At 38.4% G+C, this 72089-nt stretch overlaps 2 protein-coding genes, 1 long non-coding RNA gene and 1 pseudogene across 5 annotated transcripts in view; 3 read left to right on the forward strand and 1 right to left on the reverse strand.

Moving 5' to 3' along the window:
• The window catches only part of LOC309825342, an 80485-nt gene extending 65746 nt beyond the window's left edge, over nucleotides 1-14739 (forward strand). The window contains exons 2-4 of the long non-coding RNA XR_014297026.1: nucleotides 10399-10631; nucleotides 11977-12156; nucleotides 14613-14739. This is a non-coding gene — a long non-coding RNA (uncharacterized lncRNA). The remainder of the gene's footprint in view (nucleotides 1-10398; nucleotides 10632-11976; nucleotides 12157-14612) is intronic.
• LOC309824938 (mitotic-spindle organizing protein 1-like) lies at nucleotides 416-2783 on the reverse strand (annotated as a pseudogene). Its single transcript has 2 exons — nucleotides 2712-2783; nucleotides 416-839 (listed from the first exon to the last, which is right to left on the reverse strand). The product of its transcript is annotated as a mitotic-spindle organizing protein 1-like (transcript).
• LOC309824779 (non-histone chromosomal protein HMG-14-like) lies at nucleotides 4916-5221 on the forward strand (the record flags this gene model as incomplete). Its single annotated transcript, XM_082657946.1, has 1 exon — nucleotides 4916-5221. The coding sequence occupies one exon, from the start codon at nucleotides 4916-4918 to the stop codon at nucleotides 5219-5221; it is 306 nt and encodes a 101-aa protein (XP_082514072.1).
• A 14531-nt stretch (nucleotides 14740-29270) lies between the features above and the next one.
• SLC40A1 (solute carrier family 40 member 1) lies at nucleotides 29271-55067 on the forward strand. Of its 2 annotated transcripts, XM_082658805.1 has the most exons (9): nucleotides 29271-29679; nucleotides 30969-31150; nucleotides 31641-31708; nucleotides 37354-37513; nucleotides 39743-39858; nucleotides 45280-45406; nucleotides 51685-51927; nucleotides 52738-53391; nucleotides 54537-55067. In XM_082658805.1, exons 2-9 carry the CDS (start codon nucleotides 31108-31110, stop codon nucleotides 54848-54850), a joined length of 1725 nt encoding a protein of 574 aa, XP_082514931.1. In that variant the 5' UTR covers nucleotides 29271-29679; nucleotides 30969-31107; the 3' UTR covers nucleotides 54851-55067. The 2 variants fall into 2 exon arrangements, with proteins under 2 accessions (XP_082514931.1, XP_082514930.1); XM_082658804.1 differs by lacking the exon at nucleotides 29271-29679 and having other exon boundaries at nucleotides 30787-31150.
• Nucleotides 55068-72089: the final 17022 nt, after the last annotated feature.

The raw sequence follows: 72089 nt of genomic DNA on the forward strand, positions 1-72089 counted from the left end.
TGAAATTGTCAACTTTCAGCCTAATACAACATAAATCCAGTTATTTTGCATAAACAATTCAAAATTAAAGTTTATAATGGAAATGTCAACAAGTCATAACTACAACATTACTACGGATGGGTTTCACTATACTTCAACCAGGCACAGCTGATGTGCACATCTGATAGACTGCTTAGAAAATTAAAGCTATCAGAGCTATAAATAAGGAACACATGAATATGAACACAGCAGTGCCAAAGCATTAGAACTGCTAAAAGAAAATAAGATGTGGTGTAAACACAACTGATAGTTTTCTCCGTAAGCCACTTTCCACTGATTTATAAAGCTATGGTTTTATCATTCTTTTAAAAAGGACAATGTTTCCACATTGCTACATGCAGTGATTTCATTGTACATTCTTAACTACAATGCAATCTTCAGTCCTCCTGCAGAGCTTGACATATCTCATCAAGATTTCTTCAGAAAGTCAGCTCGTCGTATTTTCAGCAGCCTTTAATGCTGCAGCGGCCTTGAGAAATTCCTTAATAACTGATGATAAAGCTTCTGGGTTAATTCCTTGTTCACAGAGCCGTACACATATAGACAAGAGTTTCCATATCTAATCCAGTATTCAAAATTCTTGAAATCTCAAGCAGAGATTTCTCCATAGTCTCCCTCACCGCATTCAGATTCGCCGCCGCCGCCCCGGCGCCGCTGTTACTCGCCCTGCCGGAGGCCAGAGGGCGAGGGAGGAGGGAGAAGGGCCTGACCCGGAACTGGAGCGCCTTCCTTTCTCCTGGGCGCTCACACCGCGCGTTCTCCGCGCTCGCCGGGCAGGCTCCGCCCCTCGCGCTCGCCTGCTGTACGTCTTGATTGAAAGCTTGTGAGTCCGTCACTCAAGATATCTATTTCCCAAGCACTCACCAGCTATTGAGACTCAGTACAGGGGCTTCCTCATGGAAACGATTGCTATGGAGTTGATAAAATAAGGTAATGGTCTTCAAAAAGCTGGGCAGAAATAGGTGGCAGTTACTGATAAACCTGTCATTGGTCCATGGCAAACTGAAAAAATTAAGGACAATATAGTAAACTTCCAGATAACCAATATTATTCAATTTTAAAAATTTGAGTTTGGTTTTTCTATGTTTTCTTCATTCAGTATTTGTGATACTGGGCACTGTTGGAGATACAGTGACTTGTCCTCATGGACATTACATTCTAAGTGGAGGACACAAATTTTGAACAATAAAACACATATTTCACATACCAGTAAGTTCTATGCAGAAAATAAATCAGAGTATCAGGACAGAGAATGCCTGGAATAGGGCAAGGGTTGGTTAACTCACACAGAGTGGTTAGGAAGGTCTGTGAGGAAGCGGCATTTGAGTGAGGAATGGATGAAGAGAAGGAACCACCAAGTAAAGATCTAAAGGAAGAATATTTCTGTCAGGAGAAAGCATGTGCAAAGGTCCTGAGGTGGGAATGGGCTTGGTGGTAGCAGACGTGGAGTGAGAAAAGGTGGAGAACAGAAGCAGATGAGATCACAGAGGTGGTCAGGGGCCAGGTCATGCAAGTAAGGCATTTGGATTTTATTCCACATATAACAGGAAGTCCACTGGAAGGTTTTAAGCTAATAGGGCAAGAGAGAGGGAAACAATTTAAGAGATTTTAGCAGTAATGTTAATGACAGAAAATGATGATGTAGACTAGAGAGGCTGGGTTGCAAATGGAGGCGATGAAAAGTGGCACATTTGGAGTATGTCTTGAATGTTGAACTGACAGGATCTGCTGAAGGACAGAGTGTGGGAAAAATACAGAAGTGTGGCTGACAGACTTTAAGGTGGTCCCCCTGACCACTGCGTTCTGGTGTTCATGTGCTTGCTTAATCCCCTCCCTTTGAGTGTGGCTGGGACCTGTGACTAACTTTTAACCAACAGAACATGCAAAGGTGATGGGATGTTACTTCTGTGATTACATCATATAAGACTCCATCTGGCTAGTAGGCTCTCTCTCTTTCTCCCTTGCTAGCTTTGAAAAAGCAAGCTGCCATGCTATCAGAGGGCCTCTGGAGAAAGCCCTTTGGCAAAGAACTGTAGCTGGCTTCCAGATACTGACAGTGGCCTCCAGCTGACATCCAGCTAGAAGTCAGGACCCTCAGTCCTACAACCACAGGAACTGAATGTTGCCAACAACCTCATGAGCTTGGAAGCAGATCACCAGCTGAGCTTCCATATGAGAACTAAGCTTCTAGATGAGAATTGAGCCCCAGTCCATACCTAAACTGCAGCCCTGTAGAGCCTTGCTGAGTCCTGACTCCTGACCCGTGGAAACTAGGAGATATTAAATGTATGTTGTGTTAAGCTGCTAAATTTGTGGTAATTTGTTACGCAGCAATAGAAATGTAATACACATAGGATGTTTAAATCAACTTTTCTAGTCTTAGTATCATGAAGTGTTTAAACAATAAAAAAGCCATGATCCCTGAACACAGCTCACTTGATTTGCAGTTGGCGAAACAGGGCCACAGAGTAAGCAACACATCTGAGGCTATACAGCTCACTAGCAATTAGAATCCCACCTCCTGTTTCCACAGCAACTGCTTTTCCTGCTGCACTATGCTGCTTTCTATTAAACGTTGTTTTTGTTTGTTTCTGTTAGTCTGTGTGAAGGACATCCTACAACTTTATTCTGGTTTATTGAGGCTTGTCAGAAAAAAAGAAGTCTTTCTTTACCTCATCCAGGAGGTCTGCCCATGTGTGGTTCATCTGAATTCTTAACCTGCAACCTGTGGTAGCCTCCGTCATGGAAATGAAGTGGCATTGGGTTAGGGAGAACCCTTTAGACTCTCCCAGACACAGCTTATTTTAAAACTTCCTACCCATTCAAGGCAATGCTCCTCTTTCCCCATAAATTCTTGGGAGCTCTTGCCCTGTTTATGTGGCCTTTCCTGGAAAACAGAACCACAGTAGGGGTCACTGAACGGCCACTGGGTTGAAGTGATAGAAAACAAGAAAATAGAAAATATTTTTAAAATAGAAGGAAAGAAGGAAGGAAGGGAAGGAAGGGAGGGAGGAAGGGAGGGAGGGAGGAAGGGAGGGAGGGCGGAAGGAAACTACATGGGAGGAATGCAGCCTAAAATGCCAGTGACCCTTGGTGCTCACAACTGAACATATATGATTAAACATAGTGAACATCTCTCATTAGCTGTACAGCTGCTGTCAGACCTGGTGGATGCATCTTACACTGTTTTCTGGGTCCATTGCCAGAGACAAGAGACAGGAACTGGAATTTTGGCTAATGCTGCTCTGGAAGTTGCTCTTTCTTTATATAGTTCATGAAGCATTGGAAGGATTTAGCAAACAGCCTCATCATATCAGGAGACTTCAGTACTTTCTTGGCAATTCTCTTAATTCTCACATATTTTCCGGCCCTTTGTCTCTCGACCTGTTCCTTGCTTAGCCTAGTACAAAGTTACTATTTTCGTTCTTTTAATGCTAGGATGAGAAAATGGAATTCTTCTCTTTCGTGTATGAGCCAAGGCATCGGGTTGACAGGGTAAAATAGGCAACAGGGATAGAGTGAAAGATGACAGATGAACATCGACATGCAGTGGACAACCAAATATTTATCTCTAGATTGCCGTAATTTGGGGGGTGGTGTGACTCAGGATAAAATGAGGCTGGTAAATAATTATGGTTTAAGTTATCAAGCTGTAGGTCAGACTCTTGTTCAGCTATTTGATATAAGCAAATACCAGCAGTCACATTTTATGGGGAAATGTTTCACCTGACCTAAGTACATAGGAATATTTACTGCAATTCTGAAAATAATTTGAGATTACTAAGCTTCCCCTATCCTTTTCGCTGAGAAGACACCCACCCCTCGCCCGCCCTGTTCCCACACCATCCTGCAAAAATCCTTTTTTCACTTGCCAGGACCCTGAAATTTAAGAATTAAATATGCTTATTTGCTTATCTTTGCAAATATGCTCATTGCTTATTTGTTGTTTACCTAAAATTTATATAACTCAGGAATGATAACAAGTGAAGCTTTGTCAGCTATTTATACATGAAAGTGAGTCTATGCCATCATTTCCTGGAGCAGGTTTAGGTGAGGGGTGGGAGGCTGCTTTGATAGTGAGAGAAGTTGTATGGTGGGAGGCACTAGGGAGGCACATATGGGGAATACACCTAGGGAAGGTCAGGCAAAGGGAAGGGGGCTCTGAAAACCAACACAAGGTACTTGACCATCTGCCGGGAAAAGCATCAGCCTAACATGATCTCCGTCTGGCTTCTTTCCTGATCCTTGTAAGAAATCGTATCTGAACAAGCTAAAAACCTAAATAACAATTGATGTGGCACTCAAGAGCCACGCATCGTTACACACTGTTTAGTAACATAAATATTATTCTGTATAGTTCCATGTATTCAAAGCTTTTAAAAGCGCACTGTATTGTCAGGTTACTTAAACGGCCCGCATGGCATTACCTTCTTGTCTGATGAGGGTATATTAATGATATGCAAATTTTGCTGTATACAGGTAATGCATATAATTACATTTTCCATATTTCGAGCTCGAAAATTTCCATATTTCGAGCAAGTTTAATTTTCAGTCAGGGCACTTTACACTGTATTTAATAACACTGTCATGATTAAAATTGGTCAATTAATTCAACCAAACAAATGATTAATTTAGTAGAATATTATTTCAATTCGGCTATTTTATTCTGTTGCTTAAAAAAATGTAAACAAAATAAGCCAAAACAAAACCAAAATCCCAAATAAATACTAAGCCTTCCAGTTAACTCTGTCAAAAAAATTTGAGGCATTAGAAAACAGATTATTGGGGCGGCAGCGGCCAAGCCCCCCAGCTTCGCGAAGGCTCTCGGCGCGCCGCGGCCCCCAGGCACCGGGCACGCGCCCGCCCCGCCGCCACGATGCCCCAGAGGAAGGTCAGCTGCGCCGAGGGGACGGCGAAGGAGGAGCCCAAGAGGAGGTCGGCGAGGTTGTCATTTACACCGTCTCCTGCAAAAGTGAAAACGAAGCCAAAAAAGGCGGCAGGAAAGGATAAATCTTCCGACAAAAAAGTGCAAACAAAAGGGAAAAGGGGAGCAAAGGGAAAACAGGCTGAAGTGGTTAACCAAGAGACTAAAAACGACTTACCTGCAGAAAATGGAGAGACTAAAAATGAGGAGAGCCCAGCTTCTGACGAAGCAGGAGAGAAAGAAGCCAAGTCTGATTAATATCACACACCTGGTCCTATCAGGGGCCCCTGTCTCCCTTCTTGTACAGTCCAGAGGAATATTTTTATCAACTCTTTTGTAAATGCAGGTTTTTTAGTAGCTCTAGAAACATTTTTTAAAAGGAGGGAATCCCACCTCATTCCATTTTTTTAAGTGTAAATGCTTTTTTTTAAGAGGTGAAATCATTTGCTGGTTGTTTATTTTTTGGTACAACCAGAAAATAGTGGGATATTGAATATGGGAGGCTTTGATTGTCTTGGGTGTCAGCTTAACATTCCACAGATGGAGGGTAGCTTTTCTATCCTATAATACAAAGCATACTAAATGGCAGTTTGGAGTCAGTGGTGCACTTAATGTCTTAAACACTTTAAATTACTTCTCTTCCGATGTGGTTTTTGGTAGAATTGTTTCCTAAAGCAAACCACTCACCCCTTGATCTTGGCTCTCCTGGGCAGAATTTTGTGCACTCTGTAACATCTTTGGTCGTGGTAGTCCTGTTCTTCTAGTAACTGTTAATGTGCTGTGAACGATTGACAATTTGAGTATGTAGTGTATATGATATTAAATGTGAATTAGTGGAACTTACGATGTAACAGCATATCAATATTTGAAGATATTGGTACTTGATATCCTGTGAAGGAAAATTTGCCCCTAAATTTTAAGCTGGAAAGTCACTGGAATAACTGTTCAGAAAAGAATCACAACTGCATGATTTTTTAGATTTTTGGTACGTATGTTGAGAATTGTGTACAAATTGAAATGTCTGTGTACTGATCCTCAAAACAACCAATAAAATCTCAATTATGAAAGAAAGAAAGAAAACAGGTTATTGGCAACAGCAATGTGAAGTTTTGTGAATCCACCAAGAGGTGAAGCAATTTGATTATGATAACTTGGCTTTAAGAATTAGTTCTTAAAATATATATATATTTATAAAAATTTCCCTCTGTAATGGAGAATAACTTGTACAGTTTCTGAGGATTAAAATGTCATTATACATTTGTCCAAATCCATAGAATGTACAACACCGAGAGTGAACCCTAATATAAACTATGGACTTTAGGTGATAATGTATTAATGTAGGTTCATCAGTTATAACAAATGTACCACTGTGGTGGGGAATGTAGATAATGGGGACCACTATGCATGTGTGAGGGCAGGAGGTATATGGGAAATCTTTATACCTTCTGCTTAATTTTGCTGTGAACCTAAAACTGCTCTAAAAAATAAAGTCTACTGAAAAGAAAGGAAAGAAGGCGGCTGGACTTCAGAGTGTGGACTTCTCGCCAAGGAGGCAGTGATAATGGAAATCTCCCCATCCCCGCCAAAAGTGATGGTATGTGAAAGATTAGCATCCTTAGGTTGAGAGAAATAAAACAGAAAAGTAATGTTTGCAGTTGATGAGGAAAGCTTAGAAATGTCTGGGTAAACTCTTTAGGTATCAAAATAGAATTCATTAATTTACTAGGTTTTCCCTCATGTATACTGAAATCAGTTTTACCTCATGGTCCAGATTACTAAAGATAGATGGCCACTTAGAAAAGAAAGAGTGGGAGAAAGGGAGAGGGAGAGAGAGAGAGAGAGAGAGATGGGCATGCATAGATTTTGGATCTGCTCTGTCTGGCTCTGCCTGGCCTTCCCCATACCTGTCAGCCTGGGGTGGACAGAAAACCCCCTGCTTCTTTCATGGGGACAGGATACTCTCTTGCTGCTGGCTGCCTTGTTGGGAGGTTTGCCAGCTTCTCTTCAGAACATGGACCATTTGTTTTTGTTGGTAAAGAAAGTTTGAAAGAAACAAACTATGATTCCTTGGTTTTGTTAAAAATAGGGTGTTTCTGGTGGTAGTTAAGTTTGGCAGTCAGGGAGGTTTGAGAACGATATGTATGTCCTGTATGTCTGGGCTACTTTTTCTCAGCTGTGCAGTGTTTGCTGAATAAGATTCAATATGTAACTGACACAAGCAAATACAGATAATCTTCAGAAGCTTAAACATGTTTTAAAAGTAAAATAAGTTAGTCTTTGACCCTAGGATACTATTGAGAGTCAGATCCCAAGACCAATGTGTTTTAGCTGCAAATAGATCAGGTCTCTGAAGCTATGAATGGACAATAAAACCAATACATGCATACACACATACATATGTGCATACACACATATATACACATCTGTATATGTTCCAGGATTAAGGATTTTAAAATAAATATGAATTAAAATGACAAATACGTAGCTATTTTCTTGTTTAAATTATTTTATATTCCCATTAGTTAACATAGTAAAATTGAGCATCTTTCCAGCAGGTACCCTTTTAGTACTTCAGTATAAAAATAGTTTCATTTATTAAAAATAATTTCACATAACATTTTGCAGCTTTACTCTGCACAAGGAGTTTATGTTAGCATGTTTAATGTCATCTCTGTTTTGAACTCTTCAGAACTTAAAAAATACATATCTGTCTTAGAGGCCATTATGCATCAGTTTATTTGTCTTATATAACTCATCTTAATATTTAACTTGTACTAAAATAACTTATTAAGATTATTTAATTTGCTTGGGAAGACCGATACACAACAGACTTTTTGGTCTTGATGTCTTCTCACAAAGCATCCATAGTTATTACTATTGCATAATTAAGCATACTTCCAGAAATATGACAATGTACAAATTGGAGTAATGCCAAAATTATGTATATAGAGATTGTTTCAGAGAATAAAAACCAATCTTTCCGTCTAACACCAATTATCTAGTGTTCTTACACACTGAACAAATAACCAAATTGATCATCCTCAACCTTGAACTAAATTTGGAGAGCTCTCATTTTTACAAGCTCATCGGGCTTTCATTTTCATCTTTTAATGAACTTGCCCATGCTGAGCAAAGACATTTGAATCTAATAAACAATTTGTCAAGTGCATTCCCTTGCACCGGGATAGGATTTTTGTTGTTATTTAATTTTTTCTTTTAATCAGCAGCTTTGTCCTGGATTGGTTAGGATCAGAACTTTGACCTACTGCTTTGACCTGAAGCCTGCACAGTTTTATAATTATGAGGCCCATATCTATGCAGAGGCAAGGAGCTCATTATTGTATTTATTTTTAGAATGTATATGTAATAATCAGGTTTATGAAGAATGCAGTGATTCATTGGCTACTGATAGTTTCTTTTTGTAATAAATAATAATTTATCATGATTAAATGGGATTAGGATGTTGTTTCCCTAGTTTATAAAAACACAGTAAAGAAAGAAAAACAAAATAAATGTAAAATAAACTCTAATAAGTATAAGTTACTCAAAAAGCATTTAAAATAGTTCATGTGGAATTTAAAATTGCAAAATGCTTCATTATTTATACTTTTGGGGACATTTTTTCACCAAATTGCCAAAATAAATCAGTTATTTTTGTGATATTGCAAGTATTATTGAGAATGTGTTAATATTTGGCAGCATTAAATATATAAATCAATCTTTAGCCTTAAATAAAACTAAGCAAAATGACCTTGTGAACAGATGGCTTAATAAAAGAAGAATAATTTTTACATTTTCCTCAAATCTTTTGCCCATAGCATAATTTTTACCTGAAATTCACCCTACTTTCATATCCCAGCCTCTTATGCTTTTAACAAATGCCAAGTCTTTTTCAAGGCCTTTCCTATATTTTTCTACTTTATGTAATTTCCTTCTTTGAACCTCTAGTCGTTATTTGTGTACTTAAAAAATACTTTTATTAATGCTTTATCAGTTACAAAGGCTTTCAATTTTAAGCAACAGAGACTCTGATAGTGGCTTAAAAAGATAGGGTTTTATATCTCTCACATGACACAAAATCTGGGAGGAGGTGGCTGAGGGCAATATGTCAGCATCTCAGTGATGTCAGCACCAGCATCACTGTGATTTTCTTATTCTTTCCCATTTGATTCCAAGATGGCTGCCACAGCTCCAGCCATTACTTCAGCTTTCAGTGCAGGAAGGAGGGGAAGGGCAGCTGCTAGCCATATCTGGCTTTCCTTATATTAGAAAAGGAATAATTTCCTAAACACACCCTACAGACTCCTTACATTTCATTGGCCAGAACTGTGTCACATGGCTACATCTCCTTGTAAGGGACTTTGGGAAAATGAGTCTTTAGCTTTTTTTGTCTTTGTGGTAAAGAATAAGGGGGTTGGGAACCAAGAATAACTGTCATGGATGGTAATCTGTGTTTAGTCACTCTTGTTATCTCTGTATTGCTGATATATATCCTACCTATAGACGTCACTCCACTGTTATTTATTGAGGTAAATTATTTTTGTATAAGAACCATGTACTTTTCAAAAACACTTTAAAGTTTATTAATTTATTTGGGATAAGTTAGTCGAAGTTTAGGAAAAATTCATATTATGTTGATTGAAGGTGTTTAATCAATATTAATTGAATATCTATAAAACAAAAAATAGTTCTGGAAATGTTCTAAGGAATCACAAGGAAAACATAGCTTCCTATGAACATTCACATAAATATTCATAAATGTGGTATTCATAAGCGATTTTGATGAAGTACAGGCTATTTTTGCATTTGATCTTGTTAAGTTTCATCCTTTATGTTTCCCTCCTTTGGAAGGCTAAGAAAGAAGAAGCAATAATTAGAGGAGGTAAAGCATTCATCTCTTTTTTCCCTAAATTAATGTATGTGTAACGAAATAAAATTTTAATCCAGCAAAGTGCATTTTAATCAATAAACAATGAACAACATAACAAAACATGTATTCAGTATTTTATTTGTAAATAGAAATTTACAAATAGTCTGTATTTTGAAATAATTTATACTTTGGGGGGAATTTATTAATTTTGATGTATGAGACAGAGAGAAGGAAAAGAGAGGTTGATTTTTGTTTTTGTCAATCATACAATTTTAAATATTTTTACAACAGTTATGAAGATCTATATTTAGTCCTTTTCAAATTTCCAACAAAAGTTCCTGTCAACTTTTTTCTTTTCCAGCTAATGTCCTCATGTTATATGCTTTAAATATAGGTGTTTCATTTTCAAAATGATCATTGTTTTATGTTAAATACAGAGCTGGGAAGACAATACTAATATATTTACATGTAAAGGGCCTGTTAGACATAACCATTTTTTGAATCTGTTATTGGTTCCTGCTTTCTGCTTTTTTTGGTTTTCTCTTAACATTTTTCCTCTTTTCAGCACTGAAGACAGGTAGATTTGCACCAGTTGTGAAACTGGACCTCAGTGTGCTATGGTAACAAACGACCCTCAGCGGGATGCCTGGAAATGGCTGAAGTACCAGTAGCCAAGACTGGCCTGTATTTGAGCAGCAGAAGTACAAGGGGTCCTTGAGTGTGTCCTGTTGATGGACCCCCCCTGACTTCTCAGGTGCTAGAAGAACTGAATGAGTTCAGTGATTCCCAAGGACTCAGGTTTGTTTCATTGAGTGTGGATGTCCCCTGGTGATTCTGAGCCACCTAAGTACTAGAATTGACCTATGTCGCCAGGGCTAGTAATGGTCCAGAGATTGAGAATCTCTGGATAATGGCAAAAGGTTTCTTCAGATTTATCTGAATCTGGATACAATGAACAGAGTTAAAGTCTTATTGACCTTGAACTTAATAGTGAGTGTAAGGGCCTCTACATTATTCCTTTTTATCTAGAAGTCCTTTTGATGAAAATATTTTATTAATTCTGAAAAAGGTAAGAGACCAGAGAAAGGCTTTAAAAATTATTACAGTGAAGCCATCTGGAACTGGGTAAAGTAATAATTCCAAATGAGAGCTATAGATATATTTTTAGTCCTTAAAATGTGTCAAGGTTTTAGAAAAATATTAGGAGTAATTTGCCATTACTGGAAGTGCTTTCAAGATTAAAAGCACTTTGGTAAGTACAAAGAATGAGTTCTTTAGTTAATAAAGAGTAATTTGGTACTTTTATATGAAGACTTCAATGCATATTCGATACATTAAACATTCCAATAGGCAGCCTCTTTCCTAGATAACTGAATGGAGAGAAGCTGACTCATGAAAGTTCACAGAACAAGTTGCCAACATAATTTGAATTTCAGTCGGTGACTTATTCCCAATCCAGGTATCTGCCTATGATTGTTCACCTATAAGGTATGCATTTATTAATTAATCAGCCAACATTGATCCAGTAGTGACTGTGTATCAAGCACTGTAGTAGGTGCTGAGTTTCTAAAGATGAATAATATCTAGTTCTGCCTACAAGAAGTTCATAGACGTTCTGTGTTCACCTGATCATCTTGCAGCCACTCACATGATTATCGTGGAAGGGGCAGTGGCCTCCTCGGTTTTACCCTGGCCTTCAGCCTGGGAATTTGTCATGAAATATACCTGAGAAATATGTTTTAGAGCTAGACTTGTTTAGACTATTTGTGTATTGTACATAAAAATACAATTGTGCATGGATATTTGGGTGAGACCATGACTTTTTTTGATGTGAATATATAGAAATGCCCTTTTGGAAGTTTTCAAATATTAAATTATTGGCAGATCAAATATACTATCACCTTTCTTTTAAACTTTCTTTTCTTCTTTTCATTGAAATACAAATGTTCCTCTGCTCTTGAGCCAGTTAGTTCTAAGCCAGTTTGTACTTGCCACTGGTGTGCTCCCCCGGTTGGCTTCCTCTCATAAATTTATTTTATGTTTGCTTCTGACTTTGAAGATCAAAGGTTCTTAGAAAACTTCTTTTCACTTTTCTGTGTAATAAGTAATCCAGTGATCACCTGTTAACTTCTTTGTCTTCCAGACACAGATTCCTAAATGTTGAGAGTGAAAGAGACCCTAGAAATGGAAACTTCTCAACTTTCATATTCCCTCAGACCCAAATTCATTCCTAAGGATGCATTATGTCTCTTTAGTTTCCATTCACACTGGGCATAAACTTCTCAAAAGAATGAGAGAAACAGCAACAAGCAACAATCCCAAGGTAGTAATTCTTATTGCTCATCAACTTTTCATATTATATGTTGATACTATACTATATTCATAGCCCAATTAATATGGCTTTTAAAGAGATATTTGGAATAGATTGGTAGCTGCTACAGGCAGGGGTGAAGGGAATCAAAATATACAAACTTCCAGTTATAAAATAAGTAAGTCATAATATACAGCATGGTGGCTGTAGTTAATAATACTCTACTGCATATTTAAAAGTTCTGAAGAGAGTAGATCTTAAAAGTTATCACCTCAAGAAAAAAATTCTGTAAGTATATATGGTGATGGATGTTAAATAGATTTATTGTGGTGATCATTTCACAATATATACAAATATCAAATCATTATGTTGTACACCTGAAACTAGTAAAATGTATGTCAGTTATACCTCAAACCCCATTAAATCCACAGAAAAGTAGCGTTCAAACAAAGATATTTGGGGTGATCTTTACCACTGTGTTTCCTATTAGCAGGGATAATTAAGAGAGATGATTATATAGTTACACATGTCTCTGGAATGTGTTTTGAACTTATATTTTATTGTGAATATTTCTTGCTGAAAATCTGCAACAATTCAGATAAAATAATAAAGCTTTACCATGAAGCTATGACTCCTAACATACAGAAATTGCCCACTTTTCATGACATGGGCTTTTGCTTATTTCCTTGCTTTCTACCTCATGTTCAGGATGACCAACATCTTCAGTTGGTCTAAAGAAACATCAGCCTAAGCAGAGATGATTTCCTCCACTCCCATCCAGATGACTTGCTGTTGGTTCCCCCTTCCATGTTTGTTAGGAAGGTTAATCAAAATTTTTACTCTAAATAGTGGTAATTAAAATTTTTTCCCTTAGTTTTTGGTAGGCTGTAAAGAAGACTACTGAGGAAGCAATTAAGCAGCAATATAGTATCATGAAGCTGTGGAAAGAAAAAATGTGTACTACTATCAAAAATAGGAACAGTTAACATCTATTCATATTCTTTAATCACAAATTTATGCTATATTTGAGTATTCTTCATGTTTGAACAGAGGATTTTGCAACTATATTTCTTTTCCTCAGTATTTATTTATTTTTTTTTGCGGTACGCAGGCGTCTCACTGTTGTGCCCTCTCCCGTTGCGGAGCACAGGCTCCGGACGCACAGGCTGAGTGGCCATGGCTCACGGGCCCAGACGCTCCGCAGCATGTGGGATCCTCCCAGATCGGGGCACGAACCCGTGTCCCCTGCATCGGCAGGCGGACTCCCAACAACTGAGCCACCAGGGAAGCCCTTTTCCTCAGTATTAAATTTCTTCCATTGAAATTATCTAACCAGTCAACAAACTTTTCTCTATACTGTGCCTGTCTAGACATGGCTCACTTATTCCCGTGAGAAGGCAAATAAATACACTGGACAATTTCATTTGTTTTCACTAAGCAAATGAAATTCTTCCCCTTTATGTCTCTTCAAAGTGTATATCCTTTGAGTTCAGAAAGGAGAACAATCCCCATTGTTTATTTCTTAGATTCTCAACATCATTCGTTTTGAAGATAAGGGGCAGCTAGCCACCCCTGGAATCTATGCTGTGATAACTGATGCTGCTCAGGTGAAGTACCTCTTGTGACTTCATGTTGTTTGTTTATAAGGAATTCTCATGGATGTAAGAAACTGAAGTGTTTGCTTAAAATAGCCGCTTGGACTACTTTAAATTCTCTAAGTGTTTTCTTTATTTAGGCAATATCTAGGTATTGTTCCCTTTAAGAGGGAAAGACAAACAGTGTCTTTTATACAGTTTCAGATCACTTCTTGTCATACAATAAATATCAATAGTAATAACGAAGCTGAGTATTTGACAGTTTTAAAAATTATGATTAATCATGCATTCATTCTAAAAGTATTTATTGAGGGCTTCCCTGGTGGCGCAGTGGTTGAGAGTCCGCTGCCGATGCAGGGGACGCGGGTTCGTGCCCCGGTCTGGAAGGATCCCACATGCCGCGGAGCGGCTGGGCCTGTGAGCCATGGCCGCTGGGCCTGTGCGTCCGGAGCCTGTGCTCCACAATGGGAGAGGCCACAACAGTGAGAGGCCCGCGTACCGCAAAAAAAAAAAAAAAAAAAAAAAAGTATTGAATGTCTTCCATGTGCCCAGACGGCCTCAGTTTGAAGATTCTAAGTATTTCTATGATTGTTAATTAAATAGACTACTGATTATAGTCCATAGTGTAGTCTTTTCTATTTAGGATCCAAAGTAGGCAGGAGATCGGGATTTTTCTGGACTGAGGGTACAGTCCAGAGCCTCATACGTAGTGTGTGCTCAGTAGATGTTAGTTCTCTATCTGTATCCACCCCTCCACACTTTTCTTCTCGGGAAGTATAAGGGATCAGCATCCCAAACCCTGAGTTTGTCATAGTGGATGTAAGCTTCATGGGGGTATAGAGCTTGTCTACTCTATTCACTTCTGTATTTCAGAACCTGGAGAATGCCTGCCATCAAGTAGGAGCTGCCTGAGTGTCCACAGGCAGCAAGGATGGCCCTCCGCAGCGCTGCTCAGGACCTGTGGCAGCAGCTCTCCGCTCCCCTCCGCTCCACCTCAGTGTAAGCACCAGCTCCTCTTCTTTCTTCTCCTAGGTTCTTTGGTTGCCTCAGCGTTTATGAGGTAAAAACTACTCTTTATAGTGAGATTGGCAAGCCATGCCTCACGTTTTTCCTCAGTTTACCTCTTGTTTCATTGCTCTCTGTTTTGATTAATTTATGTTTATTTCTTTAACATTGATAATATAATGGAATACTCGAGGCCCCATTCCATAGTCTTAGCTCCTAAAAAATCTTCTTCTGACTGGAGTAACAAAATTTAAATGTCTTGTTGGTCAAAGATAAAAGTTAACCATAGGGAATTGTTCTGTGCTTACACTTTGTTGGTGTTTATTTTCAGTTCATCTATTAAAGATCAGGAGGATTATAAAAGAGAAGCAGGCACCTCTAATTTAACTTTTAGTCATACATTCTGTGGAATTACAGTGGTTCCAAGGGATGCATGAAAACTCTTATTACACTGTGTGGTGAGTTTTAATTACTTGCAATCCAAATATGTAGCACTTGCAAAAGAAATTCACCCTTGCAAAGCTGATATCTTGGGTATACACACTGCTTCTAACCCAGTAATATAATAGTGTGAGCACAAAATTGCACAAAATCTGTGCACCCTGAATAGTTAAGCTATTTCATACTATCTGTACTCTGTGGATGCTAGGTAGATGACAGCTTGGAGAATCACTCACCCATAGGTGATCTGAGAAGATATAATAGATTCTGTTTGCATTTCTTTTTTTTTTTTTTTTTGCGGTACACGGGCCTCTCCCATTGCGGAGCACAGGCTCCGGACGCGCAGGCTCAGCGGCCATGGCTCGCGGGCCCAGCCGCTCCGCGGCATGTGGGATTCTCCCGGACCGGGGCACAAACCCGTGTCCCCTGCATCGGCAGGCGGACTCTCAACCGCTGCGCCACCAGGGAAGCCCTGCATTTCTTTTTTGCTATCTTAATTCTCAAGAGAGAACTGAACTGTGTACAGAGTTGCTGAGATTGTGCAGGTACTACCTGTGTGGTGATATGATTGGTGAGAATGTCTATTTCAAGCCAGGTATAAGAAGGTAGAGCATATTAGGGGATCATTACTGGTCAAGCGTTTAGTTTCTTAGCGCTCAGGTCTAGAAATTTAGTAAAATGCTCCCCAAGAGATCTAAACCTCAATTTCCTAGTCTGTAAGATGGGTATAATAATCATGCTTACTTCACGGTTTACTGTGAGAATTAAATGAATTAGTATATGTAAAGTGTTTAGAGGAGTGTCAGGTACATAGCAAGTGCTCAGTGTTACCTATTATTATTGTTTATTATTATAAGTAGGTTATATTTGCTAAACTCAAGAGATGCTGGTTTCTACCACTGTTTTAATTTGCAGAGAGGCATATCCTTTCTAGGGAAAAGAATACTCCCTATTACTCCCTCTGTCCAGCACTATGTGATCTGTGATATTAAATTAGTAAATTCTAGATTATGTGGTGAGAATTAAGTGAAAGGAAAGTGAATTGGATGGCTTTAAAGGATTTTTTGAGTAAATGTGGCAAAGGCAAATGATTCTCATATCTACTATTGTGATCTTTCTTGGGCTACCAGTCAGGTAGTTCTCTTTTCCTTAGATGGTGCTGACAATCAATCTCTCTTTTCCTTCCTTCCTTCCTTCCTTCCTTCCTTCCCTCCCTCCCTCCCTCCTTCCTTCCCTCCCTCCCTCCTTCCTTCCTTCCTTCCTTCCTTCCTTCCTTCCCTCCTTCCCTCCTTCCCGCCTTCCTTCCCTTCTTCCCTCCCTCCCTCCCTCCCTTCCTCCCTCCCTTCCTTCCTTCCTCCCCTGAGCAGGGGCAACTCCTTTCCAAGGAGGGTGTAATCTCCCTCAACAGCCTTTCCACCCCTAAGACAGCCTCAGATGTTTCTAATTAATTATGATTACGTATTGTATTCGCTTGCTAGGATTGCTGCAGCAAAATACCACAAACTGGGTAGCTTAGAACAGCAGAAATTTGTTTGTCTCAGAGTTCTGGAGGTTAGAAGTCTGAAATCAAAATGTCAACAGGGTTGCGGCCTTCTGAAGGCTGTGAAGGAGACTCTGTTCCATGCCTCTGTCCCAGCTTCTGGTGGTTTGCTAGCAATCTTTGGTGTTCCTTGGTTTGTAGATCTCTGCCTTCATCTTCAGGTGGCATTCTTCTTCTTGTGTGTCTATGTCCAAATTTACCCTTTTTATAAGGATACCAGTTATATTGGATTAAGGGCCTACTCTACTCCAGTATGACCTCATCTTAATTACATTTGCAATAACCCTATTCCAAAAAAGGTCACATTTTGAGGTACTGGGGATTAGCACTTCAACATAGGAATTTTGCAGGGGGGGGTGGTGCGGGGCAGGACGACAGTTCAACCCATAGCAATCATGATCCTCAGATCCCATTTATAAATGCTCACATGCAATGGGACCTGTTCCTTGGGTTTGTGCCTTACTTAAAAACTATATAAAGAAAAATTCACCAACCAAAAATAAACAAATGAACCCACCCACTGCCAGCCAGGGATTTTAAAGCTCAGTTGACAAGTTGATTGAGATAGACGTCATTTTATAAGCACAGGTTCAGAAATGACATTCTCTTACGTTCTTACAAGGATCTAAAACCCAGTACGTTGTAGTGTGAAAAATAAGTTCTAAAAAAAGAATGAGTAAACAGATAAAAGAGAAAAGAACCAAATTTGAAATTTTTCAGATTTTATATAATCTACTTGCTAGGAAACTATAGGAGTGCCACCCATCCTGTATTCTGTGGAATTGTTCCAGTCTTACCATGAAAATCTTTTTTTTTTTTTTTTTTTTTTGTGGTACGCGGGCCTCTCACTGCTGTGGCCTCTCCCGTTGCGGAGCACAGGCTCCGGACACGCAGGCTCAGCGGCCATGGCTCACGGGCCTAGCCGCTCTGCGGCATGTGGGATCCTCCCGGACCGGGGCACGAACCCGTGTCCCCTGCATCGGCAGGCAGACTCCCAACCACTGCGCCACCAGGGAAGCCCATCCACGAAAATCTTATATTTTGTAAACTTAACTTTCATGTCTGAAAAGTTTCTGATAACTTTCATATCTTAACGTTCATATCTAGTGCATGCTTAGTATGTACTGGAGTGGTAAAACAAGTCAATGGTTGATGATGACTTATATTACTACCTCCTTTTTGCCTGGCACATAGTGTAAAAAGTGTGGAAGGTCTACTGATGAATAACTGAAGATATTTTTAGTAGTTGCCTTTTACAGCATATAACATTTAAAAGTAAATAACCTTGAATTGGCTATTTTTTTTAAAAGGTAGAGATGAGATGAGTGTTTTGGTTCGATAGCCAGGCTTACTCTGATATATGTCTGTTTTTAATAAAATTTAAATACAGATACATTTGGAAGCACAGTTATAATGGGAAATTAACAAATTAAGTTTTTTTATCCTTTTATCCAATTTATAATCTTTAACACTCATTAAAAATTACTGGAAACAGGTGGGTTTTTTTTTTTTCCTGAGGAGACATCTTACTCTGAGACATCTTACTATAACACAGGCAATTTTTAGTATTTTTGATGTTTGATACCTATCACCTAAAACAGTATATCTGAAAACTATGCAACATTTTTCTCACTAGTAATAATAGTCTGGAGAATCTCACAAAGCAGTAAAACCCTATTAAGTCATAGCTACTACATGGACTACTAATTTCTAAAACTCTGTACTTTTTGGTTTAAACTGAAAACAGTATTTTGAGACCAAGCTTGTATTTTCATAAACAGTTTAACTAAATAAATTTCAAAAGGTTGGATTCCACTTTTTTGAGGGCTTCTATGATACTGTATACTAGATATAGTATCTAAAGCTTCTACGATACTAGAAAACTGTTTGAATTTTTCACCTTTTGATTCATGATTTTATTCTCGTGGTCACTGATTAGTAGGGCAAACACAAACTCAAGATATTCTTATGCTCACAATAAAAGACAAGTTTTCAGAATCAGTTCAGATCTTAATTTATTTCTATTTGTTGGAATAGATTTCATTCCCTTTATGAAGGCAAAAAGCCATTGAAATACACTTCTTCAGAAATGCTAGCAATATCACAGGTACTGATGAAAAATCTGAAGGATTATTAGTTCCTTTTCTTTGAATTATACACAGCATTTTAATTAAATTATGTAATTAACATTAACAAATTAATTAAAATTGCCTTAATTTTCCATTCAGCTCTATCAGTGGTAACTAAAAGCACCAATTTTATGTCTACTTATAGCCAAGGAATATCAACAAAACACTGAGTTTTAACAAGCCCTGAAAATGGTTCTGATACTACAGTAATTTTGAGGATAGCAAAAGCCATTTTCATCCTATTTCTTTTTCCTTGCTCACAGAATCCCTATTTAGATATTAGTTGGAGATCCAATGATCTCAGGGAAAGTGGTTCTAGTTTCTGGCCTAGGAGTGAGCAGGAAACTCAGTTCTGACCAATGGAGTATAAGGGGCAATTCCCTAGGGGTCTCCTGTGGAATATTTTCCTCTCTGATAAGAGACAGGGTACTCAGAGAAGCTCTCTGCCCTGTACCATTGGCTACATCTGTTCTTGAACATGGTCATGCGAGGACATGATGCTTGGGACTCCTCCAACAATCTTGCCAGCCAGAAAAATCCAAGAGACTCTCAGAGACTCTAAACCTGACATCATAGGGCCGCTGAGCCAACATACCTGCAACAACTTTTCTCCAAACTGTAGGGGGGGAAATACCTCATTTATTTAAGCCAATATTGAGTAGTATTCTGAGTATTTTGACTTGGCAGCTGAAAGCATTACTAACTGATATAACCAGGCCTTTGTAACATACAGTACATTACCAAAGCATACACATGGGATTCTTAATGGCATCCATTTGCCCATTCATTCATTCATTCCATCAACAAACATTTCTTAAGCAGCTGCCATGTGATAATCACTGTGCTAGACACCAGAAACACAATGTTAAGCAAGACAGACACGTCTTCCTGCAGTTTGGGTGAAATGGCATGAGTTATTCAACTCAGTGGCTAACGTATAAACCGCCCTTCTCACCCCTGCTTTTAGGACAGGTTGTGTGTATGTGTTTTACACCCCAGTTCCTGTTTGTGAAGTTATCCAGGAAGTTTGGCCAGTCAGCACTACCCAGTTCCTTAAAAGATCAGGAGGAAGCTTGGTCCAAAATTTTTCAACAATTTCTAACCCCTAAATTAGGACTTTAATATGTAAACATGAAGATTTAAAGGAGGAATGATTGAAGACAATGAAATTATAGAGGATGGAGATCAAGTGAGCATGAACTTAAGAACTTTTGGGGACTCTAATCAGGGTTCTTTTCTGAAAGTTTGAAAATGAACTTTTAAAGCAAATAAAATACTGAGTGTAAACAAATGGAGTATTTTTTCAGATAGGGAGTGATGATAAATTCATGTTACAAAATCAAAACACAGATTGAGGAAATGTGGAGACCAGTGAAGAGATGGATCTAACAGGTTTCTAAGGTGTCTGTCTCTAAGTTCTGATGAAGTAATTGAGGCTCACCATGTACCAGGCAGTATGTCTGTTGCATCTCATTTATGCCCTACGTTGACTATGGAAAGAGACATTACTGTCTCCATTTTACCAAAAAGGAAGCTGAGGGTCCAGAGAGTTAGGTAACCTCATCACATAGTTAATAAGAAGTAGAGTTGACTGAACTCAGGTTTGTCTAGTGTGGAACAGCGTGTCCTCCTGCTATGCCTTACTACTTCCTTAAAGACAAAGAGGCAAGCCACTATCATCTCCTACAAATTATCCTTTTGTCCCAAAGTTGGAGACTGAATCTTGGATCCATGGACCATTAGGTTAATTCCATCTGGCATTTAGAGTCTTGTTCTTGGGAATAGTTTAAAAAACAGTGTCTAACTTCTTAACAGCAGAGCGAGCAATTAAAATTTAAGTTCAAAGATCTGGACTAAATATCAGAAGGATCTTCCTTCCTCTTTTAATTTCAAAATAAATGGATTTCAGTAGAGATGTTTCCTTTCCCTTGAGGAGGTGATAGTTATACAGGGATAAGTTGAACAGTATTTATACCCAGAGTTGACCTGGACATATATAGACAAAGGGAAATTTATCAGAGAAATGTTTTGACCGGTAATCCTTATAAACACCCCAGAAATGGTTACCCACTCTTTTGTTTGTTGAGCCATCAGTTTATATATAAGGCTAGACTTTCAGGTTTAGTTGTGTAAGCCTAACTGTCTTTTTACAGACATGAAAGTATTTTGAACTGGAAGTATCAAAACAACTATTATGATCTTTTTCTACATGAAGATAATAGCTACTTAATTTGACCAAAAGGCATAGTTAGGGAACTTCTGGGACTTTTGTCCCATGGGGTCTTTATATACTATTATGGTTTGCAAAGCAGTTTGGAACAAATGGCATTGATGAGCCAAGCAGTCTCTGAAATAGTGAACAGGAGAAATCAGGAGAGTTGTCATATATTGGGTTGGCCAAAAAGTGTCTTTGGTTTTTTTAAGTAAAAATAAAAGACACATTTTTCATTTTCACCAAGAACTTTATTTAACAACGTATTCACTCTTTTGTTCCACTACCTTCTGCCATTTTTCAGGCAACTTCATTATTCCATCTTCCCAAAACTTTTTATCGTTTTGAGCAAAGAACTGTTCCAGGTGCCTTTTGCAGTCTTCCAGAGAATTGAAATTTTTTTCATTAAAAGAATTTTGTAAAGACCGAAATAAATGGAAATGCAAAGGTGCAATGTCTGGTGAATGCGGCGGATGAATCAGAACTTCCCACCCAAGCAGTGACGGTTTTTGCCTGGTCATCAAAGAGACATGCGGTGTTGTGTTATCCTGATAGAAGATTATGTGTTTTCTGTTGAGTAATTCTGGTTGCTTTTCATCGAGTGCCACTTTCAGTTGGTCTAATTGGGAGCAGTACTTGTTGGAATTAAACGTTTCATTTTCCGGAAGGAGCTCATAATAAAGGACTCCCGTCCAATCCCACCATATACACAACATCACCTTCTTTGGATGAAAACCGGCCTTTGGTGTGGTTGGTGGTGGTTCATTTTGCTTGCCCCATGATCTCTTCCGTTCCACATTATTGTACAGTATCCACTTTTCATCTCCCATCACAATTTGTTTTTAAAATGGAATGTTTTCATTACGTTTAAGTAGAGAATCACATGCGGAAATACGGTCAAGAAGTTTTCTCTTGCTTAACTTATGTGGAACCCAAACATCAAAGCGATTCACATAACCAGGCTGGGGCAAATGACTTTCAAAGCTTGATTTGGATGTTCTGAGTATGTCAGCTATCTCCCGTTGGTATAACGTTGATTGTTCTCAATTAATGTCTCGATTTGATCGCTATCAACTTCAGCTTGTCTACCCGACTGTGGAGCATTGTCCAGCGAGAAATCTCTAGCACGAAACTTCACAGACCACTTTTGACACATTCCGTCAGTCACAGCACCTTCTCCATACACTGCACAAATCTTTTTTTGCATTTCAGTTGTGTTTTTATCTTTCTTGAAACAATAAAGCATAATATGCCGAAAATGTTGCTTTTTTCTTCCATCTTCAGTATTAAAATGGCTACACAAAAATTCACCAATTTTGATAAGTCTTTTTTTAAAATGCACACTGATATGACAGCTGTCACATACAATCTTAACAAAATTGTTTCGAATGAAGTTAACGACAATTAAGTGCTACTTTATCCATCTTACAGAAAAAAAACAAATGAACCTTTTGGCCCACCCAATACTTTTACTTTAAAAAGTGTCAACAGTTTGAAAGAGAAAATATGCCAGATTTTCCCTGGGGCCATATAGCACAATCAAATAAAGATAAATACCAATGTAATATAATTCATGAGATTTCAGTGAGGAATTATTTCCTAAGTATTTATTCATCAGCTTAGTATAAGCTCACAATAGGTAAATGAATACACTTAATTTGCTATGATTACAGTCTTGTTTGAGCTGGTCAACTACTTAATGAGACTTTTTTTTTCAGTAGACTGGAGATTCCTATGACACAAATTTGAACCTTTCCTAAACCATTTTATCCTTATCGTTCGACTTTAGTGTAGATGGTCCACCCTATGAAGAGGTGACACAATTAATCATCATTCTACATCAGTCCACTTTACCTTAAAGGGCAATCGATTGCTCATACAAAGAAAAACAAATTAGGCATGTCTAAGTAATCGATACTAAGAAGAAACAACTAAACTCATTTAATGATACCTAGATTCTCATAAACTGATAATTGTGGCCTAGGTGTTTTTCATTTGCAGTTTCAAATTAGTCAAAACATTAATGTCTTCTAATGTGACTTCTTAGGGATGCATCTTAATGCTAAGAACACAAAGTAAATTACTAAAAGTACATACCTTGTGACCACAAGAAATGGGATGCTGAGCTTGCCACAGCACAGTAATTGGCCATTAATGTCTATCAGAAGGAAAGGGTGGGGATGGAAAAGGGAAGACTCACAGTCAGTGTTGACGGAGGGTCAGGTGAAACTAAGAAAACAATCCTTGAAGAAGCTGAAGTCAGCCTAAGCCGGACTTCCAAAATCAAATGAAAACTAAAAGTTCAAGGACCCATTCTTTGAGAGTGATAGCCTTGAAAATATTTTTGTCCACCAGTTCTAGCAGCATATTTTATATATTTTTGAAAACCAATCTTCACATGTAAATGCAATGTTCCTCAGGAAGCAAAACTTCAAATACCCATTGTTACATTTCAGATAGCTGATGGACTAAACAATTCAAAAAAAAAATTAATTAAGTGAAGAGCACCAAAAGAGTTACCAAACTAAGGTCTCTTACTTGGTGATATTATTTCTAGCTTATGAATATTTGGACCTAGTAGATAAATAAAGTAGTCTACAAATAAACATGGATCATATGTTCCTTTAATGAATACCTCAAAATTCCCCAGAGGTATGATAATGAAATCAATTCAAGTGAAATATCAAAGATAGAAAACTAGGGCTTCCCTGGTGGCGCAGTGGTTGAGAGTCCGCCTGCCGATGCAGGGGACACGGGTTCGTGCCGGGTCCGGGAAGACCCCACGTGCCGCGGAGCGGCTGGGCCCGTGAGCCATGGCCGCTGAGCCTGCACGTCCGGAGCCTGTGCTCCACAACGGAAGAGGCCACAACAGTGAAAGGCCCGCGTACCGCAAAAAAAAAAAAAAAAAAAGAAAACTATCATCCATTTTCCTCTTAAAAAATAATACCATATATGTGGCAGAAAAATTTATTGAGATTTATTTTAAACGCACTATTGCAACTCAAGAGTTTTTAAAAGCTTTATTAATTAGTATTTTATGGATCATTGTCCTTGAAGGTAATTTACAGTTAGTCCTGTTCAAAGGTTGAAGAGGCATAAACTGATAAAAGGAAACGTTCCTGTGGTTGAAGGAATTAAACCACAGAAAGTTTAATCTTTTTGTTTCTGGATATATAGGAAATACATGCTCATTATAAAAGTATGTAAGTAATTACATGCTCATTATATGGAAAATTATTGAGAGGAAAATAAAAATCACTAAAGCTAACTGCTGTTATTGAATCACAGACAATTTTGATGAATTTGATCTCAGAGATCAATTAAAGCACTCATTTACAAATAAGAAAACAGACCTTAGATAGAGGTAAAGTAAGTTGCCCGAGGACACAAAGCTGCTATTAGCAACTTTGTCTTCTGATGTCTAATCGGAACCTTGTGTCTGACGTACCATGCTGCCTACTCTCTTCCTCCCTTTGTTCACTTTTATCTTCAGCCCCTTAAGTTCTCCTTAACCCAGTCCCCTTTCCAAACCCATGATATCCTTCATTACAAGCCCCCATCACTCAAAACTTTTCCTACTTCCAGAGGGACATGTACAGTGTGTGTGTGTGTGTGTGTGTGTGTGTACATAGGCAATGGACTTCTGGGATTGACTTGATGTATGACGTCCATGATCACTGGGATCAAAAACCTTCTGCAGTTATTAGAGGATTAAGTAAGAAAACATCAAAGCACATTGTAGACTAAAGAGACCTATGCAAATATTATTATTCCCCTAGGTAGAACATTTTCTAAATATGAAAAATTATTCTCAAAAATGCATTTCTTCTGACACTATAGAAAAACCCCAATCTCCTATACCTGATACTGAATCTGTATCTATGTTGCTTTCCAAGTAGCTTAAAAATAACCTCTTTAATCATGTAAAATCTATACTGATTAAGCCCCCTTTTAAAATTCCATTTCCCTTCACAGTTCCAAGAAACTCCTTTAGACTATTTTTGAAATAACAAAACATTTTTATAAAGCCCTGACTTTCAATACTGATTACAAAATTCAGCAGTACGCAGTCTAAAAATAAAAACAGAACCCCCCCCAAATATTTTATTTTTATTTTAGTCTCCCCTTTTCATGCCTAAAAGTATAAAACTGAGCTTTTCACCAACCTATTTAATGTTATTTTATCCATCTTATAGCCACACAGTGCTCTGAAAGGGGGGCTGTACTATCAGCTGGACTTGGGCAATGGGCACCATGCGAAAGGAATCCAACAGCTCCTGGTATTAGGCGGTTCACACCCCACCAAAGAGATGGAATTACCCCCAATTCACCCCCCCCCCACACACACACAGTTTTACAGTGGCCTCCACCATCAATGCTTAGTTCTAAGTCTCTACTGGTGCCTGAGTCCCCATCATCTCTAAGGGAGCCAAAAAGAAGAAAAAGGCCTATTTATGCTTATTGGCATCACCTGTGTTGTCCCAAGCTTATTAGGGGGTGACAGGAAGAATAACAAAGTGGAAAGAGCAAGGGCTTTGCAATCAGTCAAGTCTAGGCTTGAACCCTAGCTCTACCCCTCTCTAACTGAGTGACCTTAGGTGAGTTATTTAACCTCTCCGAGTCTCCAGTTTCTTTATGTGTACGATGGGAATAACAATAGTATTACTTCATAGGGGTGTTGTGAAGATGAGACAAGATAATATCTCATAAGCCCCTTGTTTAATATCTGCCACGGTGCTCCACATACATGGCGCCTTTTGTTATACATGCAGCTCAATGCAGATAACAACACAGTGAAACTTTTCTGGCAGACATCCTTGGGAGGACCTTCTTATTGTATTTTATTCTTTCTTTCTTTATTTATTTTTTTAAATAAATTTATTTTATTTATTTTTGGCTGTGTTGGGTCTTCGCGGCTGTGCGCGGGCTTTCTCTAGTTGTGGCAAGCAGAGGCTACTCTTTGTTGCGGTGCACGGGCTTCTCATTGCGGTGGCTTCTCTTGTTGCGGAGCACGGGCTCTAGGCACACGGGCTTCAGTAGCTGTGGCACGTGGGCTCAGTAGTTGTGGCTCGCAGGCTCTAGAGTGCAGGCTCAGTAGTTGTGGCACATGGGCTTAGTTGCTCCGCGGCATGTGGGATCTTCCCGGACCAGGGCTCGAACCCGTGTTCCCTGCATCGGCAGGCGGACTCTCAACCACTGCGCCACCGGGGAAGCCCCTGTATTTTAAATTATCCTTAAATGATGAAATAATAACTCTGGTCAGTATTTTCTAATTGCATCAAAAAAGAGGGCTGTGTCCAGGGCGCATGATAAAGGTCTTCTTTATCATATTAGGGTCTTCCGTATTACGGGGTCTGTGTGTGCACAAATTCAAGGGACCCAAGATGAGAGATACCATTAGTCAGGATTTTATGGCTGTGAGACACCATTATCTTTTACTATGCTGCACTCATAATTGACATGTTCTAACAATTGGGCATCTTACGAAACTCTTAAGGAACAAATTAACAGTATGGAAGTAGTATTTGCTGAAACAAACAAACAAAATAGAAGAGCAGGACAACGATCACATCAGTAAAAGATTGGAGTGAGGAGGGGGCTGGAAAACAGGGACTCTTGCACTGGACACATGGACTGTGTCACAAAGGGAACATTAAGGAACTCTGAAATTTTTGCTAAGAGTCCAGAATGCAAGCGTCATGCATAAGTGTGTGGCCAGCTTAGTGGGAATCATCTTCAAGGTGCTGCTTAGAAACAGGGATGCAGTGTGGAGTGTCTGAGACAGATGATTAAGGATATGAGCGTGTGTGACCCGGGAACTCTGCTCAGATGGGTGAGGCCCTCCGTGCTGTGAGGGGCTTGCAAGCAAATGGTGCAATTGAAACGGGCTCCAAGAAGATCAATTAAAATCTTGAGAAATCAGAGAAATCCATCCCTGTTTTTTTAGCCTGAGGAAGGCAAGGCTGGGTAAGGCCAATCAAGGTTTGGAGAATGTGAAGGTAATATTGTGGTGATGCTAAGTGTCTGCCTTCTGTTTCTAAAGACAGCATACAAGAGAATGGGCCTTACATTGTAACATGAGAGAATTAGATTAGACAGCAAAAGAAACTACATATGGCAAAAGTTGAGAGACTGAAACATTTATTAAATGAAATTTGTAGGTATTTTCTGGCTGCACGTGGAGAAACTAAACAGTAAATTTTGTGCCATGATTTTTGAGTTTTCAGTGAGTGTGATGGACCAGATATCTCTTTTCCTCTTTCCAAATCCTTTCTTTTTTTAAGATTTTCTATCTACATTTATCCCAATGAATACTACTACTGAAAAATGGCGAACTTTCCATATATGAATACATTTATTTTTTTAAGAAATTGAGGTAAACTTTACATAACATAAAATTCACCATTTGAAAGTATACATTTCAGTAATTTTTAGTACATGCACAATGTTGTACAACCATCACCACTACCTAGTTCCAGAACATTTTCATCACACCAGAAGGAAACCCCACACCCATTAAGCAGTCTCTACCCATTCTCCTCTTCCCCAAACCCCAGCGCCTGACAGCCACTCATGCTTTCTGTCTCTATGGATTTGCCTTAGGAATATATTTCTTTTGGAATCTTCTGAATTCTGCATTTAATTTTACAACTAGAGGCTGCAGACTACTGAGTGTATCTCTGTGTGTGTATGAGAGAGACAGAGAGAGAGAGGGAAATGGAGAGAAAGGGAGAGAGACGGAGAGAGAGATGAGAGGTCAGCATTCATGAGAACCTTTGCAAGGTCAAATCTATTTGAAATATTCAAACAAAATGCAAACGTAGAAGGATACTTATTTTTCAATTAGATGTCCATAACTTAAATTAGATGTCTGAAGGTAAATTTCTCAAGGATCCAGTAAATTACAGGTTGGAGAATCGTCAAACAGTTCTTGAGATATGCCTGCAGCATTGAGAAAGGCTTTTGAATGGCAACGTGGCTTTATCACTCCTATGTTAGGCTAAAAAGTTTCAGACCCAACAGAAGCTCTGTCCTGGATCTGAGCTCTTCCTGTAGTAGCTGATGATAACCCTATTATTTTTCTTTAGAGCAGTGTAGTGGTGTCCATTGCTTAATCCGCATTTATTTGTCCTGGTGAGCACATCAGATACAGCAGAGGAAACTTAGGATGCCTGATGGGTAAGTGAAAAAGCAACTTAAAAATGAAATAATAAACCTCTTTTATTTTGCAACCATAAATACTTATTAATTTTAAATTAAAATGCACATTTTATTCTGGCTGTAATTTTTAAAAAGTTAGTTAACCTATTTAACTTAAAAACTTGGAGAATGAACTAGAAAATGGTTTTTAGGGCATCTGTTTTTTTTGTAAACTGATTTAAAACTTGCATGGCTTCCTTAGTTATGATTACATTGACGGGAAGGTTGTGTTGTCTGAGTTCTGGAAAAAATACATATGACTTTTGAAAGTAATCTTAATTTTCAGCCAGCCAAGTCATTCCTCAGAAGGAGGAATAGCCAGTTGGGTCTTGTGATTTAAGTGGTGCTTTGTAATCTAGACTGTCAAGGCCAGGAGATTACTGTCATTTTGCATTTTGCGTGTATTTTGAGGATTTTTTATTCCATTTTCATTTTCAATTCCTTTCCATTTTATAAGCCCCAACTAATATATCTTGACTTTTCCCATTAATAAGGACTTAGGATTCCCCTGCCAAAGCGCAAACACATTACTAGGTTTGGTGTTATGGATCTTGCTTGTTTTCTTTCCAAATTTTCTTTTCCACAAGCTTCACTATAGTCTCCCACCTGTTCTTTTTGCCGCCATTCTCTCAGTTTTGGCTTCTGAGGACTCCTTGGTGACAATGGAAAACAGAGTCTCCACAGTACATTTCGAGATATACATGACTTAGCTACTATTCCCACAAACATTTCTCAGACAGTGTGGACCGGAAGAAATTTTTTTTTTAACGAACTGAATCTCCCTTAAGCTACCTGGAAGTTGGAGGCAGCACAGCGCTCCCCTTATGGCAAGTAAAAATTAATGTAAAGCGCTTGGAGGTCCTTGTTGCTGAGATATTCTGTGGCAAATATTATCTTCTGTGCCTTGCTTGAGGACCTGTCCACAAAATTCATCTCCAGTAAGAGGTTGCCATAATGTGGAGGGGTTTGATTCCTCTGTTCCCTCCTTCTGCAGGTGCCTCATATGAGTGTGCCTTGGTTTACTTCTCAAGGACATGTGGCTACATGACCCTGTTCTCCAACTTCAGACAACAAACCAAACTTCTCCAGGAGAGAAGAGAAAGGACTTGAAAGTGTTTTGAAAGAAAGGAAAAAAAAAAAAGAAGGCTTGAAAAGGACAAAGGCAGTTAACAGCAGTACCTAAACTGTAAATCCCCTATCTCTGACCTCCAGACCACATCCCAACTGAATCCAGCTGCACCCCGCCCCTCGAACTCTGCGGCTCCTAATTGCCAGTCTAGATAACAGGGCATATATTCCCGTGTGTCTCCTTTCACTACTGGGTGTCAGTCCGGCCTGTGCTCAGGGTGTGGAATCTCGTTGGAGTTTCAATGTGTAGGATCCAGTCCCCCGGTTTTGAGGAGATTGAGAAGGGTAAGGTAACCAGGGGGCTATAGGGACTCCAGGGGTTCTGGCACAGAGGTGGTAGGGGTGGAGGTGGAAGAGTCAAGGAAGGTTCAAGTCTGGTGTTCTTCAGAGTCATTCACTGGCCCCTCCAGGAGGCCACCGAATGGCTTTATCTGGACAGGGACACAACTGGGATAACCGGTATTCCTGGTAACTGCCTGTGCTATACTAAGCCACTTGGGGGAGAGGTGGGGAAGGGACGCGTGGGTGCGGGCGAGGGCCAGAGGGCGCTGAGAGAGAACGAAGGTTGGTAAAGGAAACGCTTGGGCTGCTTCCTCCTGGTTGCATCTTCAGGAAGGATTTGGAGACCCTAGCTCTGGGCTAGAGCTGGGTGCCTGAGTCGCTGCGGGACTTAACCTTTCCAAGGCTCCGTTTACTCCTCTGAAGAGGGCTGTACTCTGATCTTTGCGCCCCTTCCTGCCCTTTGATTCTAGCTCTTTGAGGGAAGCCCCGCTATGCAGTCCTGGGAAGAAAAGACATTCTCTGCCGCAGGCGGGCCGGAATGGGAAGGCCAGGAAAGCGGCCACTGTGACACGGATTATATTTATTTAGATACCTATATTAAAAATGATTTTCGTTAACAAAACAAAAAAAAGGATGTTCCCCCACCCCCAAGCCTGGGCTGGTGCTTTGCACGACGACCGTTGGCGGCCGCCCTCTCCCCGACTGGCCAGGCAGCTGGTGCAAAGAAGCGCGGCTCGGCCCCGGCCTTGCCGCTCGCCTCTCCCCGCCGCCCCGCCGGCTGGGCGCGCGGTCCTGCCCTTCCCGGCCGCCCGACCTCCCCGATCTCTTCTCGCGGCCTCCCGGAGGGCGGAAAACCCGGCGAGCAGAGTTCGTCCGGCGACGGTCCCCGCAGGCTCGCGGGTTGCTCGCGGCCAGTCGGACCCTTGCGCCGCGGGCGGGCGGCGACTCCTGGCAAGGGCGTGGAGGGCGGCAGGGCCCCTGGCCTCGCGCTGCGAGGACGCCCAGATGGCCCTGAGAGGGAGGGGCGGCCCGAGCGGCGGCGGCCGGAGCTCCGCCCCAGGCCTCGTATAAGGGCCGGCCTGAGCCGGGCCCGCGGCGGCGGCGGCGGCGGTGGCGGCAGCACAAACAGGGCACCCGACGCAGCTCGGCCGGCCTGTTGAGCCTTCCCACCCGCTTCCATAAGGCTTTGCCTTTCCAACTTCAGCTACAGTGTTGGCTAAGTTTGGAAGGAAGACCAAAAGAAGACCCCCGGGCCGTTTTCCTTTTGTTTTTTTTGTGTTTTTTTGGTATAGTCGTCGTCGGAGGCTTTTTGCACAGAGCTGTTGTGTTTTCAACGGTGCTCTCTTCAGTTCCTTGCACTCCTCTTAACAAGCACCTCAGCAGGAGCGGTAGCCGTAGCAGCAGAAGAGCAAGCGGGGGGCGCCTGGTGTCATGACCAGGGCAAGAGAGCAAAACCGCCTGGGAAGATGCTGTGGTGAGTGGACCGAACGCATGTGGTAGAAACAGGTTGCGCAGTGGAGACCGGCACCTCCACGCAGGTTTTGGAGGAATGTGGCTCAGCTGTTAACCAGTGTGATTAGTAGCTCGTTCGACTCATATTTTGTTGGGGGTTAAGGAAGAAAGGCATTTCAAGGTATGGGGAAAGGGGCGTGCACACAGGCAAGGATGGAGAAGTAGACTGGGTAGTTTGGATTATCTTGTCAAAAATAAAATGGAGTTAAAGAATGTTGAAACAAGAGCTTTTTTCACTGTATGTGAAGTTATGCAGTTATTGACCAAGAGGTCGTGCTGAATTTTTCATCGACCCATCAATTTCTAGGTGACTTGATGAAATGTACATGGTTTGCCCCACAAAGTAGTTTTTAATAATTATGTTTAATAAGGACAAATGAGTAAGCATTCCAATCTCAGCTCACTCAAGTGACTAAATACGCTTTTTATCTGCCTACTGTGTGTCTTTGCAGGATCCTTAGCAAACTACCTGACCTCTGCAAAATTCCTTCTCTACCTTGGTCATTCTCTATCTACATGGGTAAGTGAAAATCTACAGTAATTCTTACAACATGCTTGCACAATTTCTTGTTGCCTCTCATTTGGGCCAGTTGTATTAAGCCATCTTGCAGTTTTGTCATGCAGCTAAAGAAATAAATCAACCAACATACATGCTCTAACAAAAAAGTTATTTTCACCAAAGATATTTTCCCATAGGTGTTAGTAAATGCTATTAATTATTGAGCTATCATACTTTATGTAGACTGGCAGCTATCCAAAAACAGGATTAACAAGGACAGGACTATTTGCATTGTTTGTAAATTGTATTTTGCATTACAAGGGTTAATAAATGGTAATATCTGCTACTAAGAATGGATGGATGTCTCACGGACCTTCTATTTTTTCACATTTTAAGATATTTCTCTGTTTTCTTCTTTTGTTAAAATTATAAGTTCCAGCCTACTGTGCTATGAAAATACAGTAGAATAGGGGAGTGACTGAGTTAGGCTAAAAATAGCATTCTAAGGTTAATTTAAGTATAATTGACCCCAAGAACAAATATCTGAGTGGTGTAAATTCTGGTCTTTTAAAATGTTATCTGTAGCTAGATATGTGTGGGACATCTCAGTCTATCTTAAAAACCATCATCCACCGAAAATCAGCAACTGACTCATAAGTCTCCCTCTGACTTCTTTCATGGTCTTGGAAGAGTCCCAGTGTTTCTGTGGGCTTGGATTCCTCCATCAACACTCCTCAACCCAAAAGAATAATCCCCAAGGGATGCTAGATGTGTATTTAATTAATGATGATTAGAATCTTTTAAATTAAACAATTGGTCTTACTGTTTAAAAGTAATAAACCTGTGTAAATTCTATTCATGCCTCATGTATGATATTTAATTTAAAAGAACTGTAAGTAAGGGGAAAGAATTTTGAGAGTAAATTTTGTGAATGTTATTTTCTTTTTAAACTGGAAACTTCTTTTGGATCGTTCTTAAGACATGAAAGCAAACTATTGTATGAGGAAATCTGTACCCATGCCCTTGGGAAATTATTAAGCTAAGTTATCAGCTCTTTAAGAAATAGTTCAAAGATGGCTTTTTTAGAAAGGCCAGCTTCTTTCTCCCCAGAGGCTTAGACAGGGATGACTCTGAAAATACATGTAAACAAGGTGGACTTGGCGTGAGTTTCATTTCCAATAACTGATGATTCTGAATAGAAATTGAGTGAAACTACCCCTAATTAATTTAAATCCAATTAAATTGTTCTTCCAATTTAATTCAGTAAGTATTAAGTATTTTAAAAAAGCCAGTAAGTGATGGAGATAGTATCTGAAATTCTCACCTTGTGGTCTGGACCTATCTCTTAGGGGAAGAAGGTGCCTAACTTCCAAACACTGATTAAGTTTAAGGTTTATGCGACCTTTCGTTATTAGGTTGGCAGGTCAGATTTGCCAAAGGAGTGGAACTGTGGTTGTTCCAGGAGGATCTTTTTTGTCATGAATGGAAAACACAAGAAAAGTGACAGATGCTTACTCCAGTCTTACAGTAAATTGAGCAAAAGGAGTTCTTGTGGGAAACTTGGATTAAAACAAAACAAAACAAAACACAGCAATTGTAGTCGTGTAAGTTGTAGTGGATTTTCACTTATTGTGGAGGAGTGTAAAAGAGGACTGCTCTCTAATTCAATCTTTTGAGTTTTGTCTCCTGTTTGACACTTTGCCTGATTTTATTACAACAAAAGATGTCTGCTTATTTATTATATATGTATATACATACACGTGCATGCCTATCTAGGCATTACCCTACTGACTCTGCCGAGTCATGGTTTCCTATACACTTGAGTATAGAGGTGTTAGGGTAGAAGGTTATATTGCATTAGGTTTGTGTGAGGTTGAATACTTTTTATTTCTGACTTCATTTCTTTCTGCCAGTGGATCAATATATTTTACTCTATACTACTGGAATACAAAGTATGGTAAGAAGTGGATCCTGTCATCAAGGAGCTTATAATATAATTCAGGTTGGGCTTTAAAAAAATATACCTAATTACAAAAGAATAACTAACAGTGTAAGGCAGTGAAAAAGGGTGGCCAGTTTTGATATCTTCTGCATTATGCTATGGACTGTCTCCATTTATACGCCATATGTCTGCATGGTGCCCGATCTTACTTCCTTGGGTTTCTCTCATAGGTCTTTAACTACTTCATGCAAAATGCCACCTTCCTGCCCCACCCTACTGCATTTTTCCTCATAGCATTTATACCACCTGACCTATTCTAGATTTGTTTTTGGTCTCTGTTCACTGGGATGCAAGCAGCATGAAAGCATGAATCTTGATTTTTGCGCACTGCTGAATTTCTAGTGCCTGCAGTATTGCTGAGTACATAGTAGCCTCTCAAAATGTATTCAGTGCATTAATGACTGTGATCATTCATTCACAGACATTCATTTGGCCTTTGGCTCTCAGTGCACTGGAGGTAGATGAACATGTAAACAAATCTTCAAAGTATGATGAGAGCTTGTGGGTGGGCAGGAAATGGATGTTAGGAAGGAACGGCTGGGTGGGCCTGAGATTGCACTTAGTCAACCTTTACAGAGAGTTTACCTGATTCTTGGGCTTTGTGAGTGTAGAGTCTGTTACTTCTTAAAGCCTAAACCCTTTGGAAATTGGGGCAAGTGGAGCAGTTTTTGTTTATTTGTTTTTTAATTAATTTATTTTATTTTTGGCTGCACTGGGTCTTTGTTGCTGTGCACGGGCTTTCTCTAGTTGCGGCGAGGGGGGGCTACTCTTTGTAGCGATGCTCAGGCTTCTCATTGCAGTGGCTTCTCTTGTTGCAGAACACAGGCTCTAGGTGCGCAGGCTTCAGTAGTTGTGGCACGTGGACTCAGTAGTAGTGGCTTGTGGGAACACAGGCTTAGTTGCTCTGTGGCATGTGGGATCTTCCCGGACCAGGACTCAAACCTCTGTCCCCTGCATTGGCAGTTGGATTCTTAACCACTGAGCCAGCAGGGAAGTCCCAAGTGGAGCAGTTTTATTCCTGTCCATCAAGGAGGAGGCATGCCGTACAGGGCATAAGCAAGAGAGAAAACTTTCATTTCGTAGCACTTGTTTCAAGTCCTGCTTTAAAGCGAAAAAATAAAACAACAAAGAAAGAAAGAAGCACCTACTGTATAGCACAGGGAACTATATTCAATATCCTGTGATAAACCATAATGGAAAAGAATATGGAAAAGAGCACATAACTGAATCACTTTGCTGTACACCAGAAACCAACACAACATTGTAAATCAATTATACTTCAATAAAAATAAATTTTTTTCAAAAAGGAAGAAGCAATAGTAGTGGGATAATATTTCTTATTCTTTATGTTAAGAAAGAGGAAATTCACTCAGGGAGGCAGCCTATCATTTGAGGCATTCATATGTTTTTGTCTTTTCAGAGGAATAGAGATTAGGATAAAGTACCTCCCCTCACCTCATGCCATTTTATTCTAATCAAATCTAAATTTGTTTCTCATGTTAAAGATTAAGAAAATAGCTTAATTTGTTATTCTTACTGACATGTTTTTTTTTTTTTTTTGCGGTACGCGGGCCTCACTGTTGTGGCCTCTCCCGTTGCGGAGCACAGGCTCCGGACGCGCAGGCTCAGCGGCCATGGCTCACGGGCCTAGCCGCTCTGTGGCATGTGGGATCTTCCCGGACCGGGGCACGAACCCTTGTCCCCTGCATCGGCAGGCGGACTGTCAACCACTGCGCCACCAGGGAAGCCCCAATTCTTATTGACATTTTTATCTTAATGTGTAAACTTGTCTTTTTATTGGTTACAAATTGTATGTGTATATATATTTTTAGTCATTTAGTACAAGGGTATTTGAAATGGAATTCCAACGTAAATGGAAAAGATTTCTATTTTCAAAGCAAACTTTCAAAAGCTGTCCCAGAAAGATGAAGTATGGTACTGATTAAGCGTCAGACTTCTTGAACATTCATGGAGCAAATCTAATGTAGCAGAACAATATAGTTCATAAATAAGTCTCATTCTGTACTCATTTACAGCCGGGATCCACTGCATATCCACTCCTTTGTTGATTCCACAGTTATTTGTTGTGTTTCTACTCTGGGCTGTGCACTGTGCTGAGGGTTGAGAGTGCAGAAGGTTCTAGAGCTCACATTCCAGACCATCGAGTGAGAATCAGTCTTTCAAGTATGGTATTTCCACTGGCTTCCAGTGTCTGTTTTAACGTTTACTTGGCCATGTTCACCCTCTCCCTCAAGGCCCTAATCTTATGTTAATTTTAAATTGTGGTTCTAAACAATGTTCATAATCCTCTACACCAAAGTTTCTGTACCTTGGCACTATTGACATCTTGGGTTGGATAATTTTTTGTTGTGGGGGACTGTAGATGCCAGTAGCAAATCTATCCTCGCAGATGGGACAACCCAAAATAGCGCCAGACATTGCTTAGTGATCCCTAGAGGGTAAAATCACCCCCCACTTGAGAAATACTGGTGTACATGAAGTTTATTGTAAATGATTGCTACAGAATATGCACATCAGTTTAACTTTGGATGCATAAGATTGTTGTCTTGCCTTTATTAAATGCTTAAAAGCATTTGCCATACTAGGATAATACTTTGCTCCTTACGCATTAAATTTGTCAGGAGGATGTTAAGAGACGTTGGAAGGAACTAGGAGTGTAGTACTTCTTCCAATCCATAAGGAGCCTAGCCTGGGAATTCAGTTTCCTGTAGTGATTTCTTAGGGATAGGTTATGATAGAACATTGTTGTCCTGTTTTAGGTTAACCTAACAAGTCAGGAATGGAGCCTAAAAGCTCATAACAAGGTCCATTATAGATTTCTTACACATTAATTTGCCTGACTCATTTAAAAGCTTCTGTTATTCCACATTTTGCAGCAATGAATTCCAAAATTCCCTGTATACTCTGGAGTGAAGAAATAGTTTTTTTCCCCTTTCAAAACTCGTCTGTGTTGAAAATAACTACTGCGTCGAAAATAACTAAATAACTACTTATGTATTGATTTCTAACATCTTCATTCATATGGTGCCAGAATTTGCGCATATTAACTTCATCTTTCTGATTGTTCTGCTGTTTTATGACTTTGAAATTTATTTATGAAAATAGAACATAGATTTTAGAATGTTAGAGATAAAAGAAACTTGAGAGGTCATATAGTCCATTCTTACCATTTTACAAATTGGGAAACTGGCTCTTTCTTGACATTCAAGGCATAACTGATATTTGTAAACTATACTTGTTTCATTCTGGTTCAATAGCAAACTCCTTTATGCCTTTCAAATCAGGATAGGTAAATCCCAGGCCTGGCTAGAAACCTGATACAAAAAGGAACAGGTTTTATCTCAAAAAAACCTCCTTGGGCTTGGAAACTGTATTTTTTTCTAGAATGATAGGGAGTACGTTTGTTTCATTAACATCATGCTTTTTTTGGGTTTACTTAGTATCTGGGCAAGAATATTTTCCATTGTGCCAGGACAAACAGTTTTAACACCTGACTACGTTCAATCCATAGAGGAATTGTTGACTTCGAGAATCTCATAATGTAGCCGGAAAGTGCCCTTTTGTTAAGGAAGCAACTTCTTGAGTATAATTGACTAGCAATGTACAACGTTTTATCAGAACCTTTTATCTTCTCTTATTCAAGGGGGATCGGATGTGGCACTTTGCAGTGTCTGTGTTTCTGGTAGAGCTCTATGGAAACAGCCTTCTCTTGACTGCAGTCTACGGGCTGGTGGTGGCAGGGTCTGTTCTGGTCCTAGGAGCCATCATTGGTGATTGGGTGGATAAGAATGCCAGACTTAAAGGTGAGTGGTGTTATAAAAGCCTTTGTGTTTGTGGGACTAGTGCCTGAGCTAGAGAGAAACCTCTGTGACTAACCCACTTTACGTCTGCAGCCGCCACCTGAGTGATGGGGTGCTCAGTGGCAGCACCTCTGCATGGAGGGTCCTGGGGCTCCTGCCCAAAGTTGGGATGCCAGGATACTGAGTTTATAGATTTTGTGGGGTATCTTTTTTGGCTGTTCGTAAATTACAAATGTTAATGATTAACACTGTGGCACTTTTCTGCGAACCATGTTAAACATTAAGAGTTTACCTAACTCTGGCATCCTTTAACCATGACTTGCACTGGAGTTCGTTTAATGTGACGTTCCTGGGACAGCTTTAACATCTATCCTCTGGGTTACTGTGTTTTATATAGGCAAGTATGTAGGGGAAGTGAAAACAATGGATTCAGAAAAGAATACCTGAGTCTGGATCACAGAGAGCTGAATTATACATTTTTGAAGAAAAAAGAAGAAGTGATAATATATTAACATTTATTCTAGAGCATTAATACTGAAATCATTAAGTATTGTATAGGAAAGAGAGAAAGTGAATGAACAGTTTAATTATTCAGAATATAAGGGCAATTTGTATATTAATTCAGGGCAAAATTTTCCTTAGTTCCTCAGTTGATAATGCTAAGACCTGGCCATGTCTATCCTAGACACTGGGGAGAGACTGAGGTATCTGTTTCTTTCAGTGCGGGATAACTGCCCCCGGATAGAGAGCAACTGGATTATCATATTCCAGGACTTGATGCTGTTAGTAAAATGGCCAAGATGGACATTTTTCTATTTTGAGAATCGATAGACCAAAACACATATAGAAAAAGGTTTTGTATCCTGGAAAAACAATTTCTACTTCTTTACATCATTTTACATAGGAACGTGGGAATGTTATACATAGAGACCTTTAACCTTATGACTGTTGAGCACTGAAATTGTAGTTTAGGATAGAATGTTGAGTTGGATGAAGAAGAGTGTGGTGGGATAGCAATCTTGCACTTATCCTATGTAATCAACTCATGGGACAACCTCCACGAAAATCTTCTTTGATGTCTCTAGGCTGAGTTAACCAGAGACTTTTTTTTCCTGCACTCCCATGAAGCTTTGTTAATACCTCTGCTATTGCACTTATGCTCTTATAATTATCCTTTCACATGTCTACCTTTCCTCTGGTCTGTGGGGTCCTGAAAGCCAAGAACCTCACTCAGTTGATATTTAATAGCCTTGTGCAATGAATGAGTGAGTTATATGTTGGGATTTTATTTCAAATTAATTTCAGAAAGCAGTTTGTTTTGTCTCAAGGCTTTGATATAATGTTCCAAGCCAGAATGAGCTTTACTGTCCTTAAAGGCAAGAGCTGTAATTATACCTTACATATACAACCCTCTGTATTTTTCAAAGTGCTTTCAAAGTATTTTATTTGAGCATCAAAATGACCCCGTAAAGTAAGGAAGGCAGGTATGTATTATATCCTCGCCTTATAGACACAGGCATAAGAGATATTAAGTATTCTTCCCTAGATCATCTTCCCTCGTGAGTGGCAGAGAAAAGACTACAAGGTGTCCTTACCTGGTATCCTAACCTGTCCTTACGCCAGCCCTTTATCTACATGGGTGCCTCAGTCTCAGGAAGTTGGCATTTTCTGTGAGAAAAGGTGTAGTTTAGAATTTCATAACAATGCAAATAACTTTAGTAAAAGGAACACACTGCTGCTTTGTTCTTGGCAATTTTTTATATGTCCTTCCTATTTATCCATACGATCTTACCAAGTTCAGCCTGCCTTCTAGGAGGTTATGGATTCCATGACCTCTTACTTAACCTCCTCCATAACCTCCTACATGTTCTTATTTTTGCCTAAGCTACAAAGCCCTGAAAGGTGGAGCTTGTTTATGTAGTTAATTAGTTCTGTTTATGACAGTAAACTTTAAAGTGAATAAACTGTGAAAATGAAAATGTGGTCATTATGAATGGCTTCAACTAACAGGAAAAATGAGGGGTAGTTCTTTATTCTGTCTGCAAGTTTTACTGGTCTGATGTGGTATGCTGGGCCCTACTGGAAATAGTTGAGGCAGAATTTACTTCAGGAATATTTTTATTTCTTATAGTAATTTGCATATGTATTAATACAGTAGAACAGTGATGTATGGATAAAAACATCTCCTTTGAGATGTTTTGGTGTATGAACTTTGTTTCTCTCTCTGTATAGTGGCCCAGACTTCACTGGTGATCCAGAATGTTTCGGTCATCCTGTGTGGAATCATCCTGATGATGGTTTTCTTACATAAAAAAGACCTTCTGACCATGTACCATGGATGGGTTCTTGTAAGTTCTCAACAAGATTCTTGATGGTAGAAAATTGAATGTCTGTTAGTGGTAAAAGATGAAAACTCTTTGAGGGAGTGTCTTTTCACAAATAGGGCCTGTTAATTTTTTTTTTAATAACTGTATATTTACAAATTTAAAGATACCAGAAATAAATGGAAGTCAGAGAAAAAAACAGCATGGAAATTAGAACATGTTCAGAATGGAAAGGTAATTTTTAAAATTTAAACATAGCATGTCAAAACCAGTAGGATACTTTTTTTTGTAATATTTGAAGATAATTTTATTAGTAGTATTACTAAAGAACAGTGATATTTTCAGTCTGTAGTCAAAGTATTTCCTTCCGCTTTGTTGAATGATTATTGTGTGTAAGTTGTATTAGATGCATTTGAATGATAGAAAAATGATTCAAGTGTGGATCCTGTAGGGAGATTAGATGTGACACATAATAACTATGATACATGGTAGCATGATTAAGTGCCTTCGAGAAAAATGGAGTTCTGGGTTGGCCATTTAGGTGGGCCTTGAAAATAGGATGTTATTCTCCCAAGATTTCATTATGAAATATTTCAAACATTCAGCAAAGTTAGAAGAATTCTCCACTGAACACCCATATACGTACCACTTAGTTTCTACTTCTGCCATTTTATTATACTTGCTTTATCATATATTTATCCATTGGCACATCCATCTTCCCATCAATCCCTCTTCGTTTTTAAAATTTATTTTTGGAATGATGGACTGGCATTCATAAAGGCATGAAAATAGGGGAAGCACAGTTTCTCTGAGTGATGGATGTATGCAACACACAGAGAAGGTTTGAAAAGTGTAGGAAGGAGAGTTTCTATTGTCAGACTGAACTTGGACTTTATATACATTATGAAAATAATATTGTGCTATAGACCAAGTTTTTCTATGAGTGTGTATGTTTGTTTTTGTAATATAAGAAATTATAAAAATAGTATTACATTTTTCATTTTTTAAATGCAATTTCTCAGAAACATGTTCATGTGTAAAATAGAGTATGGAATGCAGTGTAGAGACAATGTGCTGCATTTGATTTAAAACTGATATACAGAATTTGGTAATGCAGGGAACAGATTACATAATTGACTTAATGCGACTAGTAGACATTTATAAGATGTTTAGATTTTTGCTTGGTTTGTTCTTTTTTTTTTTTTTCTAACAGCAGGTTCTTATTAGTTATCCATTTTATACATATTAGTGTATACATGTCAATCCCAATCTCCCAATTCATCACACCACAACCACCAACCCCTGACGCCACCGCTTTCCCTCCTTGGTGTCCACGTTTGTTCTCTACATCTGTGTCTCAATTTCCGCCCTGCAAACCGGTTCATCTGTACCATTTTCTAGGTTCCACATATCTGTATTAATATATGATATTTGTTTTTCTCTTTCTGACTTACTTCACTCTGTATGACAGTCTCTAGATTCATCCATGTCTCTACAAATGACCCAATTTCATTCCTTTTTATGGCTAATATTCCATTGTATATATGTACCACATCTTCTTTAACCATTTATTTGTCGATGGGCATTTAAGTTGCTTCCATGACGTGGCTATTGTAAATAGTGCTGCAATGCACTATTTGATTTATGGTTTTCTCTGGGTATATGCCCAGTAGCGGGATTGCTGGGTCATATGGCAGTTCTGTTTTTAGTTTTCTAAGGAACCTCCATACTGCTCTCCAAAGTGGCTGTATCAATTTACATTCCCACCAACAGTGCAAGAGGGTTCCCTTTTCTCCACACCCTCTCCAGCATTTGTTGTTTGTAGATTTTCTGATGATGCCCATTCTAACTGGTGTGAGGTGATACCTCATTGTATTTTTTTTTCTGTACGCGGGGCTCTCACTGTTGTGGCCTCTCCCATTGCGGAGCACAGGCTCCGGACGCACAGGCTCAGTGACCATGGCTCACAGGCCCAGCTGCTCCACGGCAGTAGGATCTTCCTGGACCGGGGCACGACCCCGTGTCCCCTGCATTGGCAGGCGGACTCTCAACCACTGCGCCACCAGGGAAGCCCCTCATTGTAGTTTTGATTTGCATTTCTCTAATAATTAGTGATGTTGAGCAGCTTTTCATGTGCTTCTTGGCCATCTGTATGTCTTCTTTGGAGAAATGTCTATTTAGGTCTTCTGCCCATTTTTGGATTGGGTTGTTTGTTTCTTTAATATTAAGCTGCATGAGCTGTTTATATATTTTGGAGATTAATCCTTTGTCCATTTGCAAATATTTTCTCCCATTCTGAGGGTTGTCTTTTTGTGTTGTTTGTAGTTTCCTTTGCTTTGCAAAAGCTTGTAAGTTTCATTAGGTCCCATTTGTTTATTTTTGTTTTTATTTCCATTACTCTGGGAGGTGGATCAAAAAAGATGTTGCTGTGATTTATGTAAAAGAGTGTTCTTCCTAAGTTTTCCTCTAAGAGTTTTATAGTGTCTGGTCTTACATTTAGGTCTCTAATGCATTTTGAGTTTATTTTTGTGTATGGTGTTAGGGAGTGTTCTAATTTCATTCTTTTACATGTAGCTGTCCAGTTTTCCCAGCACCACTTATTGAAGAGACTGTCTTTTCTTCATTGTATATCCTTGCCTCCTAGTCATAGATTAGTTGACCATAGGTACATGGGTTTATCTCTGGGCTTTCTATCTTGTTCCATTGATCTATATTTCTGTTTTTGTGCCAGTACCATATTGTCTTGATTACTGTAGCTTTGTAGTATAGTCTGAAGTCAGGGAATCTGATTCCTCCAGCTCCATTTTTTTCCCTCAAGACCACTTTGGCTATTTGGGGTCTTTTGTGTCTCCATACAAATTTTAAGATTTTTTTGTTCTGGTTCTGTAAAAAATGCCACTGGTAATTTGATAGGGATTGCATTGAATCTGTAGATTGCTTTGGGTAGTGTAGTCATTTTCACAGTATTGATTCTTCCAATCCAAGAACGTGGACTATCTCTCCATCTGTTGGTATCATCTTTAATTTCTTTCATCAGTGTCTTATAGGTTTCTGCATACAGGTCTTTTGTCTCCCTAGGTAGGTTTGTTCCTAGGTATTTTATTCTTTTTGTTGCAATGGTAAATGGGAGTGTTTCCTTAATTTTCCTCTCAGATTTTTCATCATTAGTGTATAGGAATGCAAGAGATTTCTGCACATTAATTTTGTATCCTGCAACTTTACCAAATTCATTGATTAGCTCTAGAAGTTTTCTATTAGCATCTTTAGGATTCTCTATGTATAGTATCATGTCATCTGCAAACAGTGACAGTTTTACTTCTTTTCCAATTTGTATTCCTTTTATTTCCTTTTCTTCTCTTATTGCCGTGACTAGGACTTTCAAAACTATGTTGAATAATAGTGGTGAGGGTGGACATCCTTGTCTTGTTCCTGTTCTTAGAGGAAATGCTTTCAGTTTTTCACCATTGAGATTCATGTTTGCTGTGGGTTTGTCGTATATGGCCTTTGTTATGTTGAGGTAGGTTCCCTCTATGCCCACTTTCTGGAGAGTTTTTATCATAAATGGGTGTTGAATTTTGTCAAAAGCTTTTTCTGCATCTATTGAGATGTTCATATGGTTTTTCTTCTTCAATTTGTTAATATGGTGTATCACATTGATTGATTTGCATATATTGAAGAATCCTTGCATCCCTGGGATAAATCCTACTTGATCATGGTGTATGATCCTTTTATTGTGTTGTTGGATTCTGTTTGTTAGTATTTTGTTGAGGAGTTTTGAATCTATATTCATCAGTGATATTGGTCTGTAATTTTCTTTTTTTGTAGTATCTTTGTCTGGTTTTGGTATCAGGGTGATGGTGGCCTCAAAGAATGAGTTTGGGAGTGTTCCTTCCTCGGCAATGTTTTGGAAGAGTTTGAGAAGGATAGGTGTTAGCTCGTCTCTAAATGTTTGATAGAATTCACCTGTGAAGCCATCTGGTCCTGGATTTTGTTTGTTAGAAGATTTTTATTCACAGTTTCAATTTCATTACTTGTGATTGGTCTGTTCATATTTTCTATTTCTTCCTGGTTCAGTCTTGGAAGTTTATACCTTTCTAAGAATTAGGGCCTGTTAATTTTTATCTCTGTGTCTATTTTAATATCCCCTACCATTTTTGTCTTGTTTTGTCTTTTGGCCCTTAACAGGCTTTCATTAAGTATTGTTTGAATTTAAATTTCATTCTATTGGTTGTTTTCGTGTTTGTTTTGTTTTATTTTTTTATTTATTTTTGGCTGCATTGGGTCTTTGTTGCTGTGTACGGGCTTTCTCTAGTTGCGGAGAGCGGGGGCTACTCTTTGTTGTGGTGCATGGGCTTCTCATTGCGGTGGCTTCTCTTGTTGTGGAGTACAGGCTCTAGAGCGCAGGCTCAGTAGTTGTGGCGCATGGGCTTAGTTGCTCTGCGGCATGTGGGATCTTTCCGGACTAGAGCTTGAACCCATGTCCCCTGCATTGGCAGGCAGTTTCTTAACCACTGAACCACCAGGAAAGCCCCTTCCTGTTTGTTTTTTAATGGCATTTCTAAGAGTTTATTACATAAATCAGTTGCTAGTTTTAAGCTCAGTAGTATTGGGAAGCCCCTTCCTGTTTGTTTTTTAATGGCAGTTCTAAGAGTTTATTACATAAATCAGTTGCTAGTTTTAAGCTCAGTAGTATTAACCTGTAATTTTTTCACACCATTTAAGAAATGGTATATATATATATGTATATAAATCAGTCATGATTGTGTTCTCCTAATAATAAGTGGTATTTCTGTTTGAGGACGTGGACTAGATAACTTCCCACACTCTGATTTCATGATAGCTTGATGGAAAAGAAGAGAGAGATGGGTGTAGTGGAAAGCAGTGAATTTGATGTTCCTATTTAATCTGCTTAGGTATATTTGGATTGATATTGTACAGTTTCAAAGCCAGGTAGGACAAGAAATATTCTAGTGTATTGCCTTCATTTTGTTGATGAAAAAAGTAAGACAAAGTGATGATAGCTGATTGCCCATTGTCATGCAACTGGAAAGTGTCAGAACTCTGATTTAAATTCAAGTCTTCTCACTTCCCCGTCACTGTTTTTTCCAAAGGACATATTTGTGGGGAAAATTAAAAACCACCCCTATGTTAACACTTTATGATAACTATGTGACATAAATGTGCATATGACTATTAAAATTTTTTGTATTATGCGTACCACACATGATACAGATTAGAAAGACATTATGCCCTTTAACTTGACAACTGGTGTTTATTGTTTCATGTGTACAAAGTAGAATGATTTCTTATGATTTTATGAAATGAAATTAAAATAAAAATTTTATTATTATGTTACCAAAGACCATTTTAAACTATATTGTACAGTGAGGTAGGTACAGTATGGTAAAACTGACATTTTAATAATTTTTTCCTGTAATTCCTTAGACTTCATGCTATATCCTGATCATCACTATTGCAAATATTGCAAACCTGGCCAGTACTGCTACTGCAATCACAATCCAAAGGGATTGGATTGTTGTTGTTGCAGGAAACGACAGAAGCAAACTAGCAGGTAATTTGCTTTTCTCTTTCTACCAAATGGGTTTTATCAGGATTCACTTTAAATCAGTGGTAGTAAATGAAGCTTAAGCCTTTTTCTCCGAGTACTTTTTAAGAATAATAAATTGAAGTCATAGTCTTTTTCTTACAACATTATCTGTCTCAGTGCAAAGATTTACCTCACTGTTATGAAGCTAATTTATAGGATAGTGACCTTCTCTTTTATTCTATGCAAACCTGAAATAGAAGAACATTTCTTTTGAGCTCTTTCTTTGAAATTCTGTTAACTGTTTCTAAATGTTTTCTTAATACTTAGAACAGTGAAAATCTGACTTGTGATTTTAACAGTCATACTGTGGATATTATTACCCGTACTTACTGGTTATACTATGGATATTGTGTTTATCCAAACAAATGGAAACAACTTAATTCTAGGAGAGACTCTAGAATTGAATTCCTTCAACTTTAAAGCCATAATTGGTAACTTTTATTACATTATGTGTGGTGTTATGTAACTGCTATTATGAATACTAAAGAAATACAGGATAGAACATGGGTTTTTAAAAAGCTTGCATCTTAGTTGTCCATTGGAAACATATACAAGAGGAGCAAAGAAAGTCTGAAGAGTGCTTACAAAGCAACACGTCAATTACCTCAAGATTACTTGGGCTCAGAATGACCTACCTCACTCGATATTCCCCACCTGCCCCCCAGTACAGCACCCAGACACAACTTGGATTGAAATTACACAGAGTAAAGGAGGAAGGCTACACCTATCTACCGATCAGGTCAGCTGAGTCAACTCTGCTGGTCATTGAGATAATGGGTATCACAAACACATTTCCCAACCATCCTGACTGACAAGGAAACCATTCCTGATGACTTCAGTGGCTTATCAGGACACAGAGGCAAGATTGAGTACGGGGGTCAGCAAGCAACTTTGTTTGACTAGACACGTGGTTTCAAAAAAAAAAAAAATGGTAGAAAGGAGGTTGAGAGAAAGGGTACAAAATCTGTAGAAGGTCTAAATGAAGAAAATGAAGGATTTGCTTAAAAGTCATCACTTTGTGGTAGCAGTAATAATACTGCTCCAGATAGAAATACCACAGTGATTTTAGAGGATGGTGAGTGTGGAAGATGAATTTATTAACACATGTGAGTCTGGATTGCAGGAAATTCTCTCTGGAGCTAAAGTAGTGATTCTCACTGATTTTTCTTCCTGTGATCATTTACTAATAGGAAATAATTCCATCTCTCTTTTTTGTCACGTGGAATTAAAAGATAAGACTTTGTCCTTTTTTTTTTTTTTTGGTGTTTTTTCCCTGTTATTTACTTTCTCTTTTAGTGTGCAATTTTACAGATGTAATACATGTCCATGTTTTAAAATTCAAAGGGCACAAAAAAGATATATTTTGAAAACAGATCACATATATATCTGTTGAAATGTATTTGGGGAAAAAAGTGGCTTTTAAGATGATTTTCTTTCTCACATAACTTTCTGGGATCTTTCTGACTACAAAGTGATATTCCAGAAAAATAACAAAAATATGACTGGCCATTTCTCAGCTGTCCTTCTTTATTTGAGGAATTATTGCAGAGTGGAAAAATCCAGGCTAACCAGTCTATTTTCTAACCTTCTGGAGTTTCTCAAATTTAAGAAAGGAAGTAAGCTGCCTGTTGAACTCTTGTCCACTGCGAATTAGCTTAGGAAGCGGTGCTGTTTCAAATCCAACCCCTAGAACGGGTCAGTAGCCTAATGAAGGAAAACCTCCATGTTGTTTTTCCTCAGGTTTTGACCTCCATGTTTGTTTTAAAATTAATTAAAAACCATGCTTCAAAACAGGAAACAGAAACTTCTTCCATCCCGAGGGTCAGCAAGGCTCTAACCATGGGTTTTTGGTACCATTCCTGTTAGAAGGCAGAGTTACAGAACAGAAAAAAAGGAGGAGGGTAAAGGAAAAGTAGAAGAGAAATTTTTGAGGTTGCCAGCAAAGACTGTTAGAAACCAAGCAGGAGACGGGGCAGGGTGTGCGTTGTGAGGTGTGTGTGTGTGTGGGGGGGGGGGTGATGGGGGAGGGGTGTGCCCATAAAGAGGGAAGGTTGTGAGCTGGATGCTAATTGCTCCCATTTCCTCATCCCAATGTTTCTTGATTTCAGAGTAGTTTTTAAAATTGGAAGTTGTATCACCGAGGGTAAAGAACAAGAGAAATTTTCCCTGGAAGGTTGAAAAGTTTTATAACTCCAGTAGCATCAGGTCAAAATATAGCTGTTACCATCTAATTTAGACAGCTCCAGGAAAGATGCTCATTTCCCACATGAATACTGTTAATTAATCTGTTAACTAATTTGTCTAGGTACTTGATTTAGTGTTTTATTAAAACATTCTTTGGAGCCATGACCCTTAACCTGTCAAACCTTTCTGAAACTCATTTCCTTTGCCTGAGTTTTTATTCCATCTGTTGTTTTATTTTCTTCTTCATTTCCTTTGTTAATCACTTTTTATTAATAGCTTCTGAGGATTTTCTTGTCCACCATTCTAATGAAACATCTACTGGTTGGCTTGATCAAGTACGACAGATAACTTTCTTGTTTGAACTCTATTGACTGAAAATTGATTTCATATTTGAGGTAGACAAACCTGCTAGCTACTATTTGCTCAGCAAATCTGTTTTTTATTATTATTCTATGAGATGTAATATACCTTTTATAATAGTAAGTAGTTACTGAATGTCATGCTCTGTGCCACAGCTGTAGCTGAAAACAGTTAAATTGGAATTAAATGAGCACAGATTTGTGTGTTTGCGTAAGAATAAATACAAACCTGCAAAAAGAATATGTTTACACATTGAGAGGACCATTTCTTCTCTAGGCTGGTAACAGTAAAATGATTGGGTCTTTTTCAAAATTATTATTTCATTCATTCTGCTTCAGAAAAATAAAATCTGTTTTCTGACACTACATTACATCTAAACATTATTAGCTTCCTGAGATAGAAATTTCTAAATGCTAAATAAAAGATAGAAATTTGTGGCATTAGGAAGCTTCATGAGCACTTGAAAATGGAGGTAGTGAAAGATTAACAAATCATTTTAACTAAATTTTGTTTTTGTTCTGGGGCCTTCAGATCCAAGAGTATATTTTCATTAGTACTTGATTTTTGGATTCAGATTATTGAGTTATTTGGATCAATTCTACACTTCCCTGTTAGGAACTTATTAGTAGGGGCAGATGGAAGTTAATGAGGCCATGGCAAAAAATGGCTGTGTGTAAGATCAATGAAAACCGCCTTTGCCTCTCAAGCGAAAGGTGAAATATGTCAAAGTTCTCCTGTTATCATATAAGCATTCTGCACACATAGGACTAATTGGAAGGCAGTTGAGGACCAGGAAGAACTAGAGAAAGAATAATGGCAGTTTTCTATTAATGTACTTATTAGTCACATACTGCTTTTCCCTTAAAGCACCCCACATGATTGATGAGGACTTGTCTCAATAATTTTCACTCTACTCCGTGAGATAGAGAATGAGAAAGTAGGTTATTTTCTTGACTTCCTCTCCTTTATTCATCTTGTCCTCTACTCTGACTCAGCTACATTCCCATGGTCATACCCTAGACCTTGGTATCACCACTAAACCCTCCCTTTTCATAATCTCAATCTCCAGCATCCAAGACTTGAACTATACCTCCTGTCTTTCCAGCTCACTCCTCCTGGTACCCCAGCCATGCTCCAACCTGGTTGGCACCTACAAGCCATTAATTCCATGACCTTTTTACTGCTCATGACCTTTCTTGTCTCTCCTCCTTACCCAGCTTAAATTCCAAGGTCAGTTGTTCCACCCATTTGAATGCCTCCTAGTGTATACCCTCAGCTCACTTGGCCTCCTCTCCTTTTGTCACTTTCCTTTCATAAGACCCTGCTTAAATCCAGCTCTCCACAGTAGCACATGGCTGGTAAAAAACGTACAACTTTGCTGTCTCTTAAAGCTCATGACCATTGGGTTCAAGTTGGCCCTGTCATGCTGCCAGATGATCATACTATTTTCTTTGGTCCCTTCCTTCTCCCACTTTCCTAAAGCACTATTTCTCACTTTCTCCTTTCTCCTCATACATTCAGTACCTCCTCTCCCATCCTCACTTTCACTGATGACGTTGCTTTGTATTCTACTGAGAAAATGGAAAAATAAGGAGAGAACTTTCGTGTGCTCCCACCTTCACATCACTCTTCCTACTTGTACCTGAGACCGTTTACGTGACCTACACTGTTGAATTGCTTGCGTTCCTAAGAACAGCTCTGCCACTTGTGCAGTAGATTCAGATTCCATCCCTTCTCATCTACTGTATCATTTGCATCAGCATATAAACATGCTATAACTTTTCTCATCTTAAAAATCCCTGTCTTTACCCCTCTGTCACCCCATTTCTTTGTCCTTCTTTTGAACAAAACTTAACAAAAAGAAATATCTTTGCTCACTCTTTCCAATTTCTTTCCTTGGTCAGGGCCTTGCTTTCCATAATGCCAGGGGGGCAACATTCACATTGTGAATCCAGGGGGTGCCACTCACTTAAAATATAATAGAAATGGTGTCCCCTGGAGTTGGCACCAATCTCTTAAACCAACTTCAATCAGGCATTTGCCCTTACTGCTCCACCAGAACTATTCTTTTTGAGGTCCTCAGTACCTTCCATGTGACCTATCTAGAGCTGATTGTCAGTGCTCCTGACAGGAGTAAGTTGACTTACCAGCGTCACTTACCAGTTGATTATTCCCCTCTCTTTGAAACATTCTTACCTCTTGGCTTCTAGGACACCCTGCTCTCCTGTTTTTTCTCCTCTTTTGCTGATTCCTCCTCATCTTCGTGACCTCTGAACATTGGCATGCCCAGGACTCAGTCCTCAGACCTTGTCTCTTCTCATCTACCCTCACTCCCCTGGTGATCTCATCCGGTGTCATTGCTTCAAAACTCAAGCTGCCGATGACTCCCAAATCTGGCACATGCTTCTTCCCTAGACCCCAGACCTATATGACTAACTGTCTGCTTGACGGGGCCTCTAGAGATGTATCAACATCTCTAGAACCAGATGCTTATTCTTTTGTCCAAAACCTGATTCTTCTGAAGTCTTGTCTTTCTCAGTAAGTGGAAACTCTGTCCTTCCAATAGTTGCTCAGGGTAAAAACTTTAATACTTCTCTTTCTGTCACATAGCATACCTAATCTGTTTTCAAGGCTTCTTGATTCTGCTTTAAAGTACATCCAGTATCTACTTCTCCACTTCCATTGCTACTGTCCTGCTCCATGCCACGTCATCTCCCGCCTGTCTCCCTGCCTCTGTGTTTGTCTACACCCCCCCCCACACACACACACTTACTTTACACTGTTTTCTCATCACAGCAGCCAAAATAAACCTTTAAAAATATGTCCCGTGATACCACCTCTCTGTACCTTAACTTCCAAAGGCTTCCTGAGTCATTCAGTGTAAAAACTGAAGTTTGAGTAATAGACTAAGACCTTACATGATTGGGCCAATCTTCTCTCCTCTCTAACCGCATCTCTTCCTATCCTCTCCCTTCCTCACTCTGCTCCAGCCCTGCTGGCCTCCTCGCTGTTCCTCTGGGCAAACTCCTCCTGCCCCAGGACTTTTGCACTTCCCTTGGTCTGGAATCGTCTTTTCCCTGATATCCGGATGACTCACTCTTTTGCCTCCTGCTGCTTCACGCCTCTGCTGTGATGCTCTCTTTTTTTCAGTGAGTTCTTCCCTGACCTTGCCATATATAAAACTGAAATTTCCCCCTTCCCCTGAGCACTCTCTCTGCCCTTTTTTTCTGCTTTATTTTTCACTACAATATTTCATGAACATCTGACATGCTCTGTATTTACATGCTTGTTGATTTATTATTTTTGTTTTCCCTTGGGAGTGTAAACTTCATGAAGACAGGGAAGGATATTCTTCATTTTTTGCTATGGTGCCGGAATGGTGCCTAGCTCATAATAGGCATTTAATAAATGCTTGTTGAAATAAATGAATGTAGAGTTACTATCGAATTCATTTCTTAAAAGCTGATGTCAGGCGCATTTATATAATCCCAAGGGAATCACGATTTTTGAGGCAAATTTAATATGACTTGATCCAAACAACAAATGATTTTCTAACAAAATCGTTTGCTTGCAGAATGCTTTTAGAAGTTTACATCTTAGGAGTCTATACTCTTAGTTTATGAGTTGTACTATGTAAGTGGGCAGTCTCTCTCTGATAGATTTGCACACTTATCTGCCTCTTTCGCCTACCTCTGTAGATATGAATGCTACAATACGAAGGATTGACCAGTTAACCAACATCTTGGCCCCCATGGCTGTAGGCCAGATTATGACATTTGGCTCCCCAGTCATTGGCTGTGGTTTCATTTCGGGATGGAATTTGGTATCCATGTGTGTGGAGTACTTTCTGCTCTGGAAAGTTTATCAGAAAACCCCTGCTCTAGCTGTGAAAGCTGCTCCTAAAGAGGAAACTGAGTTGAAACAGCTGAATGTATACAAAGGTAAACTCAACAAAATGTTTAATCCCTTTATTCTTATTTTCAGACCTTAAACATTGGTTAAGGCCGAAATAATTTTGAATTTATATCACGTTTAGTTGCCACTGAAGGCCTGCATGAGGTTAAATATATCAATGTGGTAGTAAGTCAGAACCCAGGCTCTTGACGGTCCGAGGAGCAACTCTGGGTTGAACCTCAAGGAGTTGGAATGGGACCCCTGACCCTTTTCCTTAACAGGAACAGCAGACACAGAGGGGCAATTCATTGAGGGAGGGCTGGGCAAAATTGAGCCATAGGAATGGGAAGAACAGTGGGAGAAAGAGAACAAGAGAATTCCTAGGCGTCTATAAAGAAGGGAGTTAACACGCCATTTGTAAGACAGTGGAAGGGAGTGAGGACATGAGGTGGGCATTTTTCAAGAAGAGAAGAGGAAGTTGGTCTTCTGAACAAATGTAATCTTAAAATGGTCCCAGAAAATAAGATTCTGTGTTTCCCCAGACAATTATTATATGTTATCTGGTCTGTTTTCCTGCTGTTTACTTTGGTGGGATTATAATTTCTGAGAGAGAGGGGAAGAGAGGAGGGGAGAAGTATCAATAGTATTTTGTTTCTTTAACACAAATACTTGGAGATTGTTCCTCAGCTGGAATTCTTAGATGAGTAAAAGAAAATACATTTTATATTGTAGTAGCCAAGGGTATCCAAGGGTGATACCCTCCACGGGTGAGGGAGAGGGGAGAAGAAAAAATACTAAGATAGTTGGCTTTTTCCCCCATGTCCCCTCCCTCAAATAATAATGTCTTTTATTAACAGAAACTGAGCCAAAATCCCTGGAAGGAACTCATCTAATGGGTGAGAAAGACCCTGACATCCATGAACTTGAACATGAGCAAGAGCTAAGTTGTGCCTCCCAGATGGCTGAGCCCTTCCGCACCTTCCGAGATGGATGGGTCTCCTATTACAACCAGCCGGTGTTCCTGGCAGGCATGGGTCTTGCTTTCCTCTATATGACTGTCCTGGGCTTTGATTGCATCACTACAGGGTACGCCTACACTCAGGGGCTGAGCGGGTCCATCCTCAGTATTTTGATGGGAGCGTCAGCCGTAACTGGAATAATGGGAACTGTGGCTTTTACATGGCTACGTCACAGATATGGCCTGGTTCGGACTGGTCTGATCTCAGGATTTGCACAGCTTTCCTGTTTGATCTTGTGTGTGATCTCCGTGTTCATGCCTGGAAGCCCCTTGGACTTGTCTGTTTCTCCTTTTGAAGATATCCGTTCTAGGTTCATTCAAACAGAACCACTTTCAATTACACCTACAAAAATATCTGAAATCATCTCTACAACTGATATGCACATGTCAAACGGATCTGATCCTGCTAACATTGTCCCAGAGATGAGTCCTAAATCTGTGCCTATAATCTCTGTCAGTCTGCTGTTCGCAGGCGTCATTGCTGCTAGAATCGGTAAGAAATCTCTTTTTGTATATTAATGAACTAAAGTGTCTTTTTGCAGTGTGGTTTCAGATAATTCAACAGTAAGTGGTCTAAAATATTCCCTGAATGTTAATTTAAGCAAGATCCACTATTTATCCTTATGTATAATCCAGTCACTTATTATGAAATTTTTATTTTATAGTTAAAAAAATCTATATTTGTGTGTGTGTATACCTTCTTAAAACATGGTTAGGCCTTGAAAATTTTTACTAAATGGATATCTTACTCCTCTAATGTAGTTTACTTAATTTTTCAAAAGATATTATCAATAATAATTATACTTTTAGTAATTTAGAGTCTTTATGTTGCTATAACTTTACCAAAAGGACTGTAATTTAACAAATATGTCAGTGGGACAAGGTAAAAAAAAAGGGGTTGGGGTTTAAATTAAAAAAAAAATAAGACAGTAGTTAGGGGAAAAAAAAATCCTTCAAAGGTCTTCTCTAGCTGACATTTGTTTATTGTGTACTTTGCCGAACAAATGGATTTTATAGCTCTGGAAGGAAACATAATGTAAAGACCTCTTACAAAGTAAAATTTAAGGAATCATTAATAGAGTACTGATGAATTATCTCTGCCTGAAATCGTTCTTGAAATGAAACCATATTTATCCTGTGATACAAAGCAGTTCATTAATTTATCAAAGACATTAATATTTAAGCAAGACAGCTTTATTGTAGGGGCTTTAGAACCCAAACAGTAAATGTATTAATGGTTTAAAGTTTCCTTACACTTCAACGATAACAATAGATTAGGTCTACTCATTTTAAACTTTAAAAATACTAGTAATTTTAATAGGATTTATTATGTCTCTGATTTCAGAGTTTTGCTTTCACAGTATGAATAATCACAGAAAAACAGAATTAAGAAGTTTGTATTTTAGACTTATTTTTGTCTTGTGGCTGTAAAAACAATTTCTTGAAACAATTTAACTCAGTGTTTATTAATGAAAAATAATTCTCTAAGGCTAGGCTATGATAAATATACATATGGTGACTTGAAGGTAATAGGGTTAAGTATGTATTTTGCACATGTCAACAGATTTTTAATCTGTAAATCTGAAATGTACAGCTATAAGTTAAAATTAAGTCTCTAAAAACTATCTTTTATTATAGGTCTTTGGTCCTTTGATTTAAGTGTGACACAGTTGCTGCAAGAAAATGTAGTCGAATCTGAGAGAGGCATTATAAATGGTGTACAGAACTCCATGAACTATCTTCTTGATCTTCTGCATTTCATCATGGTCATCCTGGCTCCAAATCCTGAAGCTTTTGGCTTGCTCGTATTGATTTCAGTCTCTTTTGTGGCAATGGGCCACATCATGTATTTCCGATTTGCCCAGAAAAGTCTGGGCTCCCAACTTTTTGTCTGTGGTCATAGTGATAAAGAAGTTACAGATGCAAATCAAACTAATACATCGGATGTGTAAGACAGTTTAACTGTTGCTATCCCTGTTACTAGGTTACGTAGAGCACATGTGCCTATTTTGTACTTCAGAATTCCAATAAATGGCTCGGTGTCTCTCTCTGGTTTTACCACAGCTATACCTTGAGGGCTAAAAGCTAGTTAGGAAACTTGAGCCAGCAGAAATGAGCTGGTTAATTTCCCTTATATTTAAGGGTGGAAAAAAAATAGAGAAAGGAAAACTCAGTTTAAATATGGAGACTAAAATAGTAACACTGATTTTCCCTATTTCTCATGAGTAGGTAAAATTTTATATAAAAGAGTGATTAGTCATGTGAATTAAGTTATTCTTTGGCAGATTTTTATTATCTGTACTAGAATTCAGGTATGTCAGTTTTCCCTAACACTCTTGTTCAAGTCTAGCTAATTTACTTTTTTAAAAAATCTTATTCTCAGTTATATTATAAAAACAAATTATCTTCCAAGTTTGAAGATTAAAATTTGATAACCAGTATTATCCTTATTGATCCGATTGATGTTAAGGGATTTACCTCTATGTGGAAAAATGAAATACTTAACTAGAATTCTCTAATAGGGTTTATGGTTTAACTTTAGAGACCACCTTTGTATTTTTCTTATCAGCTAGGGCAAAATATTGTATTAAGCATATGTAACACTTCATAAAATGGCTATTGTGTAAGCTGAAGATAGAAGCAAAGCTGTAGAGTAGATTTATAACACAGTGAATGCATGAGGACTTCAAACATGCCAGTGGTTCGGCCATAGAAACTAGAAGTTAAAAGTCACACGAAGGGCAAGTTCTGGATTTAACTCACGTTGCTATCCTTAATGATCTCTGTCGTGGAATATGAGGGAATTAGCCTTCAGCCTGGCAAGTTAAATGTAGAAAGCAAGCCCAAACTTGGAAAGGTTTTGTTTTATAAATCATTTGATTTACTTTTAACATGCTTGGTAGAGCATTTTTACTTTTACTCTTTTGTACCCAGGAGTTATTTTTACCTAGTTGTAGAGCAAGACTGTTCATAAATGTATCCCTTTCAAACATCTTTGAGAAAAATGGAGGAAAAAAAACCCTTTTGTATATATATTTTACAAGTAAAAACTGTTTTACAAGTCATTTTGCAACATGCCAGTACCAGTGGGGTACTTTGCCTTAACTGTTCATGCACTTTCATGGAGACTGCAATATGTTGCTCTGAGCACTTTCTTTATCCTTGAGGTTTAATCTTTTTCTCCTTTCTATAGTATGACATAATGATTTGCTATGTTGTAAAATCTTTGTAAAATATTTCTGTATAAAAACATTTTAAAAAATCTTGATTTCTTTTTCCTTAATTGCATTCCCCATTTGTTTAATATGGCTTTTGTTACAGAGCATCTGTTTTGGGTAACATCTGTTTCTCTCTAAAGGCCTACGGTTTCATAATAATTCACAGTTTTAGATTTGTCTCCTTGCTTATATGTCTAGTTTATGGTGGCTTGGATAAAAGTATAGTAAACACGAGGCCCAGGACTCATTCTTTGACTTTGAAGAGGTCACTTTAAGCTCTCTTGAGTTGTTTTCTCTTCTGTAAATAGGAGATGATATTATAAAACCAACCCTACCTACCTCCCAACTTCCCTGATTGAGTCAAGTGAGATAATTCTTGTAGAAGCACTTTGTGGGCTATAAGACAAAGTTGTAGTATTACTAGAAGTTGGATCTAACTAATGACAGGGAGTTAAAGATAGGTTCCTCATGATCGGCCAGAAAGAGTAGAGCCACATTCTGTGTTCAGCAAATGTTTGCTGAACACTTGATCTGTGTCCCAAACTGATTGGTCTTGGGGATGCAGATTTGACTCAAACACGGTTGATCAGAGGCTCCTTTTCTTTCCCCCCAAAGGTGGGAGCTTGAGAACTTCTGGCATCACCCTGTAGCTACTTATCTGCTGCTGACTTTTGAGCAGACAGTAGGTGCCTCTGTTAGGTCTGGCTGCTGTCCTGAACAGGTCATCCGCTTCCTCCCACAGGGGTCGAGCTAGGGTTGGAGATCTGCCCTGAGTGTTTGCAGCTATAATTGAAGGGCTGTGACCTTGTAAAATGAGCAGAACCATCTTAGCAAAGGAGGGTCTCAGCTCTTAATGTGGATGTTTTGCCAAACTGGGGGGCTACTGAGAGAGGCCCTGTGTGGAAGGAAGGAAAATGGAGTTAGTTAATAGAAATTTTTACAGGCGCTCCCTTATCTTTGCAAAGTGCAGTTCAGAGCAGGAGGAGGAGGGGGATGGGGGGAAAATCACTGCTGGACTGGACAGCCTTTGCTGTGTACTGCCCCAGGGCATCGTAGGGCTGGGTAGATGATGTGCGTCTGTCTGGGTGTGTTTCTAAATGGGGAAACAAACTCAAATACCTACAGGGTCAATAGGTAAAACAAATGAGTGAAGTGAATAGATGTAGGAAAACAGTCTTTCATTTAATGTGTAATTGCATTTCACAAAAGTATCACTTATTTTTTCCCACTTAAAAACAAATTATTACATTTTTTCGTGTTCTTCTCTATTCCTGTGCAGGTTTCTTGTGGTTATTAAAGTTGATTCTTTCCACATAGACATCCTTTGTCTGCACAGGAAAAGCTGTATTCATTTTTTTAAAAAAATAATTAATTAATTAATTTTTTGGCTGTGTTGGGTCTTCGTTGCTGCATGTAAGCTTTCTTTTTAGTTGCAGTGAGCGGGGGCTACTCTTCGTTGTGGTGCACAGGCCTCTCATTAAGGTGGCTTCTCTTGTTGCGGAGCACGGGCTCTAGCCACATGGGCTTCAGTAATTGTGGCACACAGGCTCAGCAGTTGTGGCTCGCGGGCTCTAGAGTGCAGGCTCAGTGGTTGTGGCTCACGGGCTTAGTTGCTCCGCGGCATGTGGGATCTTCCCGGACCAGGGATCGAACCCGTGTCCCCTGCATTGGCAGGTGGATTCTTAACCACTGTGCCACCAGGGAAGCCCTAAAGCTGTATTCATTTCCATAAAGAAATATGCCTTCTCCCATTTTATTTTCCCTTGAAACATCTGGCTTCCTTGATGTTTCTTTCGTTGCCCACCCCCCAACTTAAAAAAATAAAAGAAAAAGAAGGGTATAAGTAAGAAATAATTTTCCTGTTCACCATAAGACATAAAAACAATGCAAGAGGTGAGCCAAATCCCTGGACGTGCTGCTGGGGAGGTCACAGGGTATGCGAGCTGAAGAGCACACACCCAGGCCAAAGGAACAGCTAAGCAACTCGGAATGTGGGTCTATCTTGTCATATCTTTTATCTTTCAAGAGAAGCTGGGAATCTGGAATTTTGTGTGACAAAATTGGCGTCACACAAAACTGGCAACTAATTTAAAAATGCTGAAAACATTTTTCTAGCCAAACCAAATACATCTGTGGTCTACCTATAAGCCACCCATGGGCTGCCATTTTTAAAAGTTTTTCTCTAAGAGAATAGTTTGTGAGGAAGAAAATGGTATTTGAAAAAGTGTAGATAAAAGGAGGTGTATATACAAAAGTGACGGAGTACAGAGAACAAGAGAGAACTCAGCAAACATTTATGGTGAAAAACATTAGGCGATTAGACATCTTTTATTGGAGATCATTTAAGATCAAATAACCTATGCATTTATTACCTGCCATATTGATGTCAGTGAGAATTCTGCCCCATAGTTCCTTATTCCATGTGTTGTTTATACAGTTGGGTTAAAGGATAATGACAATTTAATTAAAAACCACTCTTAAAGTTTGTCTGAAGTATAAACATAATGTGCTCCTATTTTAAAAAAAGAAAAAGCACAGAATTTTAAATTGTTTAACTCCCCTCTTCCTACCCCACTCCCCAAATCCTCAGTGCCCACCGTGAACAGTTTAGTGTATACTTCCATATAATTTTTTAATGAAATTTTCAAAAATAACTTCTTATATCATCATTTGGTATGTTCACCAAGATTATATCATTTTCTGTCTATATCTGTTGATTGATCAATCAATGTATATTTTTCCCCCAAGTTCAGAGCGTTATATTAAAGTCATGTTTGCATTAAGGCTGTTGACATAGTAATTAAAAACTTTAAAAACAGTGACATAGGTATACAAATTACAGAGTCTAATTTTATTGTGATTGAGAAGTAAATTTATCTGATATTTCTTTCAGCCAAGACAAAAGACCACGGAGTTTTACCTTTTCTCCCCAAATGACACTTACTTGAAACTCTTTATTAGTTCATTTAAACATTGCTTCTCCTTTTATAATGTCTCCTTTTTCTTCTCTTGATCCACCATTCAGAGTAATCTTTGCTACCAGAACATTTTTGTTTTACAAGATAGCAATTCAAGAATAGAGTTGAAACGTTAGAAGAACCTTGTGACAACACATATACTTTTATCAAAAACAAGTCTGAACTGGCTGCATTTAGGCACACTTTGAAAGTTAAACGACTTTTAACCCTTATATGGATACTTGTTTACATTTTCCAAGTCCAAAAGGGAGCAAGTATTTTATCTAAACAATGGGCAAATGAGAGATCAAAGTTCAAGTACTTTTTTCCAGGTTCTTCACCCTGAGCTCTATGTAAGTTATTACATATTCTCCTATTTGAACATTTTCCTTATTGCATTTTACTGGGATAAAAGTGCACTGCAAAGTTCCTGAAGTAGTTATTTTCAAAATTGTCTTAGAGAGTGGTTATCCTTAATATGTACGCAGTTGTAGTGATGATAATACAAAAGTAATCTAATTAAACAGATTGAAGTTGCAAGAGGATAAATATGTTTCATAGTGACTAAAACACTTCAGGAGAAATATATGTTTTGAAGAACTATAGACCTTATGATAAACGATCCCTAATAAACAGGACATAGTCACATAGTAAATCATACATAAAGGAATATTTGAGCTTAATGTACATATGTATTCTAGAAAGAAGGGTTGTCCTATGATAGATTTACTTTTTATTTAGTACTATGTATTGACCAAATATATACATATCTTCTTATTTATTAATTCTAAGGTATTTAAGTGAAAGACACTATGATGAAAAGAAATAATATTTAAACATCTGTTATTTGTAGCATTTTATTCATTTAATCCTCACCATAACTCAGTGAAGAAGATATTATTATCTGTTTTATAGATGAGGAAACTGAGTCTTAGGATGTGTCATGCACCTACATAGCTAGTAAGTGTCAGAATAGAATCTAGAACCATTTCTGTCTGTCTCCAAAGGCTGTCTTCTTTCCTCCATACCACACAACCCTAGCACAAGCTTTTTTTTTTTTTTTTTTTTTCCTAATGGGGAAGGTCAGAAAATCCTTAATATCCTTAAGGGGGTCTATTTGTTTATGGCAAACAGATTTTAACTTACATAGTGAAGTGGGTATAACTCTGTTAATTGACTGACTAAACATGAAAATTTCTGATTGTGTTTACAGACAGCTAAAGTTTTTCCAATATTCACAGCTGCCACACCTGTTTTAAATGTCTTGGTTGGTCCTTTGGCAGTGCTTACGATACTTTGGGGCTTTCCTAATACCTATATGAGGTGAAACAGGGTGATGGGTAGGAATTGCAATGAGACCTGGGTTCAAATTTTCGCCTTGCTAATTACTAGCTTCTGTGCTCTGGGCAAATTTTTAAACTTCCCTGAACTTCTGTTCTTCATTTGCATAATGGGAATATTAATACCTATCTTATAGGGGATTAGCACTCTTAGCCCAGTACCTAATATATAGTCCCAAACAAAGTGTTTCTTAAATTCATATGAGGAATAATTAAGGATATTTTCTGTTTTGACATAATTTATTGTTACATGAATTATTCTTATACAAATGTGTCATGTTGGATGAACTATTTAGTTAAATATACCAATTAATTTTACCTGTTAATTTTTTTCTTCAAATGTGACATATTCTCTTTGATAGTAGGAGTGTACAGAGAGACCTGTTTAGGAGAGAAAAAAAAAACACTGAATTAAGTTTAGTTTCAGTTCTTTGGAAAATAGCTGAAGTTTCTATTGTGGACATTATAAAGAACCTCTATGAAAAAAAAGAGGAAAATTCCCATCACTGCTTTTTATTTTTATTAAAGTATAGTTGATTTACAATATGATATTAGTTTCAGGTATATAATATAGTGATTCAATTTTTTTTATAGCATAAACTCCATTTAAAGTTGTTATAATGTATCGGATATATTCTCTGTGTTGTACAGTACATCCTTATATCTTATTTATTTTATTCATAATGGTTTCTACCTCTTAATTCTCTACCCCATCTTGCCCCTCCCCTCATCCCTGTCCTCATTGGTAACCACTAGTTTGTTTTCTATATCCGTGAGTCTGTTTCTGTTTTGTTATATTCATTTATTTATTTTATTTTTTAGATTCCACTTGTAAGTGAAAACACAGTATTTGCCTTTCTCTATCTGACTTATTTCACTAAGCATAGTACCCTCCAGGTCTGTCTGCATTGTGGCAAATGGCAACATTTCATTCTTTTTTATGACTAATATTCCGTTGTATAGATGTACCACATCTTCTTTATCCATTCGTCTGTTGATGGACCTTAAGTTGCTTCCCTATCTTGGCTATTGTAAATAATGCTGCTGTGAACACTGGGGTGCATGTATCTTTACAAATTAGTGTTTTCTTTTCCTTCAGATATATACCCAAGAGCATAAACAGCTCATACAACTCAACATCAAAAAAACAAACAACCTGATTAAAAAATGAGCAGAAGACCTGAATAGACATTTTTCCAAAGAAGACATAAAGAAGACCAAACAAGCACATGAAAAGATGCATAACATCGCTAATTATCAGGGAAATGCAAATCAAGACCACAATGAGATATCACCTCACACATGTCAGAATGGTTATTGTCAAAAAGACAGCAAATAACAAATGTTGGTGATGATGTGGAGAAAAGGGAACCCTCACACACTGTTGGTGGGAGTGTAAAGTGGTGCAGCCATTATGGAGAACAGTATGGAGGTTCCTCAAAAAACTAAAAATAGAGCTACCAAATGATCCAGCAATTCCACTCCTGGGTATATATCTTATCATTGTTTTAAATTCTAATATCATTTCCTAGACTTCTAGGAAAGTCTAGGAAACTTTCTAGGAAAGTTTCTTTTACCTGTAAAAGAAAAGGATAGAGGAAAAGATGGACAGAAGGATGGAGAGAAGGAATGAAGGGTGTCGGGGAGAGTGGGGAAGGAATTCACAGCACAAGTTTTTAGTCAAAGACAGTAAACAGGATAGTACATATATTTATCCATTCTTCCTCTTCAAATACCACTGATATGACAGGAAAAGAGTACCAAAACACTTCAGCTTGTTCTTTTGAAAACAGGCTAGGCTGGAATCATTAGCAGATCAAAGGTAAATTTCTAACATAAGGAAAGCAAATGAGAACGTACTGACAGATAAGCCCTAGCACAAAAGGCTGCAGCACAGGTGCAAGCCACCTTTCCTGGAAGAGCTTGGGTTTCCAGTGAGGGGAATGGCCAGGAGGATTGTATATAAAACAGCTGCTCCTTCCCACCAATGCTGAGCTTGTATGCAGTGCTAATTAGCCCTGGAGAGAGCTCCTAGTGGGGGTGTGGGCTCCAGGAAAAAACCTCCTGCTCTTACCCAGATTGTTCTTGCCCAAGTATCTTAAAGAAGCCTACCCATCAACATGACGCCCACTTGCCCTGAAATCTTCAGTCAGTGATATCTTTTGAGGAAAAACAACCTACTAACAGTGAAGGGAATCGACATAGGCTCCTTGAATTCGTCAACCTAGACTTTCTTTTGTAAGTATGAACAGATAACCACTGATGATACAAGGGGGAAAGCAACAGCACCAAAAAATAGAACAATGATGAATAAAGAAAGTGACGGACCAAAAAAGAAAGAGTGATAATTCAGGTAAGAAAATGATTTTTTTCAATTCTAGTTAATATCCTCAGAGAGATTCAAAAAAGGATGATATCTATTAAGAAAGTACAAGGTTGTATGCAAAAAGAGAACAGGAGAAAATGATTGGAAATTTAAAATATTGCCCCCCTAAATACAATAAAAAGATGAATTTAAAAGTAGAGCAATGAGACAAAAATATAGAATGGGAGAAAAACAGGTGACCTTAAAGATTAATCCAGGATGTCAAATACCTTTCTATCAAGAAATCAAGTAAGAAGTAGCAGAAAAATGGAAGAGATGAATGGGAGAGGAGAAGCGAGGAGAAGGAAAAGGAGCTGGATTACTTTAATAATATGATGAAGGGTTCATATGTTTCTTAGCTAATAGAAAGAAAAGGCAACTAGAAACCTCAGAAAAAAACTTGTGCAATAAAGTCATTTCCATATACGAAACAAAGTAAACTCTGCATGATTCCAATGAATTAATTTTACTTTGATTCTTCAATCATTTTCTTTGAATGGCAAAGTTTTCCTTACAAAGGATTACATTTCTTTCTTCTGAGGTTCAAACACAGTACTTGATTCTGAAATGAATAATATTGACATAATAATAATGTTCTATTGGCTGTTGGTTGTTAATGTTTAGAGTTAACCTCTAAACAAAGCTCAGAATCTTAAATACAAGTTATAAAACAAGGACAGGGTGGCTGTAAACGTAAATGCTCTAAATACTATAATTCGAAAGCCCTGGTGTAGTTGGCAAAGCTGGGAGATGGGGGTAAAGAAGAGGTAAAGGATAGTGTAGGGTTCTTAGTCCCCCATTATACAGAAAGAGAATTAAGATACTGTCTCAAATAATGGAAAAATAAAGGGAATTTAAGCATATTATTTGAAATTATATGCATTATATTATTTGCAATTATATGAAATTACAAAATAATTCCTATTATATGAATTATGTAACCAATAAAAGAGCTAAGAAGTACAGAGTAACCAACAAAAGCTGGGAGAAGGGGTAGGGAAAAAGCAGGGAGTAATGGGAGGTGAATTACTTATCCATCATAGTGGGTCTTTGAGAGTTAGCGTCTTAGGTTGCGAAATCGAGAAATAGAGACATATCACTATGGAGAATTAGGTGTAGCTGGCTTACCGTCGACCTCTCTAGCAGATTCTAGTAGTTACCTAAGTCTTTTATCTACACATTTATTAATAAGCGCATTCTTCTCAAATACAATTCCCAGTGAGCCCGTTGTTTGAATTTTCGAGAGACTAATTTGTTGATTTGAGCATACAAGTTTAGGAAGGCATGAGCAGACTTTTTCAAAAGTTTATTGTTGTGATGTGCTAACGCTCATTGACTTGACTGAATATGTAACAGAGTGCCTTCTTTTGAAAGTGAAAAGTATATTTGTGTAAAGTGGAAGGAAAAGACTGTGTGACCTTAGAACTATATCTAAGTTAATTGTCGTATTTATACTATAAATATGTGCCATAATGTGCTATAAATTATCATATACAATTGTGTTGACTACAGCTTGTAGGTTACTTGTATCTGGTACTCCTTTTTCACGCTTTTTTTTTTACATTCATTTTCAATTTTGGAGTATAGTTGCTTTACAATATTGTGTTAGTTTCTCCTGTACAGCAAAGTGAATTCCTTTTTCACTCTTCTTAGTTCTAAACATCCTTTCTTTAACTTTTCCTCTCTCTTTCTTTTTCCTGGAAGTGTATCATTCATAGTCCCCAATGTTTTACATTTCTTAAAACTTTTGGACCATTGATTTTAAGTAAATAAAGGCTTAGCAGTGCATAAGTCATAAACTTTTCTGTAATATGTTAAGATTAAAATGATGACACGTGCATAACACGTTGTTGAAATTCCAAGCTTAATTTCCAAAAGATTAAGTAAACAAACACTAAGAAAGACCTTGACTCACCCCTCAGTGTCACAATTTATAAAATAAGAGTCATAGTTTTCATGTGATCATTAAAACTGGTACTTTCATTGGCTGGAGGAGCGTGTGAAAATCACACCCACCTTAAACACAGGAAAACAAGCCCAATGATGAGGTAACTATCTGAACACCTGAGAATAATGTGAAGTGATTGTCTCTAGTTGGTGTATTGAGGGCTAAAGCTGTAACTTTTTACTTCCATTCTGTCCTGTCTGCTGCTTTTTAAAGCAACAGTAGCACCATCAGCACCAAAACTAACACCGTCCTCTAGAATATGTTCATGAATACAGTAACACTTTTGATATGGACTTTTTTTTTTTTTTTTTTTTTTTTTTTTTTTGCTGTACGCGGGCCTCTCACTGTTGTGGCCTCTGCCGTTGTGGAGCACAGGCTCCGGACGCGCAGGCTCAGCGGCCATGGCTCACGGGCCCAGCCGCTCCGTGGCATGTGGGATCTTCCCCGACCGGGGCACGAACCCGCGTCCCCTGCATCGGCAGGCGGACTCTCAACCACTGCGCCACCAGGGAAGCCCAGATGTGGACTTTTTGAATCTCTGTTTTTAACTAATTTCAGTTAGAGGGCTCCTTTGGGGTATCTGATATGTTATCTACTCCCCTTTTCATGTATTTAAAATGTCATGTTAATATCTGATAATAGTTATTAGAGACTATGTCTACCTGCAATTCATATCTGTTACTATAGTTCAAAAGCACTAACCCCAGAATGTATTTGTAATCTGGTTAGAGGAAAGCCTCACATGACGAAGTCAACAAGCTGATAAGAGGAGCTTATTGTGAAACTTTTTTGAGTGTTGCTCAGTGCCAAAACATTGTTTTTCAATGTCAAAATAGCAACAGAGTTCACTGGAAAATTTGGAGCTGAAATAAAGCATGCCTAAGGCAGGGTCCTCGAGCAGACGCTGTTAGCAATTCCTCATCGCCACAGTCGTTGGAGGTAGATGTCTGTTGCTGGGTGAATTATCCTCATTTCCAGTTTGCAGATGCAGAACGTGAGAGTTCCAGAAAAGTAGACAAGTTCCCAGTAGCAAATCAGTGTCAGGCATTGTCACAACTTAAACAGCAGTACTCACAAGAAGGGTTCTGAAGGATGTTGGTTAATTCATTGAGACCCTGTATCTTGCTCAAAGGTAGAGGTCCATTAAAAAAGGGCATTACTTTGCATTTCTCCACAATCTATTTATCTCATAAAAACCAAAGGAAAAAGCCATATCTTAATCTCATAAAATTCACAGTACTGTCCTGAACAATATATTACTTTACAAAATGTTTGTTTGAGTTCCCAAATAGTTGAGCAACTGGGTGCCTGCCCTCGCCAACCTCTGAGCTTAATACAGGAAGAACAGCATAAATAGGATATCAGGGATAGTCAAGAGCTGATGATTTAGTGGGGAGGGGTAACACAGACCAATAAATATCTTTGTATTGTCAAGTGGATTTTCTGTGGTTGAGATGTGCATTGGGTGTTATGAGAGGTCAGAGGGCAACACTGAGACCAACCTGGGTTGGAGTCTTCCTGGGAAAGGTAGTGCTTTATTTGTGTCTCTTCTGTTTCTTTGATTAGTGGTATTTATTGGCTTGTTTAAAAATTCCAAAAAAAAAATCCAAATAATACATGAAAATATAGACTAGAGAGTAAAACTCACTTCAGATCTCTTCACTGTAAGATAATCACCATTGACATTTTGGTGGGTATCCTTCTAGGCATATATGTGTGTGTGTGATGTGTATGTGGTGTGTGGGTGTGTGTGTTTATAGACATAATTTTATATAAATGTGGCCATATTCCAATTGTTAATCAGTATTTTTATTTGTTTTTCATTCAATAATATGCCCTGCATATTACTCCAGATCAATGAGTTTAAAATTACATCACAAATTTTCATGGCTATATAGTATTCCATATATTTTATTTCTTTATTTAGCTAGTTGCTTATCAAAGTACAGTTGTTTTCAACTTCTTGCTGTTTTAAATAATGCTGAACATAGCACCATTGTATATATAGCTTTGGTACTTGGGCAATGATCTCCACAGATAGGTCTCTGGAAGAATTGCTAGATCATAGGTTATACGCATTTGAAATTTTGATTCACAAATGCTGAACTCCTCTCCAGAAAAGTTGTACCAATTCAAATTCCATGTTTTCCTATGCTTTTGTCAACATTGAATTTTATCTCTTATGTCTCTGCCAATCTGATAAATTAAAAATTCTTTTTAATGTGCACCTATTCAATCATTAATAAGTTTAAACATCTTTTTACATGTTTTTACCTGTTTTTCTTATTTTGTGAATTACTTGTGTATGTTTTTCATTGGCACATTTATCACCATTTAGTTGATTTGTAAAAGATCTTTGTATGCTAGGAATGTTAATGTTTGCCTGTCATGCATACTATGATTATTATTTCACTTCTTTTTTTTTTAACTTTAAGCTCCTCTTTTCCCCGCCCCCCTTAATTTTTTCCCAGTATATTAGAGTGTTAAGCATGTAGGTTCCAAAGTCATATATACATTTATTCAATTCACATTCTTTTTTTCTCACCCTTTGTGGCTGGCATTATTTTTTTTTTTTTACCTTTGACCCCCTTAATTCACTTCTTTGTTTGACTTTAATTATGGTTTTAAAATATTTGAGTCAGGTCTATCAATCTTTTCTATTTTGATTTTGACTTTTGTGGGGGCTGTAAAAAGACCTCTCCACACTGAGATTTATAAAAGCCCAAATTTTCCTCTGTTACTTTTATATTTTTATTTTTAAATATTTAAGCCATCTAGAATCAGCTATAAAGAGAGTTTTCTGGTGGCCTAGTGGTTAGGAGTCTGGGCTTTCACTGCTGTGGCCTGGGTTCAATCCCTGGTTGGGGAACTCTGAGATCCCACAAGCCTTGTGGCATGGCCAAAAACAAACAAACAAACAAATACAGTTAGAATTAGCTGTAATATCAAAAGTAGAGTAGGGTTTCTGTTAGTTGCCTATGTTGAATGATCTTTTTCCCTTGTTGATTTAAAATACTGCATAGTATAGAGATTAACAGAATAGGTCTTGGAGTTAGGCTGCCTGGGTCCAAATTCTGGCTTCACTGTTTACTTACTGGGTGAACCTGACTTCTCATATGTAAAATGAGTATAATAATAGTACTTACCTCCTGGAGCTGTCAGAACTGCATATTAGTATATTAAAGGGTTTAGAAGAATACATAGCACATAATAATAGCTCACTAAATAGTAGCTATTATTGGATACCAAATTCACATGTTATGTGGGATTATTTCTAGACTATTCTGTTACACCCATTAGAGTCTAGAAATTCATGGGGCAGTACCAATTCTAGCTTTACCTTATGCGTAGACAAGTTCTCTCATTCTTTTTCAGAATATTCCTGATTCTTCTAGCGTTTCTTTTTTTTCTAGATGAACTTGAGTCATATTGAGAATTCCTAACAAGCTTACTGAGATTTTGACTGTCATTATAGAGAATAGATCCAATTAGGAAAAATCGAGTTCTTCATAATTTTGAATTTTCCTTTCCATTAAATAGGTATATCATTCTATTTATTCAAGTGTTTCTTTGTGTTATTTAATAAGGACTTATAGTTTTATTCACACAGGTCCTTTTCATTTTTTGATACTGAATATTCTGCGCTAAGTCTTGAAGGATGAATAGGAATAGCCAGACAGAAACGGAGAAAAATTGGTGGGTACTCTTTTGCTGCCAGAAGCCATAGTTATGCTTGGAACACTTCTAGTTTTAGAAATAATGTTCTTCAGTCAACCCACATAAGATACAAGCAATAAACCAAACTGGAAAAAAAATGTACTCTTTCCTGCAAAGAAGTGGAATGGGGCAGGCAGCCAACATAAATATTTATGCAGCTGTTGCCTGAGCTAATCCAAGAAACTTCTGCCGTCTGGCAACAACATACATGTTCAGCTTCTTCTGAACCTATTCACTCTTAAAAAAATTCTTAAAAAAATCCAAAGTCTAATATGCTTTCAATCTGTGTGTATGAACCAAGGAGTTTGAATATAGATTGATGTGTGTTTGTGGGTATTTTGAACAGAGCAGGAACTAGGCAATTTTGTGAAGTGGTTCCAGTTTTCCTTCATTTGCCATTTAATCTCACATTCAGCCCATCTCACCTCAACTTCAGAAGCATGGCCTTGGAATACCATCACTAGGGTTTAATTTTCTGCTCAGGTATTTACATTCTGTGCCCTGTTCAAGCTAACACTAAGCAGAGCCTTCTCCCTCAAATACCTAGTCATGAATAGTTGGTCTTATTTAATCTGCATTTAGCCAAGTGATGAAATAAACAACAATGTGCTCCTCTCCTAAAGCATGTACCTGAAAGCACATTTTAATCCAGAGCTGTTCTTCAGAGCTCAGAATTTTAAAGAGATTTATGATGCCCCATCCTGTGACACTTTATTTCTCCCCTCTACACCACTGAGGGGTATAAAATTATATACTCCCTTTCTCTAAGCCCTCAACAATATCGTGTACATTTGCGTAAGGGAACTCATTTCATTCTCAGGGCATGAGTCCAACCTACATGCCAACCTACAACCTAACTGTTGAAAAAAATAATAATTAGGCCATTGCTTTTCTCTGTCCTACCAGCCTAACTGATCTTAGATCTCCTGTGAGACAGCCAGGGACACAGACATCATCCAGCATTGTCCTCATGTTGATTAAATTTTTACACCTCTCCAACTTCAAAAATCCTAGCAGTTCCATTAATAAAATGGTTCCTTCTACTCTTCAACCATAGCCTTACAGGGACTGTAGAAAGAATTCTAAAAAGGTAGTTAGAGTATAAAAATTAAAAAGAAAGAGACGTGGTAACTTATTAGGCAAAAAACAAAAAATGTTCTAAAATCAGATTGTGCTAATGGTTGCACAAGTCTGTGAATATACTAAAAACCACTGAATTGTACACTTTAAATGGGTGAAACGTATGTGAATTATATCTCAATATAGCTGTTTTTAAAAAGCCAAAGAAATCCAGATAATTTATAGCCTAAAAACAAAACCAAAAAAACCCAACCATAATTATCGGTTTAATTTGACAGTTACTGCTATGAATAATAATAGTTAAAGCAGCTTGAGTGGCTTCTTTGGAGAGGGCACTTTCTATACAGTCTCACTTAATGCTCACAGTAAACTTATGAGGAAGGAAACACTTATTATCCTTATTTCACACGTGGGAATTTGATGCTTAAAGAGGTTAAATATCTTGGCTAAAGCTATGCTATTAGTGGGGAATGGAGTTGGGATTGAAGCCTAGTCGTCTGTCTCTAGAGCTCAGCCTCTGAAGCATTGAGCTAATCCAAGCACCCAGGACTGATCTGGTTTTGACTGTCCTTTGCTCTAAACTGCAGTTATCCTAAATGCTGGTATCAGTCTCCGGAAGACTTAGACAAGTTCTTTTGCCCAACCGGTTCTAGTTGTGGCTTGTAATCTTATGCAATAGGATCTATAAAACAGTTGTTTACATACAATAGCTTCTCAGTAATCTTTACTTAATAGACATTTCTGAAAAAAAGTGTCAGGTTTTGCAACTTGAATTACATTTTAAAGTATCCAGGGCTATAGCAGCTTACTGTGGAAAGCTATGCCTATGCCTCTTATACAAATAAATTAAAATGGTGAATATTGTCCATATCTGTAAACTTGTAGTTTTAGACTGCATTTCTTTCAAGCAAGGTATCTGAAAACTGCCATTGTGTCAAATTTCTCTCCATTTTTAGAAATTCCAACATCATTATCACTGAATATCACACCAGCTCAGGGGAAACCAAGGATATCATGTTGGAGGAGAAAGCAAAGCCTCCCATTCCTCTGTAGATGAACTCAGCCACCAGGATAAGTAAAAAATAGACTTGGATGATTTACTGTGAGCCTGTGAGGAAATACAAGGGAGAACAACTTTTATTATTATTGAATGTTCAACTTAAGTAATTAGGAGACAAAAACCAAGCCTTGTTCTCTTGCAGGAAATCTTGTACTAAAGACTAGCAGAAACAAACAAACAAAAAGAGAAAGAGTAGCAGAAACAGGTACAAGTGAAAATTTTGTCATGGGGATATTCTTTTTTTTTTTTTTTTTTTTGCGGTATGCGGGCCTCTCACTGTTGTGGCCTCTCCCATTGCGGAGCACAGGCTCCGGACGTGCAGACTCAGTGGCCATGGCTCATGGGCCCAGCCGCTCCGTGGCATGTGGGATCTTCCTAGACTGGGGCACGAACCCGCATCCCCTGCATCAGCAGGCAGACTCTCAACCACTGCGCCACCAGGGAAGCCCCATGGGGACATTCTTGAGATTATGATTTAGAATCATTTCTTCTCCTTCACTTTCAACAGGGCTCAGGGGTGCATGAAGTTTCCTTCTGCTGTTCTTCATCCCTCTCTTCTAAGTCCTCAGTCATTAGAAGCCCATGGAAGCTTCATAAGAGTGTTGCACAAATCTGTATTTCAAAGATAAGGTTATATAATATAGTAATCAATGTAAACTTAACAAAACAGATATTTAGATCAAATAATAATTTCAAACTTCTGCTCATCTATTGGTTGGGAAGTTTATAACACAATTTCTTGGTATGTCAAGTTGATTTTCCAGTATCATTTATAGTTTAAATTAATAGTCTTTAATTAGTTGTCTAATTAAAGCCCAGAACAAGACATTGGAAGGGCATATGGGGCAAAGAGAGATGGATAAAACAAAATCCTCACTTTTCTTAGCCTTGTAATCTAGTAGACAGGATAACACAAACATGCCCATAACTCTAAGGCAAGACCTACTGGGAAAGAAAGTCAGTTAAAACGTTTGTCATATACCATGAGTCCATCCCTCTGTCAGGGCTGTGTTAAGTGGAACAATAGAGGTTCCAAATAAATTGCTAAGCCTCAGAGACCTTGTTGGATTATCAGAAAATGACTTCATGGAAATATGGAATAAATAAGTCTTTGGCCTTAAAGAATGCACTGTTTGGAAAGATCCACTTTTGTCAAATCCATTTTAATAAAAAGCAAGTAGTCTAGTTTGGCCAAAGAAGGGGGTACCTGTACAACATTGGCTGGAAATAAAGGAAACCAGAAGAGTATACCCATAGTAGAGCAGTCACAAATGCCAGTTTACAACTTTGGCCTCAGTTTAAGATTTATAGAGAATGGGGGAATCAATTACTGTTTTCAGCTGAACTTTTGCAAGTGGAAGCAGGGTATACTTTAGAAAGGAGCAGAGAGAGTCTGAGATAACAGGAAGCCATTTAAACCACTCAGGTGAAAAAGGATGAGGGCTTTGAACTAGGACAAGTCAGAGGAAGATCATTTACAAATCAGAGGTAGAGACAACAGGATTT

Source organism: Grampus griseus (assembly GCF_964374135.1).
Source record: "Grampus griseus genome assembly, chromosome: 7".
In the NCBI taxonomy this organism is placed as follows: domain Eukaryota; kingdom Metazoa; phylum Chordata; class Mammalia; order Artiodactyla; family Delphinidae; genus Grampus; species Grampus griseus.

Excerpts from the sequence above, each read along its gene's own strand:
- SLC40A1 (XM_082658805.1), top strand. The coding sequence starts at position 31,108 with ATGACCAGGGCAAGAGAGCAAAACCGCCTGGGAAGATGCTGTG. Across the intron at positions 39,859-45,279 it reads TGTACCATGGATGGGTTCTT|ACTTCATGCTATATCCTGAT; the intron begins GTAAGTTCTCAA and ends GTAATTCCTTAG. Across the intron at positions 51,928-52,737 it reads ACAGCTGAATGTATACAAAG|AAACTGAGCCAAAATCCCTG; the intron begins GTAAACTCAACA and ends TTTTATTAACAG.